The sequence below is a fragment of the Zalophus californianus genome, chromosome 2 (assembly GCF_009762305.2).
Source record: "Zalophus californianus isolate mZalCal1 chromosome 2, mZalCal1.pri.v2, whole genome shotgun sequence".
NCBI classification, from domain to species: Eukaryota; Metazoa; Chordata; class Mammalia; order Carnivora; family Otariidae; genus Zalophus; species Zalophus californianus.
This window is the reverse complement of record NC_045596.1, coordinates 72,651,766-72,723,854: the sequence shown is the minus strand read 5'-3', so window position 1 is coordinate 72,723,854 and position 72,089 is coordinate 72,651,766. Positions and strand designations below refer to the sequence as shown.

General features: G+C 37.2%; 1 long non-coding RNA gene across 1 annotated transcript; it reads right to left on the bottom strand.

The window, feature by feature from the left end:
• Window positions 1–35,448: 35,448 nt before the first annotated feature.
• Window positions 35,449–66,240, bottom strand: LOC113925279. The gene is made up of 3 exons (XR_003520966.1): window positions 66,065–66,240; window positions 48,550–48,685; window positions 35,449–35,584 (listed from the first exon to the last, which is right to left on the bottom strand). It is a non-coding gene; the product is annotated as an uncharacterized LOC113925279 (long non-coding RNA).
• Between the last annotated feature and the right edge of the window lie 5,849 nt (window positions 66,241–72,089).

Here is a 72,089-nt window from a genome sequence, read left to right as displayed (position 1 = left end):
ATGCTGCTTATTTCCTGCATGCTTCCCATCCCCTTCTCCAATAGCCAGCAGAGAACTGAAAAATGCTCCGAAGATAGAAGTGAAATAGATGGAAATGGGACTGATTTTCTTAAAGACTGAGTTGGGAGGTACGTTTTCAGCCTTGAATTCTTTGCTTCTACTCATAGAGTGATGGGGCTTAGCACAAGTTACCCCAAAATAGGGTACCTTGGAATACTGACTATTTTAAGCAGAAGAAATGTGAGAAAATAACAGAAGCAAGAAAGTCGCTCTGACCTTACCCCTTGCCCTTCTCCTCAGAAACAGGTCATAAAAACCTCATGTGAGGTGGCCCCCCATACCCAGAGGAAAGGAACATTCTTATCTCAGAAGACAAAGGGACACCAAGGCAAAGCTGAGCAAACGCCCTGCTAAATTTCCCCCAATTTGCTACACTTACTTCATACCCTTTGACCTGTCATATTTCTACAGCACTGTCCACTCTTCATCAAATAGCATAAAAATACTCACGTTCAACAGTTTCTTTGGGCCTACACTTCCTTATGAAGGCTTCTGTGTCACATGAAACTTACACGAAATCGACGTATATACTTTTCTCCCGTAAATCTGTCTTTGTCAGTTTAATTTTCAGACCCAGAGAGAGACCCTAAGAGGATCAAGGGAAACTTTCCCCTCCCATACAAGAGATATATGTTCATAGCTTCCAAAGTTGGGTTTTTTTAGGTGTCCTTCTCATTGAATAGCTTTAAAACTAGAAAAGTCTTAAAAGTAGTTGTTAAGAAAGCTATGGAGAGGGCGCCTGGGTGGCTCAGTCGGTTAAGCGGCTGCCTTCGGCTCAGGTCATGATCCTGGAGTCCCGGGATCAAGTCCCGCATCGGGCTCCCTGCTCAGCGGGGGGTCTGCTTCTCCCTCTGACCCTCTTCCCTCTCATGCTCTCTGTCTCTCATTCTCTCTCTCTCAAATAAATAAATAAAATCTTAAAAAAAAGAAAAGAAAAGAAAGCAAGCTATGGAGAAGGTTTAAAGGGAAATTTCAAAATCTATTTAGGTTACTTAAAATTCCTTTGACAGCTTTTCTGTAAAATAAAGTAAAGGGAAATGGGATACTATAATGTACATAGGCTTTCCCTAGAATAAAAAAATGGCTTTTCAAAGAGAAAGTTTGATGTCCCATATATTTTCTTAACAAGCAGTTTGAATTGCTATGTGGAAGATGAAGAAGGAGCTAATTCTTGGCTGCCTTGTTGTCCCAATACCTGTACACTCCACATCTCAGCACCTACCACAGCACGTTCTTACTGGTGGTCATCCCTGCTGAACCATGAGCAGGAAAGGGAAGGACTGCGGTGAATTTATGACTAATTCCATTCACAGATACTAAATCATTAGTTTTGTGCAGTTTCTAATTTTTTACAGAAAAAAGGGAGACTTCAAGTAATTACAAATCTAAATAATAGTAATAAGAATCATGCACATATTTATAATGCTTCCTCATTTATGGGTTAATTCTATAAACATTTCTCACATGATCATCAGTACAAATCACAGAAGCAGACATACCAGTTACTGTTCTCTTTACTTGGCAGCAGAGGGAACTCTGACTTCGAGGTTTAACTTGCTACACTTAAATGTTTAACTATAGATACATCAAAAATACACAGAAGAACTACTCATTCATCTTCTAGAGATTCCATTTACAATCTACATGGTGATCTTTTGATGGGTTAGAACCCATGTTGTAAGCTATGTAAGGTATCTCATACTTTTGCTCTGTTTAGTGATGTGAAGGAAAAGAATTCAATGATCGAACTAGAACTCCAATAATAGCAATGTCTGCTTTAGTGGGTCTTTCTCTATTTAAGGTATAACTTACCTTTTTTAATATGACTGAAAAAATAAAGAAGTCAAAATACTTTAGTGGGCACATCTGGTATGCATTTTAAAATCAAACCTTAAGCTCACTATTAAGTAACTATGGAATTCGTCATTAACACTCTTATCAGGAATTCCCTGTAAACCTGTAAGCTTCATCCAGAACTAGTACATTAGGTGATGCATTTCCTTTTAACAAAGTAAAACAAGAAACATATTTTACTGTTGCTATGACCAAATATTCTACTAGCACAGATCAAAGGGTGGGAACACTTGTTTGCGATGATGGAAGGGCATCACCCTGAAACAAGAGATTGGATAACTACATGGAAAATTCTGCTCCTTAAATTTCTTGCTGCGAATCCCAATTAAGCACTTCTTCTCCCTACAAGATAGATAAAATGGGAATATTCTCATTCTTTTCTGCATGAGTCTTTATACATGTTGTAAACATATGCAGAAGCTTATGTTTCACATCTGTATTTAAAAATAATGATCTACTTTGAATTCCTGAGACCAGACGAAATCCAGGTCTCCTACTCCTCTGCCATCTTGCTCCCTAAAAATAATGATCTACTTTGAAAGGTGAATCCAATGTTATTTTAACATGCGTACAAATTTTGGAGTTCAGTCAGGAAGGTCCCATTAGGAACATTTTTCCCCAAAAGTCAGTCCTCTGGGTCACAGATAGCTTTCCTTTCTTTTCCTTCCTGCCCTTGTCAAGATCCAACCATGCCAGCAGGGAATAAAATCAGCAGGACGCTTGGCAGTCGGCTTCAAAAAGGCTACCTCTTCACTAATGAGGCATTGAGAAGCGACAGCCACAGAATCTAATAAAATTCCACTGTGAAATCTGTATGCTTCCACATACGTTTTCCACTAGAATCAGGTGAAAATAAGGAAATATATAAGATCATGAAAAATAATAGAATAGAAATGTCATAGCCAAGTATAACTACAGCAGAGAGACACAGCTTTGAGATTTATTTAGCTCGATACAATTAGTCCTCGAATGTTTTAAGACAGTTGAAATTTTAAATTATGCTGAGCATTATTTTAATTTTGAAAATGAAAATGAAATAAAAATCATTTTCTCACCTAAAGATTTATGCCTAGCAAGATGAGAACATTTCCCTAGTTGAAATAGAAATCTGAATGATCTGAAGTCCCACCAAAAGACACAGACTGACTTGTTCCTGACAAAGGCCCTGGTGAGACTCTACTGTGAACGTAGAGACCACATTTGGAAGAGGCTCACCTCTATTCTGGGCTTTCAGGTCAGTACCTTCCTGTGGGTAGAACACAGACCAATCAAGATCAACACTAAGATTAAATCATGCATAGGCCTGTGGCAACCCTGGAGTGGGGAAGTAAAGATAATAAAGAACATTCTTTAATAGTCTTTTCTCTAGCATAATTTCCTGATTGTATATTTATTCCACAATTCTGGTTAAATGGAAATTATAAACCAGGTGGCTTAAAATTTCAAACCTTGGGTCCAGATGATTTAAATGTGGGGCAGAGGATTTTCTGTGTTGCCAGCATGGAGGTTCAGACACATAGACTCATCTGGAGGACTAGTGGAACTGACCAAGAGCCCACCTGCACAACCTCCAGAGAAAGATTTCATCACCTGGCTTTGGAGCAGAGATACCATGCAGAAGGGTCCTCACTTTGTTGTCTAGTCAAAACCACAAGATCTCCTATAAAAGTAATCAGGAGAGAATTCTTATAAGAAAAAGAAATTGATATTATAGAGAAAATGTTGTGATACCAGGAACACAATGCTGGAGTGGTTTGAGACCAAAGTAAGTTGCTCAGGGCCAAGCTAAATACATTTTTCCTGAAGTACTACACACAGACCCTTAAAGGGACTATGTGGGCCTTTGAAATAACCAGAAAAAAAAAAACAAAACATGATTTTAAACAGGGTTCTTGTGCTTTATAGGATAATCCTGAAAAAAAAAAAAAAAACTGGAGAAACCTGAATGACGTATAAGGATGAAATACATAGTTGTATTTATTTTCATATTTGGATGGTTTTTCACACTTGGATACTGGATGGTTGTGTAGGAGAATGTCTTTGTTTATATGAAAGGCATACTAAAATGTGTGGGGGCAATGAGACATCAGATGAACAAGTTTACTCTCAAATGGTTGAAGACAATAAAAGTTCTTGGTCCTAAACTTGCAACTTTTTGAAATTTGTAAGTTTGAGATTGCTTTAAAAATTATATATATGCATATCTGTGTGTGTGTGTGTGTGTGTGTGTTTATGGATCACTCTCCATGACCTAGCCTAAACCTACCATCTCAGCATTTTTACTCATTATTCCCCTTCATAAGTCCTGTACCTGTCTGGTTTATTGACTATTCTAACATAACAGGCTACAGACTTTCTCAAAGGTAACTTTGCTCTGTTACGTCCACCCAAAAAGCTTTTCAAAAAAAGGTCTGCCTGTCACATTCTACCCATCCTTGAAGGCATCTCCTAAATGACATCTCCTCCATGAAACCTTCTATCAGAGCCTAGTCTAATGTCTCATATATAGTATGTATTCAAAATACAACTAGTGAAAAGAATTTAACCACTTATGACTAGAATGGTTAAAGATAACACCATAGAAATTATACATGAGCTGGGCCTTTCAAGATCAGCAGAAATCAGCAGTCTGAAGGTAGATAAAGACTTAATTTTTATTCCACAAACAGGAAATACAGAAGATTTTTAAAAAGGAGGTATACACAATGGAATATTACTCAGCCATCAGAAGGGATGAATACCCACCATTTGCATCGATGTGGAGGGAACTGGAGGGGATTATGCTAAGTGAAATAAGTCAAGCAGAGAAAAACAATCATCATATGGTTTCACTCATATGTGGAACATAAGGAATAGTGCAGAGGACCACAGGGGAAGGGAGGGAAAACTGAAGGGGGAGAAAACAGAGAGGGAGACCAACCATGAGAGACTATGGACTCTGACAAGCAAACTGAGGGTTTCAGGGGGGAGGGGGGGAGGGGGATGGAGTAGCCAGGGTGATGGGTATTGAGGAGGGCACATGTTGTGATGAGCACTGTGTATTATATGCAACTAATGGGTCATTGAACACTACATCAAAAACTAATGATGTCAGTGCCTAACTGAACATAATAAAAAAAAAAAGATAGGTTAAAGACCTACAACAAATATACCCCCAAATGCAGCAAAGAAAGTATAGTAGAAATTTTAAAAAATAATAAAATAAAATAAATAAAGTAAAAAGGAGGTATACAGTGGCTATTTGAAGGTAGATTTGGGAATGTATTTCAATAAGGTACTAGAAGGAGTATAGAAGGGATTCAGATCATGGTAACTGGCAGAACAGACACCAAGCCCTGCTACATTTAGGGACTGGATACTAATTTCGAAGGCTAACAAAACCAAGAAGAAATGAAGAGATTTTCATGTGAAAGCAAGATAAGATCCTTTTTAAGTATGAAAACTGCGTCCAAATTTTATGATGTTCAATTGCCTGAAGGAACACACTGTTGAATCACAGGCAAAGACTAGTGATAATCCTAAAATACTGAAATGGGAAGAACAGCCAAAAAAGAATCACATATTCTGGCTATATATTTCCTAAACCATTTTCCTGGAAAACGATGCTCTACATTGAGAACATATTATTAGTCATAATCGTGAGAGACCAAACACGTAACTGCTAAAGAGACAAAGTGTTCTAGCTTCTCCTTGAATTTTCCAATAATACCTAAAAGGTAGTAACACATAATTCCAATGTATCCAGCATATTTAGTCAGGGGACTACCAAGAATTGTGCAGACATAACTGACTGCTACTTGAATATGAATTCCAGATTTTATAGGACTTCCTCATGGAAAAAAGGACTTCCTCATGGAAAAAAGTGATTTCAGTTTTTGAAGGATAATATTGGAATGTTGCCATTTTGTAAGAATCAGCAGTTTGGCAGATGAAGGTATCACTCACAAAACAAAAAGAAGCAATTTCATCATCAAACAAAATTACCAGCATGAAACATCTGTCATATCACCCTTGACCCTGTACTCTTTCTCTCTATGATGTTTTAGGAGGTTCAGTATTTGTACCAAGCTGTGGATCACCTTGTTTTTACAATATTTTCACTTCACTAACAATTTCACTACAATACCAAAGAAACAAATCTCACAGGAGCCTTACAAAGGAATGCATTTTTACAAGGATTTCCTTGTAATATGTTGAAATTGATACCTGAACACTTGGAACTTCTCCATTCCTTTATGCCATCCTATTTCCCATTTCAGGCCTTTCCCACAGACTGACACCTTGTTTTCCTTGCTAGATCATTCTCTTTTCTCACAGCAGGCTCCTGAGACTAGTGTGACTTGAGTAGAAGACCCTCCAGATACCTTCTGATCCTAAGATTCTGTCATCTATGAGTATGAAATGTCCTTGTTACGATCAGTTAGAATTAACCATTGTAAGTCTCAGGTCCCTTTAGCCTTTCCTTTACAAAGCCCCAAATTAAATTTAAACTCACTAGGCAAAAAAATCATGTGACTTTTTTTTTTTTTTTTGCAAATTATCATTCCCTTGGGGTGCTTTTCTAGAGAGGAATTAAAAGGAAAAATGCTCATTTGCACTCTAGGAACAAATAATAATGGCTTGTAATGACCATGACAATAAACACCATTCCATGGGGTATAGGGCTTAGAATAAATCAGGGTGGGCCTAATGTGAAGCAGGCAGTGGTCCTAATAGGTGGTGGGCAGAGGCACTAACGAGAAATGCAATGATTCTGTCAAGCCTTTCCACGAATTTGTGGTGTGCTTTCTGTTGCCTCGATTTGTAGTGAGCTTTAAGAAATGTCTCTTCCATGCACCCGCACTGTTCTCTTATCTCTCGATTTGGAGATCACTAGATGTTACAGAGGAAGACCAAGAAAAAGAAAATTAATCCTGAAATGTATAAAGAAGGCAAATATTCAGTTGATTTTAGTCTATTGGAGTGAGTATGCTAAACCTGAGAGATGAATATTGTTGTTGGGAGGGTTGTGAACACTCAGCAAATTGTAGTAAATGTCTTTCTGCATAAAATATTTCATGGCTTCTGAGTGGGGTAGTAGATATGTTCCATATTTATGAAGCCGATGATAGCATTTCATTTTCTCAATTTCTTACATAAGGGAAGAATAGCACTCTTTGATCCATAAACTGCGATATTCTAAGGCCAGATGCGTCTATACAAACAAAAAATTCACAAATCATGTGGTGTCAAGCAATCTTTTGAAAAAAGAGCAAATCAACTTGAAAGCAAATGTTAACCTTTTAAATAACCAATTAGAAACTACTATTGGAAATTAGCTGGTTTTGGTTAAGACAAATTATATGTTCTATAGAGCAATGATTAGTTTTGTTACATTGGGGGAAAAAAACTTCAGACGAATTGGTTCCTTGATATTTAGAGTTGGATATTAAAATAAGTTAAAGGGAAAAAAATATTGTCAAAAATTCACAGACCTGAGCACCCTGTCTTGAAATTTGCTGTACTTCCAATTATTGGCAAGTTTTTATTTTTAGTTACTCCCAACAAAATTAGTCAAGATAATAAGTAATAGTTTATTTGTAGCAAGTGTTTCAAAGTTAATGAGAATTATTAAAGATAATTTTTATCACATGCCTTCCCTGCAACGCCAGTAGATTAATAACTAAATAGGGACGTTACCCACAGCTTGGCTGCCAGGAAGAATTATATAAACTAATTAACAAAGACCTTGGAGGAAAGTGGTCTCATTTACAATCTTGATAAAAAAGTAGAGAGAAAAGATACCACAAAGGAAAAGATAGATTCTTCTACGTGTTAGCTATCCTTTCTTTATAATAAAATATGTCATAACTAAAACAAAGAGGAAAAGACTAATGAAATATTTTCAGGAAAAGACATAATATCAAAAAGAAAAAAAAACTGAACACATAGGAGGAACTATAAGTAAACATAAATGGAAGAATTAAAACTGGACATTAAAAACTTGAAAACACGTTATGTCTAGTAAGTGTGCAAAATGAAAAATAAGGTAATCATGCTGGTGACATATATACATAAACTGATAAACATTTTAGAAATCATTTTTACTATGTGTTCCAAAAATTATATAAATGTTTGTATCCTTTGATACAATAATCTCACTCCAGGGAATATTCCCAAGGATTATCTAAAAGAAAGAATATCTGTACTCACTGTAGAATTATTTATTCTAGACAAAAAAAAAAAATCCTAGATATTTAACGATAGGAAATGGTTAATTAAATTTTGGCGTACTGACTTAATAGAAGAGTATTGGGCAATAATTAAAATACGTGTGAGAATTCTATAGCAATGTATGATAAATATTAAGTGAAAACAGCTGTCAAAAAACTGCATAGCTGCAGAAAATAAAAAGGAATGTGGAAAAAGAAAAAAATCATCAAAAGTAGAAATATTGCTAATTCTGCATCTTTTATCCATAGTTTGTTCTGACTTATTTGGGGAGAAAACTAGTAAAGATTGCTCGGGTTTCTTTTGGAATTCGGTAATTTCAAGTTAAATATAAGCTCTTCTAACTAAACTTGCATTGCAATTTATTTCCAAAACAACATCCTTCCATTATGTATGTGCTGTGAAATTATAGTCAATAAAATACTTGGTCCGTGCTGCTAATTCAAGCAGATGAGTTTTGACAGGATGGTGTACTGAACTAATTGACAATGTTTTCTCAGCAGAAATCATCTCAAGGTACTTAGTGAGGAGAAATTGAAATGATACCACAACTTTCCTCCATATCCTTTATAATTTTACCTTAATAATTTGATCCTACATAATATCCTTTGTAATCCTACCTGTATGATTATGTGTTAAAATTGCTGCATGAATTCATTAGAATGCAAGCTCAGTGGGCCTGCATAGATCCTTTGGTTGTTTTCATAAAGTCCTGAGTTAATGATTTGTCTAAGTATTATACATAAATATCCAAACCAAGTATTAGAGCAGGGGTCAGATGCTCAAAGCCTGGGGGCTTAACCTGGTTTACAGACTTTATGTTTGAGTGGACACAGTGCTGACAAAAGTTTGGATTGGAATGTCTTATGGTGGAGCAACCAGTTTGGACGAGTTCATACATTTTTGTTATCGTCCTGGTTCCCAGGGACAATGGAGCTGACACAGTTGACACCTATTTTAGAGTTTTAGGACTCAGAACTAGTGGGAAAATGACTGTGATCTAAAAGGTCTTGGGGCACCTGGGTGGCTCAGTCAGTGGGGCATCCAACTCTTGATTTCGGCTCAGGTCGTGATCTCAGGGTCATGAGATCAAGCGCTGCGTCAGCTCGCACTAGGTGTGAAGCCTGCTTAAGATTTTCTCTCTCTGGGCGCCTGGGTGGCTCAGTTGGTTAAGCATCTGCCTTTGGCTCAGGTCGTGATCCCAGGGTCCTGGGATCAAGTCCCACATGAGCCTCCCTGCTCTGTGGGGGTCCTGCTTCTCCCTCTGCCTCTGTCTCTCATGAATAAATAAATAAAATCTTAAAAAAAAAAAGATTCTCTCTCCCCCCTCACCCCTACCCACCCTCTTTCTCAAAATTAATTAATTAAAATAAAATAAAATATCTTGTGAATAGGTCCATCAGAGGAATCCTTCAGGGCTGCCTAACTCATTGATAGCTCAATTTTTCCTTTGGCTGTGGCTGCTGAGTATGATTTCCTCAAAACAATGTGGCTGCTAAAGATGCGGAGGTGGGATAGCCTCACCCCTGCTTTTCTTTCCTTAGCCCAAGGGGCTGAGATATTTTGCAGTTGTCTTGGGATCAAACCATTAGTGCAAGGTTAGAATTGGCCAGCCTTTGCTAAATTGAGAAAGCAGCTGTGAGGCCCTCACCCTCTTTCTCGGCCTCCTCCTGAGAGAGGCGGCTCTAGCAACTCTTAATTGACTATTAGGCAGTAATATTCAAACGTGAGATGTTGGCATTATTGATAGTATATGGAGAGTCCTTTGCCCCTGCTTAAAAGAAAAATACGGTAATTTGGCAGATATTGCAATTAGGCATACATTTCATTTAACACCTTTCACCTGAGAATCTCAGAGGTTTATAGAAATTACTAGTTAACTTTCTTAGAGTCTGCAGACCACATATAAACATTGTAAGTGGAATTTCAAGATGTGACAGGAAAGGGTAAAATAATAAAAAGAAGTAATATACATTATCTTTCAGGAAAAAAAATAAAATACATTGTCCTTTCAGGAAAAAGAAAAAATACATTGTCATTTTGTGGGCTTTAAAACTGTTCAATAGTAGGAAGCATTGCATTAAAGAGATAAAGGCAACGGGGGGGGGTGTTTTATGATAAAGAAGGTTTTCTCCCTCTAACATTTTTTTCACAACTAGATTCAAATAATAAATACTTAATTACTTCGGTGTACTAAGTGGCTGTTCCTCAGGCATCTTTAACTTTTTGGTGACATCTACTGTCCAAAATGGGAAATGCTATGGAATCATTCTACACCCAAAGAGTATCTAGAATTTATTTCATTTTATTTTTGTATTTACAATGCTACAACTTCTTTGATTCTTCCATTTAAAGTAAGTAGACTTCATTAAAAGATTTAAAGGATATTTAAATAATTTCCATATGCATTGCATCATGAAGCCATAGAAATATTGGGCTGTGCGGGCAAATCCTAATTTTTGGTACATAAAGATGTCATTTCAATTTAAAGACTTTACTGAACCAACTGTTCAGATACTAGAAAAAATATTTAAGTGGATATTTAAATGCATTTCCTTATATTTAAAGAAAACCACTTCTGAGGGCTGATTACAAAGTTATTAATAATATTATAATAGTAATATTTACAGTAGAATCCCAATTTTAAAGGAAATCAAAGTTCTTAATCACTTGTCAACTTGACTCTCTACTTCTTATTCTAGCTATAAAAAATAAGCAGAGCTGGGGCACCTGGGTGGCTCAGTTGGTTAAGCGTCTGCCAGTTAAGCATCTGCCTTTGGCTCAGGTCATGGTCCCCCGGTTCCAGCTCCGTGCTCAGTGTGGAGTCTGCTTCTCCCTTTCTCTTTGCCCCTCCCCCTACTCATGCTCTATCTCTCTCACTCTCTCTCAAATAAATAAATAAAATCTAAAAAAAAGCAGACTTATTTGTTATCCACCAGGAAATAAGCATCATTTATACTCCTAATTAAGCCTCCACCTGTTTCACAGTTGATGGTTTGCAAAGACTTAAACACTTCATTTCATAACTCATGATTATAACTAGAAAATTTTTTCAGAGGCATTTGGTAATGCAACAACAAGGTAAACAATTTTTTCTTATTGAGTATCTATTATACACAGGCATTGTGCTAGGTGCTTTCACCAATGTAACACGTGATAAAATGGCATAGCTCCCAAAGAAAACCTCAAAATAGGAGGGCTTCCAGTTCTATAATGTAACCTACTTCCCCCCACTCTGGTAAGAAGGGAGAAGATATTTACTTTACTGACCATGGTTCTCCTGTTCTTAGAAAAAAAAAAAATACCCTGCTTTTTTTTAACCTTACATTGTAATCCAGTGGACAATCATTTCAAGTTTACTACATTGGTAAAAACCCGATGTGGTAGAAGTAAACAAATCTAGAGTCTCATATAACATTACATAAACAGGTTTAACCTATTAAGTAATTCCTTCTCCATTGTGATTTGCTTTCCAAGTCCTCAGTACCCTTTTTTAAATTAGTGACCCTGAAGGCGCCCAGGTGGCTCAGTCGTTAAGCAGCTGCCTTCGGCTCAGGTCATGATCTCAAGGTCTTGGGATCAAGTCCCACATTGGGCTCCTTGCTCAGCTGGGAGTCTGCTTCTCCCTCTCCCCCTGCTCATGCTCCCTCGCTCTCTCTCAAATAAATAAATAAACTCTTTAAAAATGTATAAAAATAAAAAAAATAAATTAGTGACCCCAAGGCCCAATGACCTGCTTAAAAAAAAACCCATGCCAATTAATTAGTCATTATTTTTATAATTATAATAATTTCATAATTATGTGTATAATAATTATTCTGTAAATATTTATTGGCAAGGTTGGCTCTCCTTGTGCATAATAAAATATATATGCAAGGGTTTACAACCTAGAAAAGGTAAACATCAACAGTTCCGATCAAAATAGAATACCCTAAGAGATGAATGAGATATACAGCAATAAAATTCAGGATTCAGAAAAAGGCAAGAGTGCTTCCAGCTGAGGGAATCCGAGAAAGACTTATGGAAAAAGTAACGCATTTGATCGAATATGATGCATGTGTGCATCTTCAAAGTGGGGGTGTGGGTAGTTTAGGGAAGGAGGAGTATGAGAATCCAGTTATTACAGAGGTAGGAAAGGCTGGACACATGTCTGACACCAAGCAGTCCAAAGTGTCTGCTTATTGGGAGCAACTAGGAAACAAACAGAGGCTGAGACATCTCACAAAGGGCCCTGACTTGTAAAGTAGAATTTAGATATTTTTACCAGGATGGAACGGGAGTAACTTCAAACCTGAGTTTCAAGTCAGCTTTCTTTTAACTTCATCACAAAGGTGTTGCTCTGGGTTGGGTATTTCCTAGCTTGGTCTTCCTATACTCTTGATTGCTTCCTGACCTCAGACTAAGGTTTCTGGCAAGTTATTATTTCTAGATCTTTCACATCTGATTAGTTTACACTTTTAATTTTAAAAAAATCTTTGTTTCCCCTACTTCCTCTAAAAATTACAAATTGCAAACAGCCACCGTTTTGCCCTGGAAAACTGTTTTTTATGCTTCACTAAAAATGGCTAAATATCTTCTGATTTCCCTCTCCAGATATATTTTATCACTTTTGGCCCTAGACTTTCCCTTAGCACTTTTGGTAGGTAAAGGAGTACTCTGGAAACATATCTGTCATCTCCCCTGACCACAGAAGGTGGAAAAGTAACAGATAGACAAAGGCAGAGACAGGAGGGAGCTTCACCCAACTTACTTGTTCTCACCCACCTTCCAAAAGACCCTCTGTTCAGTTTCTGTTAAAGTTCAAAATAATTCTTTCTGCGACCCTGTCAATAAAATACATAAACAGTGTATTTGAAATGCCTAATATATAAGTAAAAAATATTCAGAGCTAATTACATTCAGTTGACAACCTGACTGCAAATCATAAATATATGCATGTTATTTGAAATTCTTCCTAGAATTTAATTTTCACCCTAATTCTAGAAATAACTAAACATTTTTCTACTAGATCAAGTTGGGGGTTCTCAGTTCTACCCTAAGCAAGTACAATTTTGAGTTCCAGTCTATGAGTTTATATAATTTTTTTATCATTTATCATTATTCTTCCACAACCTTAGCATACTGGGAAAATTAAATCACCATATTTTCTTTTTAGTTCATAGCCTCAGTCTAACATCACACAACCTATAGAAGAAAAATAGGACAAATGCTACTGACAGAAAAAAAATTATAAAGGTATTTCACATTTCTATACTAATTTTTTAAATGTCTGCATGAATCAGGCAGCTTAATTTCAGCTCTATATGAATCTATGGTAAGTGGATGAAATGCTGCAAATAAGCCACCATTCTCTCTATAACCCAATTATAACCTCTCTCTCTCTCCTTCCCTCCATCTCTCTCTCTCTCTCTCTCTCTCTGCACTAAACGGGTTTTCCTCATGTGCTTGACTCTCCCTTAGACATTGTCAGGCTTGACTCTCCCTTAGACATTGTCAGGACTACCACCTACTGACAGAGCAGGTTACAAGGAAATGAAATGATTTAAGAATGACCATGTTATTTGTTGTCCAAATCAGGACATTTCTGAGAGTGAAAAAAAAATTTTTACATCATTCTCAAAAGTACATAAATTTTTTTTCAAAAATTAAAAATTAAATATCTGTATAAGCTAAGACAAAAATTTTAAAACTTCTTTATATTTGCTATCTGAACATTAAAAGATAACAAGCAATAATAATTCTTGGTACATATTCACATCTTTAAATGGATTTCTTAGTATCTGTCTCTAATACAATGTTCTCTGAAATTTTCTGAAAAGTATATTTTAATACAATTTTATTTGATCAATGTTTTGCTGAAATCTTCTTAAATGATATCTTATGGCTAATAAAGTTGAAATTGTTGATATATTCACTCAATTCTTTGTAGACTATAATTAAGAAAATGCTTTCCATGCACATGCTGAGCTACTTGAGAATTTTCAGAGTAAATTCTGCTAAATGGCAATGTTGTCATATGGTCTTATATTGTTCCCAGTAGATTTCTCAAGATAATAATAAATGCAATAGGAGCCAATAATGGCAAAGTTACAAGTCTCATGTGGAACACTGTCTGATAAACCAAAGTTGCAATTTGTGAAGTACATAGCCATGAGAATATTTTAGATTGAATGTCTCACAAACTAATGGTATTATCAGATTAAGGCAGTGGGAGATCAGGGGCCATCCAGATAGGACCTTGCTCAGTGTTTTTAAGAAAAATATAGAGTGTTTCCAGTCAGAGATGGGACCTGAAAGATGGAATCAGTGTCCCAAGTAATGAACTGAGAAAATTGAGCCTACTGATGTTGTTTGGAAGCATGGTTCCACAATCACAAGTCCTGATTTTTATTTCAAGAAAACCAAAGCTGTCCCTATTATTGCTTTAATTTAAAATGTCCAAAGACATCCTACCCTATAATCAACCTAAGTGTCCTACAACAGTATTGCCTTACAATGGTATTCACAGTTTGTTCAAAATAAGTTGAAATTTTTAAATTGAAATATTTAATAAATAGAGATTTTTAAAAACCCTTCAACTTTTGAAACTTTTTGAGAATTATAATGAAGGTAACAGAGCTTGCAAACAGGAAGACAGTGAACTGTTTCCGTACAAATGCAAAGGACAAATCAAACACATTAAATGATGAGAATTCCACTGGCATAAAAATTTAATTTTGAAATTTTATAATGGCACTTCAACATATTTCCGCTTGTGAGGAAAATTTGTGATGAAACTAAATTGGGAGAAATATTCAAAAAAACCAAAATAGAGACAATATATTTGATCAGTTTTTCTGGTAAGAGTATTTGCTAAAGAAAGATACCTTGAAAGGGGGGCAAAGAGTACTTACCTCTGAATGGATTTAGGTAGAAATATTTATACATTTCAAGATGAACAAAATTAGAATTCAGAAGACCCTTCATAGAACAGCGTTTGTTCTAAACTTAACAAGTACACAATTCTGTGCATTACAGTATCAGGATCTGCCATGCAGTAGCCACCACGTGACTCCAAATGTTACCCTCTAAAATCCATGTTTCCCCTTCTGTAGAACAGGCATAGTAATAGTACCTACTTCTCAAGTCTTTGTGAGGCCTGAATAACATTATGGGTGTAATGGACTCATCGCAGCACCCAGCATAAAGTATGTGCTTGGTAAATGTCAACTGCTGTTGTCTTGTTACTATCATCATCACCATCAGCATCATTTCCTTTAACCCTAAAGAAGAAGGGATGGGCCAAGATGTAGATTTATATATAAACAGCATATATGTCTTAATGCCACCGTGAGACTAAATGTGGGTAAGAACCACTTACTGATCAGATTATAATTTAGAGCAATGTAAAGCAGAAATAAGTTTTGATCCTCCTATTTAAATTAAAATCTTCATTATTTCAAACTCCTTTTGAAATGTCAGATGTGTGTCTTCTTATACAGAGGATAGATGATTGGTCTTCTCTACATTTATGATGAGACTTAGCCTCAATAGATACTATTTCGGCCATCTACTTCAGAAACAGTAGCTAAAGATGAACTGCTCTAACTCAGTGCAAATTTTGGAAGACATCTTCCAAAATGTATTTGACTTACAATCAACAACTGAATATAGCAAAAATACCCACTTCTTCACAGGTGTGTGCATTTTGCTACAACTTTATCCTAAAAGGTCCATCAGGAAGCTATATTGCTTAAAATCAAATATTCCAGAGTGAGATTATTGAGATTTCCACAGTCAAATGGGCAATTAAGTATATCTGCTTTAGGAACCATTCTTTATAGTGCAAAAAAAGATCTTTGTTGTTGGGGTAAAACAAAGTTAGACATTAATTTTGTACCCTTATTTGCATTGGTCACCAGGAAACTTAGATCTGAAAGTGAAGCCTATTATTAATAATTTAAAAAAAAACAAATGATAAGTTGTGGAGAGGATGTGGAGGAAAGGGAACCCTGGTACACTGTTGATGGAAATGCTAATTGGTGCAGCCATTATGGAAAACAGTATGGAGGCTCCTCAAAAAAATTAAAAACATAATACCATATGCACTCCCACTTCTTTTTTAAAAAAGATTTTATTTATCCATTTATTTTAGAAAGAGAAAGAGCACGAGTGCATGCAAGCGGCGGGGGGAAGGGAGGGGGTACCCAGAGAGGCAGAGAATCTCAAGCAGACTCCATGGGGAGTGCAGAGCCCCTTGTGGGGCTCAGTCTCACAACCCTGAGATCATGACCTGAGCCCAAACCAAGAGTCAGATGTTTAAGCAACTGAGCCACCCGGGCAACCCTGCACTCCCACTTCTGGGCACATACTGAAACCAGGATCTTGAAGATATAGGTGAATAAAGGGATTCACATGTTCATTGAAGCAGTACTCACAATAGCTAAAATATGTAAACAACTTAATGTCCATTAAGAAATGAGTGGATAAAGAAAATGTGGTATAAACATATAATGGAATATTATTCATCTCTCAAAAAGAAAGAAATACTGTCATTTTCAACAACCTGGATAGACCCAGACATTATGCTACGTGAAATAAGCCAAACATAGAAAGACAAATATTTCATAATCTCATTTACATGTGGAATCTAAAACAGTCAAACTACAGAAGTAGAGAATATAATGATGGTTGGGGGAAATGAGGAGATATTGGCCAAAGGATACAAAATTTCAGTTATGCAAGATAAATTAAGTTCTGGAGATTTAATATGCAGCATAATGCCTACAGTTAACAATACTATATTGTATACTTAAAATTTTCTGAGAGGGCAAATCTATGTTAGGTATCCTTACCACCACCACCACCATCACCATAACCACCACAATAAGAAGAAGAAGGAGAAGGAGAAGGAGGGGAAGGGGAAGGAAAAACAATGGAGGAAACCTTTTTTTTTTTTTAAGTAGGCTTCACACCCAGCATGGAGCCCAATGTGGGGCTAACCTCATGACCCTGAGATCAATACCTGAGCTGAGATCAAGAGAGATCAAGAGTCAGAGGTTTGACTGACTGAGCCTCCCAGGCACCCCAAGGGAGGAAATTTTTTGAGGTGATGGATATGTTTACAGTTTTGATGGTAGTGATGGTTTCATGGGTATATACTTATCTCCAAACTCATCGAGTTATATACATTAAATATATCTGGTTTTTATACATCAAGAAAAAGTCTGGATGGTCTAGTAATTATGTGTTGTTATTAATGCATGACAGTTAAGAAATAGCTTCTGCAGAAAGGAGCAATTTGATAAGTGAGCCATGGAATACAATTATATTAAAGTACATTGAAGATGGAATCATATTTTTTACTGTTTGCATTTAGGCATTTAATTATTTTTCTAGAAGATAACTAACAACTGGAATTGTTTCTCCAAAAATGCAAATACAAATAATATCATCATTCGTTAATAAAGACTCTGCAGCTATCCTTAATCTAAAAATAAATACATCCATATGTTCTTCCACTAAAAAAATAACTGTACAATATCAAAAGTGTACATATTGTCACTATTGTTTGATTTTACCTTTAATTTTATTTGAATATATAGTACAAATATGAATACAGTACAAATTTTGAATGGTCCAAAATTCAAAAGAAATAAAAATGTATACATAAAAAGTTATCCTTACTCCTCTTTCAGCTACTCGCCACCCCCCTACCCCTGCCAAATCTGGAAAAACCATCATTATCAGTTTGTTTTTTTATTCTTCAAGAGGTCTTCAAAGCATGTATAATCATGTGCATATACTTTTTTTCTTTCTTTATCTCTCTCTCTCTCTCTCTCTTTTCTTTTTGGCAGAAAAGGAGCAAGCCATACACATGATTTTATCCTTTGCTATTTTCTTTTAACTATATATAGTTATATATAGACATAGTTCTATTATATATATATATAGACATAGTTCCATATCACTACATATATCCTTTGCTATTTTCTTTTAACTATATATAGAACTATATAGACATAGTTCTATATATATATATATATATATACATATATTATATATATATAGACATAGTTCCATATCACTACATACAGATCTACATTCTTATTATAGCTACTTAGTATTACATTCTTTGTATGTGTCCTAATTTACTTAACCCAACCTGTACTAATAATGTTAGGGTTATTTTCAATCTCCTGCCATTTCAAACAGTACTACAATGAACAAACTTATAAATATATTATTTTTTCACATATAAATATTTGAAATTTTGTAGGATTTTTCCAAAAACTTTATATAAGTATTAACAATTTATATTCCCACTAGCATGCTATTTTTTTTACATGTGCTGGTATGATTGGTGAAGAGCAATGTCATAGTGATAGTACTGTCTTATTGTGAGTGGAGTTAGGCATCTTTTTATGGTTAAGATCCACTTGTTTTTTCCATTAATTTTTATATCATTTGCCCTTTTTCTTGTTGGATTAATGATCTTTTCCTTACTGATTTTTTTTAAGATTTTATTTATTTATTTGAGAGAGATCGAGAGAGAGAGCATGAGCATGGGGAAGAGGGAGAAGCAGGCTCCCCTCTGAGCAGGGAGCCTGACATGGAGCTCACTCGTAGGATTCTGGGATCATGACCTGAGCCAAAGGCAGATGCCCAACAGATTGAGCCACCCAGGTGCCCCTCCTTACTGATTTTTAAATTTTCTTTTTATATTAAGAAAACTAGACCACTGAATGTAATGGGTTGTAAATATTTCTTCCAGTTGATCATTTTTCTTCAAGGTGTTTACTTGAAGACATTTTATTATTGTTGTTTTATGTGTTGAATTTATCAATCTTTTATTTTATATATTATAAGTTTTGTTTCATACTTAAACTTCCTCTTTGAGATTATTTAAAAATTCATAATTTCTTGAAGTACCTATTGATTAGAGCCCTGCTGTTTAGTCTTCACTGATTATGGAACACTTTCCAACTATTTTTGAGTCGGGTTTTACCCATCAACTAGTTTACTGAAGAAGAAATTTGTGTTTTCTTCATATTGTTGCCTTCTCGTGATTTCTTAGAAGAGAAGGGGGAAAATACTGACAGTATGTTCCATTTTTAAACTGAAAGTCCTTTTTTTTTAAATCTTATTTTACCCAATGTATTTTTTTAAGATTTCATTTGTTTATTTGTCAGAGAGAGAGAGAGCACAAGCAGTGGGAGCAGCAGGCAGAGGGAGAGGGAGAAGCAGGCTCCCCGATGAGCAAGGAGCCTGATGAGGGGCTCGATCCCAGGACCCTGGGATCATGACCTGAGCTGGAGGCAGACGTTTAACCAACTAAGCCACTCAGGTGCCCCTACCCAATGTATTTCTATAAGTCAAGTCAAATTCTTTGTACAATGACATAATAAATGCATAAACACAATTATTTTGATATACAATTAGTGAAGTTTTTTGTTGTTGTTTACCACTCTGTTTCCTTTGACTGAAATACATGTTATTTTTCTAATTGTCTTAAGATACTGTCCTTATAAGATTAAATTGTAGGACAACAATTTGTAAACTTATGCACAAACTTTTGTATACACTTAATTTCAAGAGTTTCAGAGAGCTCTTCAGAACTCTTAATGCCTATCATGACCTATTTTGAGAATCAGAGATAAGCTGAATGTGAGAGACTCAGACTCAAAATACACAATCATTTACGGTAAAGGAGAAAAACTTTCCTTTGTTGTTACCACGGAAGTGTGGAAATTAATATGCCAAACACGATGGGATTTATTTTAACAATCCATCACAAATATTATTAAAATGTTTACATATTTTTAAATGATCATGGAATATATGATTCAATGTAAAACCTTACCAGTTCCAAACATGAATGTGAATGAACTTAGTACATACTCAACACCATTTTAAACAAATTATTGATTTTTCTCCAAAATCTTTGGTTAAAGTAGCAAATCTATTGGCAACTAAACTCCTTTATAGAAAAAGTCTAGTCAGACTGTTGAGAATATAAATTAGTTAATGTTGTAGAAAATAAAATTTAGATACAAAATATAACAGGATGTTGAAATGGAACTTCATCTGCTTCAGTTTTAGGCCAGGACCAAACACAAAACAGAACCGTTAATGCTACCTACCCTCCATTTTGAGGTAGCTTGCTAAATCATCTATGCAAGACTTGGAAAGTAGGCGATCAAAAAATACTTTTGCATTATAAGAAGTTAAAGAAATCTAATAAAAGAAAGTGAGAATTTCTTTAGGTCAAGTTATTCAAAACAGTGGTACTTTACCTATACTCCCTCCCCCAACCCCACCCCCCACACACACTTCTTGGGTAGGAAAGAAAGTGCTTCTCCCTCACCCTAAGGCTACTGAATGGAACGATCTAGCTACTGCTGAGAGAACCAAATGTTTGCCTACTGAGTTTGGAAAACATAAATATCTGGTATTCGTCTCCCACCTAAGAAATTCCAAAGTGGAAGTCTGAACCTGGGTCTTCAGAGTGAAGAGAAAAGACTATATGTTCCATTAGTGGTAGGTCAGAAAGATATGATTCCTTCCTATGCTTAGTTGCAGGTCTGGGAGGAAAGTGCCACACAGGGATGAGCTATGGTACATATACATATTTCCCAGTTTAATCCAGTAAGAAGTACAAGGAGAAATGCTACGCCAGAAGCAATGAACTTGGTTTCCAAATATCATTTCTTAATAACAGGAAAATTGGTTTATTCCAGGGTTTGGCAGGGAAAATATAAGATGATTCCAGAAGAGTTTGTGATACCAGAAGGTTAGGAAGTGATTAAAAATAAGTAATAAAAGATCAAGACATACCAAAAGGGCACAGGAGACAACCCCAAAAAAGCTCCAAATAGCCCAAATTAGGACAACTTGAGAAACAAAAAAGTAATGAGAGTACTGGATTGTAACCCAAAGAATGAAATTAATATCCATGCCAATATAAACAAATAAATGAATGAATGAATAAAAAGAGAGAAGGGACAAGTCTTCCTTACAAAACATTTCCAATTAAAAACATAGAAGGGATGGGGAAAATAGAAAATCACCATTAGAGCACCACAGTAATAATTGCCTCAAGCAGGATCCAGTGATGAATGCTAAAATTAATGAGTAAAATTTAAACAGAAATAGGATTTTGCATAGTTACAAGGTATCTCTCCCTAAATATTTAGTAATTTCAAAGGGAAAAACAGCAACTTCACAATGGAAAAACCTGGCAGATGCCAAGTGATTAAGGTTAACATCACCAGTAATAAGATATATCAACACATTTACCCCTGATATGATGCATTAATAAGGTACATCACCCCTGAGATATTCTTCTCAATAATGCATATTCTCAATATGATCAAGAAAAAAATCTGACAAACCAAATGGAGAAAAACTCTACAAAATAACATACCTGTGTTCTCCAATAGTGTCAAGGTTGTAAAAAAATAAGGGAAGACTAAGAAATTTCTCAGACTGGAACAGACTGAGGACACATGGCAAATATATGCAATGTGGGATCCTGGATTGGATTCTGGAACAAAGAAGTGGGTGGCGGGCAGTAGTAAAAAAACTGGTAGAATTCAAATAAATTCTATAGTTTCATTAATATTGGCACACCAAGGTTAATTTCCTAGGTTTGATCATTTTTTTCCTTGGTCATGTAAAATATTGGCATAAGGATAAGCTGGGTGAAAAGTACATGAGAACTCTTTGTAGCATTTTTGCAACTCTTCTATAAGTCTAAAATTATCTCAAAAGTTTAAGACTAAAAATGTATTCATTGAATTCTAACTATATACAAAGTTATAGGATTAAATTCTAGGATTACTAAAAACCGATCACACTGGTTTATAAATGACTTATGCAATTAAAATTGTACTTAAGATAAAATCCTTACAGGTAAGATCATTTCTTTTTTTTTTAAGATTTATTTATTTGTTTTAGAGAGAGAGAGAGAGAGCAGGGGTAGAGTCAGGGGGAGATAGAGAATCTCAAGCAGACTCCCCACTGAGCACAGAGCCCAGTGGCACAGGGGCTCAATCTCATGATCCTGAGATCATGACCTGAGCCAAAATCAAGAGTCAGATGTTTAACTGACTGAGCCATGTAGGCACCCCAGGTAATATAATTTCTAAGTGCAATCTACTTGTCATTATGTGGTTAGGGTAAAAGAAAGACATATGACCCCTTTAGGGTCCACTTCTATAGCAGTAAGATAGATAGAAGAACATCAAATGTAACAGTCTGCCTCCCCTAATATTGCATGGCAGAAGCCTCAGGCCTCTGTGAGACACCCAGCTTGGCACAGAACCAATAACAACATTAATGCAGGGAGGTCTGAGCTAGGTAAGTCTAAATAAATACCATAGATCTCCATGTGCTGTACATATGGATAGAGACATGTCCACATGTCTGAGATACAAGAGTACTGAGAGGACCAAAGGGCCAACAAAGGCTTGGAGGTCATGGGTCAAATACTCCAGGATTTCAACACTGCAGGTAAATGATGGGAACCATTGACTTGAGAGTAGGTGTCAGCATCCATCAGGAGCTAGATAGGACACCACACTTTGCAGAAAACCAGTAGGAATTCATGTAACAATATGCCTCCAACCTCCACTCCCTCCATTTCCCTTATCCTCACAAGGTAACAAGTTTCCTTAAAACCCAGAAATCATCTGGAATTAGAGCAGGGGGAAAAAAAGGAAATTTTAAAGACCGAAAACTAACACCAAAAGCCTAAAATAAGCCAGAGATTATTTGTACTGGAAGAGATTGAAAGACCATTACTTTATATTCTAATGTGTGGCATTTTTGGGGCATCTGGGTGGCTCAGTTGGTTAAGTGTCTGCCTTCGGCTCAGGTCATGATTTCAGGGTCTTGGGATCAAGCCTCTCGACAGACTTCCTGCTCAGCAAGGAGTCTGCTTGTCCTTCTCTGCCACTCCCCCTGCTTGTGCTCTCTCTCTCTCTCTCTCTCTCTGTCAAATAAATAAAATCTTAAAAAAAATAAAGTGTGGCACTTTATAAAAAAAAGTCACATTTTGTTTGCACATATGAGAAGCAATTACTAAATTAGTGAACTTACAATACTTGTTTATTTTTATGTATTATTATACCAAAAGTTCTATGGAAACTAGAACTTCATCTTTCTTTTTTTTATCATTTTATCATATATTATCTTTTTATATTATATCATTATATATACCTAGCATGGTAATAGGCATTTGACAAATGTTTGTCATATGAATGAATGAATGAAGTCACTGTCCTGGAGCTTAAAATGTGGAAAGGCAAGTAGACATGTAAATAGATACCTAAAATAACCTTAATAGAAGATACAATACTAACCAAATATCTCTGCCCATGATAAGGAAAAAAGACTTCTGAGTGTAAGGGTATAGATCTTGAAGAATTCACAGGGGTTTGATAATGATCTTCTGAACTGCAGAGAATCTTAGAAACTTTCTTGAGGTTAAAACCATTGATTTTGTACTTAATATTTTCTGTGCACCCCAGCACAATAACAGGCATTCAGTAAATGTATTGACTTGACTTGAGTTTCAGTTTACAATCCATTAGGTAAAAGAAATTGCCATTGCCTGAAATATATTTCCAACTGATGATGTTAGACAGAATGCTTTTTTTAAGCTAAACTGATCACTACAGGGGTCTTGTGTAGCTAATGAGGCTTATTTATGAAATTACCTACCATGAGATTAAATCAAATAATGATCATAAGTACGTACACAAATACATTGTCTCTCACCAGAATCTGATCATGCTGGTACCCTGATCACACTTGCAGCCTCCAGAGCACTCATAAATTTTTGTTGTTTATAACCCACCCAATCTATGCTATTTTGTACCAATACAGCCCAAACTGACAAAGACAGTTGGATTATTTGCCTTTTATTATTGAATTGTATAAGTTCTTTATATATTCTGGATACCAGTCCCTTATCAACTATATGATTTGCTAATATGTTCTCCCAATATATGGGTTGTCTTTTCACCTCTTAACTGTTTCCTTTGAAACATAAAAATTTTCAATTTTGATAACATCTGTGTACCTTTTATTTTTTGGTTACTTGTGCTTTTGATGTATCTAAGAAACCATTGCCTAACCCAAGGTCACAAAGATTTATTCCTACACTTATTTCTAAGAGTTTTGTAGTTTTAGCTCTATGATCCAATTTTGAGTTAATTTTTTTGTATAGGGTGTGAGGTAGAAGCCCAACATAATCCTTTTGCATGTGGATATCCAGTTGTCCCATTTGTTGAAAAGACTATTCATCCCCTATTGAATTATCTTGGCACACTGGTTGAAAAGTAATTTACCATAATAAGAATTTATTTTGTAGTCTCCATTCTATTCCTTTGATCTAGAGTTGAATTTATAATAATGCTGCTGCTAGTAACTGACCTCGCTATGCTTATTTTCTTATCAAACTAATTTAAAATTCAATTCAATCCTCAAAATCAGTGGAGATTGATTCTTTCCCTGTTTTTAGCACTAGAGCCCAGAGACAGTATTGAGCCAGTTCAAAGAGGCTCATTGTTGCCTTTTCTCTTTTATATGCATCTTTCCTCACTTCTCTTTGGACATCTAGCCATCGAAAGCCAAATTAAATTGCTTTATCCAGTGGTCAAACTGGTTATAGTTGCTTTCTTTGTTTTCTTCACTTCTTTCGACTCTTCCTCCTTCCCTTCCCTTTCCTCCTCCACCTCCTTCTTTTTGTAGCTTTGTTCATGCGACTTCATCAAGTCAATTAGAAGAAGGTCAACAATATTTTAAAAATTGGTTATTTGATATTGTGAGCTAATACAATTTATAATGTATAAAGAGAATAGAATTATTTGCATAGAAATAGCATATTTTAATGCTTTCAATTCCAACCTAAATCTAACAAATAAGAGATAGGTATTTGTGTACCTCTGATCAGAACAAATACAGGTTAATTTGATCACTGGGACTGCATAAATGCCCAGGCTGTTGAAGTACAAATGTTTTTATTTCAGGTTTAAGATTATTGTTGTTGTTGTTGTTGTTGTTGTTTTTAAAGATTTTATTTATTTATTTGAGAGACAGAGAGAATGAGAGAGAAAGCACATGAGATGGGAGGAGGGTCAGAGGGAGGAGCAGACTCCCTGCTGAGCAGGGAGCCCGATGCGGGACTCGATCCAGGGACTCCAGGATCATGACCTGAGCCGAAGGCAGTCGCTTAACCAACTGAGCCACCCAGGCGCCCTATTGTTGTTGTTGTTAAAAATAGCTCTTTACTAAAAAAAAAAGTAGCTCTTTACTTAGTCTCCTTTACGACATGTGGATTCCAAACTGTTCAAGGTGACAGACGTGATAACCCACATCCCTGCTGATAGTTACCTAGTAAATATCAGCTTTTGCAAATCTGTCTGTATTCATTTCTTTTGGTATCACTAAATATGTATCAATACTATAAAGACAATGGGGAAAAAAGCAAGATTGTCTGTGAAAGATTTAAATTTTAAATTGAACATTAATTAGAGGAGAGCTGAAAAGGCTTGAATACTTATTATTATTCTGATTATTGTTATAATGACAATCAGTGAAGAATACTTAGTGTCCCATTATCATTCTTTAAAGACTTCAGATTATAATGGATTCCAAAGCTCCTAAAAAAATTACGAGTTAATTCATTAGCCCAACAAATATTTAATGAGTATCTCCTATGTAGCTGTTATGGGGTTAAGTATATGGGAATTATAAAGATAAATGAGGTCCAGTCCCTCTTAGGAAATAGCAGATAGTCTGGTAGAAAAGAAAAATTCACACTTAAAAAACCATAATAAAAGTGATCTAGATTATTTAAAAGCCACAATAAAAATTTAAGGTGATTAAGACACAGTAGAATTGAGATTGAAGCAAGTGAGAAACTATGGGAAATAATTCATGGAAGAAGGTAATATAATATGAAATTTTAATCTAGAATTCATTTCACCTCTCTCTAAAATATCATGCCTGTAAGTCAAAGGAGCTCTTCTCACTTACTCCAACATTTCTCCCTCCTTCTCTCTTTTACTCACCCTCTGTCTCTTCCATCCTTCTTTCTTTCACTTTTTCTACATTTCTTATTTGCCAGGAACCAATTTGGAGTAGAGGAGAGCAACAGGGTGTAGGCATTGGATCCAGCTGATAGAATATTTGTAGTAATGGTGATATCTCCATGTTGATATAAATATCAGCTTTAAGTCACTATAACTTCAGTATCACAGTACTTCATTGAAGACTGATGATTTTTAAAAAGTATCAATTATACAAACTGAAAAAAAACCTCATGAGTTGAATTTTTATAGCTCTCTTAAGCCTCCCACCCTATTGGAACTTTTGAAACATTATTTAGTCTTTGGTAAAAGGTTGACAGAAACATACGAATTAAACTTCAAATTACACAGGATTTTTTTTATTTGCAGAAAATATGGTAATTGCTAAATTATAATTTCGACCTATAACATTAGACATTGAATAAACCTAAAATGGTCCTAGATTAATTCATACACTTCAAGGATAAAGAAAGCAAATGTATAGTTATAAAACGTTAAAAATACTTAAGTAGTATTTCTAAACAAACAAAAAGGAAACTATTTATACACATAATGTGGACAACTAGAGAATATACTTAATACCTTTCAATTTTTCTATCTAAAAAAAGGTAAAAACCTGCCTCTTTTCTACAACAAGAAACTTACTGATAATACTCATTCTAAATATTCAATATATTTTTCTTTATAAAAGTGAGATATGGAGAAGTTAGAAAATAGTAAATTATTTATGTTGGCATATGGTATTAGAGTACAGCATTTGGAATTGGACACAATGAAGAAGAAAAATAAGATAATGTGTCGTGCTTGCCAGTAAATCTTAAAAGATCCTTTTAAGCTACAAAGATTATTTCCACATGCATTAATTGTAGTAACTTACTTAGACCTTTTTTAGAGTAATGTGTGTGTGTGTGTGTGTGTGTGTGTGTGTGTGTGTGTGTGTGTGTGCAGGCTAGATTGTAAGTAAAAAGAAAGATAAATGTTTGTATTGAAAATAATGTATTAGATATGATAAGCTGATTGTCCAAAGACTCATTTATCCAAAGAATCATTTTAAATTACTTTTATACATATAGCCAAATATTTTTAAATTTCATCTAGAAACATTTTGTCAAGATTTCTTGCCCAAATCTATGAGGAACAATCTCTTTTTTGCTTAACAACTTATTCTTTACAATGAACATGGCACCTTCACAAACTATGTTTGCAGTTTTTTTGAGCGAATTATATTATAACTATGTTATTAAACTCTAAAATCCCATGTAAAGCAGATGGGAGCCATGGGTTAACAATGCATTGTAGACTGCCTTGACATTGATTTCCTTGAAATGCGTACCTCCAGGAAATCAAGTTCCTGTACTCTGGCTTCCTGTCTCTTACCTCTCCTGGTACCTTGCTTTATCACTTAATTGTGTTTTATCTTATGCATTCTTCCCCTCTAACTACAAAAACACACAAGTCTCTCCCAACCTAAAAATTCCTACTCTCTCAAATTCTATTCAACATACTTCCCTATACCTCTACCAAGTGTTTCAGAAAATATATTTTCCTTTTTCTTATCATATCCATTGAGACAGAGACTGTTAGCTGCCTATGCAGTATCCACCCTGCTGTTCTAACTGGATCCTGATCAATATACCCAGCTAAAATACTTTATTTCCTAAGATTTTCTGACAGCTGGTGTTGTCCAATGGGTTCTGAGCAGAAATTAGGTGAACTTCAAAAAAAAAAAAAAAATCTCAACAGAATGTTAATATTTAGAATGTTGATATCTTCCTTCTTGTCTTTAGTCCTTTCTTCTTCCTCCTGTCTAGAATACACGTGGGGTGTCTAGATTCCAGCCACCATCTGGGACAATGAAAAAAACCTCAGGAAGCCATAGCTACATGGTAGAGTAGAAAGATAAAGCAGCCTGTGAACCAGGTAACTGGAGTTTCATACCATGTCTGGATATTCTTCCTAACTTCTTTCAGGAAAGAAAGAAATGAATATCTAACTTTTTGTTTTGTTCTATTATTGTTTTGTTTTGTTTTTAGTTACCAGTTCTTTTTTTAACTACACTTAAGCTTCTTTTATTTATTGATGGAGCATTATATGCATATATTTAAACATTCATATATGTAGTAAATATAAAAGTTTAGATGATAATATTATTTAAATCAATACTTTAAAAATAGAAACAATATTTTAACAAATAGTTCAGTCTCTACACTGTATTGACTTAATTACTTTATATTATATACATACATACATTTATACAGCTGTAAGAATATAAGTAAAAATGATTGTATGAAATCACAGGTTTTCTGACTTTTATGAATCAGCCTAGGAATCTTCTACATAAACAAAAATTATTCACTAATTATGCTTAAGATTTCAAAATCAAATAAATATCACAGAAATTAATCCCAATTTAACATTAAAGAAGAACACAATCACTCTTGATATTTAAAATTCATCTTAAAATTCATATTTAAAATACTGTATTTAAAATTTTTATTTATATACAAATTATTTTTAGAGTCAAACCTAATCTTAACTGACACACTTGTGCAGCCCTCAACCTCTGAATTTTTTTTCTCATCTCTTTTGTCTAACACAATTCCTCCCATAAAGGTCATTAGTTAACTCAAGTGCCAAATCCAATATTGAAATGCTAAACTGAGTAGCTTCATGTCATTCATCTTCTACTTTTCAACATGTACCAAAATCTTCTTATAACTCTGTTCTCATTTCTTTTTCTTGGATTTTCCCCTACTTCTCAGATCAGTCTCTTTTTCATTGATTTCTTTCTTCTAGCTCCCTATTAAGTATTAGTCCCCTTATATTTCATGCTAAGTCATCTCTTCTTATCTCATAAAATGCCCAAATTTGTTCTTACTAATCTGACAGTGCTACCAAAATGTGTATCTCAAAACCTGACATTTCCCTTGAGCTCTACACTCCTGTTTCAGAGCACATGCCATCCTACAAGAATATCTATCTGGTCAATAATTTAAATGGATGTAACACTTGTTAACATTCCTTCAGAGTCAGTCACCTTTCAGACTCGGCCCTGCTCCATGGTCCAGGCAGAAACACCAGACATAATACCAAAGAAGTGAGAAGATAAAAGTCTTTTGCATATGAGTAAGGGTTCTTCCTGTCTCAAGTAAGAAAATTCCAAATCTATTCAGTTTAAGGGAATAAGGGAATATGTTGGCTCATATATTTCTAGAATAAACTAGCTGCCAGCATGGTTCAATACAGTTGATTAATCATAGTCTTCAAGAACATATTTTCCCTTTTCTGTCTTGATCACTTAGTTTTGTTTTCATTTTGCTGGCGTGTTTCTCAATCATATTCGTCCCAGTGGTAGTAAAGATGGGCAACAAAATCTAAAAGCTTATATTATACAAAGTTTAAGATCTTGAGTGGGAAGAAAATCTCTTTTCCAATAATTCAAGCTAAAGCCAAGGAATGATTCTCATTGGTTTGAGTTAGAATACGTGCCCCTAAAAGAGCATTAAGATTCTCACTACCTGTCTTAGACCCAAGTAAGTGCAACCCCTGATCTGGGCCTCACAGCTCAGTCCCTGTCTCTCAACTCCCCAGATTCCACCACTTTAGAGCACCTTTTTCAAAATTTTTACAGTCACTTTCTGGTGGCTAAAATCAGCCAGAATCCACAATGTTACCCAGGCAAGTCACCTGGAACCTAGACTAAGACCTGCATGGGTCAGATTTCCTACAAGTGCTCTTCGACTCTGTACATCATTCACTGAGGTCAAACAGATGCTTGAAGAGCTCCAAGAATCATACCTCTAGGGTTGTCCTGGGGCCCTGAAGTGAGGTTCTGAAGCCAGGCCTTGGTTCTAAGAGGGTAGTATGTTGAACAGATCACCCTCGCTGATGAGCACAGGATTTCTTTCATGGTGTCACATGAGATTTTGCCCACAGAATGGTGCAGACACACTGATTTGGAGTAACTCTTACATACATCACAGACAAAACCTTTGTACTATGACTCGTAAGTCTCTTTTACATTGTTTTCTGTGTTTTCCATACTTTTTTTCACTCATTACTTTAGTTTACATAGTTTTTAAGTAGCCTATCTTTCACTCCACTAATCCTCTGCTTGGTAAAATCTGCTAAAACCCCAAATATTAAGTTCTTAATTTTAGTTATCATAATTTTCTGTTTGAGAATGTCTGTTTCTCCTTTATACATCTAGTTCTTTAGTGGACTTAGAAGTCTCCATTGTGTCATCTATTTCCCCCAAAATATAAACAATGGTTATTTAAAATCTGGTAACTCCAATATAGAGATACCTTTAGATATATTAAATATATTTCTGTTGCTTGTTTTTTCTCTTGTTTGCATTACCTAGGATTCCTAGTATGATGTTAAAAAGGAGTGGTAAGAGGGGACATCTTTGCCTCTTTCCTAATTTTAGTGGAAAAGCTCCTGGTTTTTCACCATTAAGTATGATGTAAGCTATAGGGTTCTGTAGATAATAAGCTGAAGAAGTTCCCCTCTATTCCTAGGATGAGAGTTTTTATCATGAATGTTAGATTTTGTCAAATGCCTTTCTACATCTATTGAAATGATCATGTGATTTGTCTTCTTTGGCCTGTTGATGTGATGGATTATAGTTATTAATATTTGGATGTTATACTAGCCTTGCATACCTGGGATAAATGCCACTTGGTCATGGTGCATAATTCCTTTTGTACACTGTTGGATTCAATTTCCTAATATTTTGTTGAAGACTGTATCTATGTTCATGAGAAATATTAGTCTATAGGGTTTTTTTTTTTTTCTGGTAATGTTTTTGTCTGGTTTTGATATTTAGGGTAATTCCGACCTCACAGAATTTGTGGGCACTGACTTGTTCATAGTATTCCTCTTCAAATCCTTTTAATATCCATGAGACCTATAATGATATCACCCTCTTTCATTTCTGATATTAGCAATTTGTGGCTCCCCACTCTTTGAAATATACTCTCTACTTTGAACACTCATCTCTGGGATGTCCTTCTATCTCAGACAAAGCTAATGCTTATTTGGAACCTCTTTACCTTGCTGCTTTTTAGAATTCGGAGTGCCTGGGACGCCTGGGTGGCTCAGTCAGGTGAGTGTCTGCCTTTGGCTCAGGTCATGATCTTGGGGTCCTGGGATCGAAGCCACCCCACGTTGGGCTCCCTGCTCAGCGGGGTGGCTGCTTCTCCCTCTCACTCTCCCTCTGTGTTCTCTCTTTCTCTCTCTCTCAAATGAATAAATAAAATCTTTAAAAATTAAATAAATAAATAAATAATAAAATTTGGAGTGCCCTTGGAGTTCCTCTGACTGCTTATCTTTGATCCACACTTATCCTCAAAATAACATCTTTTAGTCTCAATTTTTAAATACCATGTATTTACAGATGATTCCAACATGCATACCTCTGGCCCTAAACTTTTTTTGTTTAAATAGATTTTATTTATTTATTTGAGAGCGAGAGAGAGAGAGCACAGGAGCAGGGGCAGAAGGAGAGAGAGAAGCACGATCCCCTCTGAGCAGGGAGCCCAACAAGGGCCTGCATCCCAGGACCGTGTGATCATGACCTGAGCAGAAGGGAGATGCTTAACTGGCTGGGCCACCCGGGCACCCCTGGCCCTGAACCTTTTGCTAAGTTCTAGATTTTCATATCTGACTCTTGACTAGACACTTCTGCTTGATTGTCTGGTAGGTTTTTCAAATTCTACATTTTCTAAGGGGATTTCTTTATTTAAGTAGAAGCAACATCCCATCCTCCCTCCCCATAAAAGAGTTTTCCCAGTTTTCCACCTTGTGGTATATGGCAACTCTATTTCCTATTCTTTATAGTTTCTTAGGTCAAAACATTGGAATGATTCTTCACACTTCTCTTCCTCCCACCTCGTATTAACAAATTCCGTTGGCACTATCTTCTAAATAAGCCCAATTCTCAGACACTCATTTACCTTTGTGCAGTCACAACTATTGATCATCGGGACTACTGCAAGAGGCACCTAACAAGGCTCCCTGCCACTATTCCTTCCCCCCTGTATTCTATTTTCAACATAGCAGCTAGAGTGATCATCCCAAACATAAGCCAGATCATGTTGCTAGGCTGCTTATACCATACAAAGCCATCACTGTTTATTCAGAGAAATATCCAAGATCCACACAACAGTGTCCTATTTGCACCACACCCTGCCCCAACCCCGAACTCATTCCCTCTCTAGCCTGGTCTCCCATTGTTCACCTCTTCACTCACTCCGTTCTAGGCTTTTATTTTTTTTAAGGGATTATTTTATAATATATTATTTTATTTTATTTTTTTAACTTCTCACCATGGTTTGTCTACATGTTCTCTGAGTTCATCTCCTAGTGCTCTCTCTTTGCTTGATTCCCTCACTTGGTTTGCCATATTGGCCTTCTTGCTCTTTCTTGAACAGTAAAGGATAATTAAGTACTCATTAAGGATTCCTTCCCTTTTTCTTCTCATTTCACATCCCTCTCTTTTACCCTTCTCTTACCCTTTATTCATGGATGCTACTATGTCCCAAATAATGCGTTTATACATAAATAAAACTGAGAAATTGAAAAAAATCTCCCCAAACATGGAATTAAAAGAAAAAGTAAATCTTTGGTATGAGAGAGTTAACAGAAGGGCCAGCTACCCACTCTGCCTGGATTGCTCTTCCACCCCGGAGCCGCAAGTCTTAACTTCTAATCCCTTCAGGCCTTTGCTCAAATATTGCTTGATCAGCAAGGACTTTTTTGATCATCTTGCACAAAAAAAAAAAAAAAAGTTTTCACTCTTTACATTTCTTTATAGAAATTTATACCATCTGAATATGTGTTTGTTTATTCCCGGGCCCTTATTTATCCCCTGTCATAGGTCTGAGGGGTCAGGGAAATCTTTCCTGAGAAAGTGGTACTTCCGCTCAGGCATGAGTCGGAATAGACAGCAAATAATGGGAAGAAGCACATTCAGGCAGAAGGGTCAGAGAGTGTAAGGCCCTGGATCTAGAAAAGTCAGATGCAAGAAATATCTGTGTTGTACAAGGAGCATGTCAAAAAAAAAGGATTTTTCATTTTATCCCAAGAACAGTGAAAGATTTAATTTAGGGAGTAGGATGATATGATTAGAATTTCAGTTTGAGAGGATGCCGTTAGCTAGTTGGAAGAGGAGACGGATTCAAAGGAGGCTCAGCAAGTGTAGGAAAGCCAGTGAGTGGCTCTTGAAATGACTGGTGTAGGTGAGCCTTGTGGCAACTTCTGAGATTTGTCTTCTAGAGTATTCACTGTGAATCTCTTGTAGCCTCTGGGTCCAAATTTCTCCTTCCACTAACTTTGAGATAGTCATGTTTTTCCTTGGTTTGATAGTATCCATATATAATATCTTAAAGTACAGAATTAATGCTTCCACGGATATATGATTTTTTTCCTCTTTAAGTATACAAACACTAAAACTGGTAAAACAATTTTTTTTTTCTATCAACTGAGATTTGAATATAGGGTGTAGGCAGAAAACTTGTCCCAGGATCCCTTTAAGAACATGACCTGCTATTGTAAAGAGAGACCAGTACAAACAGAAACGGAAAATATAGCATAGATTTCAAATTGCCTGCATTGTGCTGTGGATATATGCATGTCTGCAGTCCACAAAGGGAACAATTTTCTCTTACAGGATAATGATGTCCAGGAGATGGAGCTATAATGGGATATTTCTGTGATGAAACAAATATATGTAAATGTTTCCATTCATTTTTTTTCTACAAAATAATACCCTGTGTCCTTGATAATTCTATCTCTAGTGCTTTAATTGGCAGCCCCTATAATATGCACAGATTCTACTTGCTGCTTTCAAACTCATATGTGCCTCTTTCAGCTATCTGAATTTGACCTTAGTCGGTCATGTTTTAAAACCATAAAATGGCCTAAAGAACATCTACGATGGACTACTTGATAATAATTGAACCAGTAACTGCCTCATCTAGCAAATGATTCCATATGGTTAAGATCTTAGCGTGTGATCTTAAGTCAAGGTTGTTTTGATTTAGCAAGAGACCAGTTGAATTTTTGCCTTAGCCCTTGTCTATTTTTACATGTTAAAATTATCACTACACATAACAGGCCCATTATACATAATAGTTAAGACATAAAAAATTCTCAGAAATAAAGTATTTTGCTTTACTGAGTCTGTGTGTGTGTGTGTGTGTGTGTGTGCACGTGTGTGTCTGAAATTTCTTTACCAGGTATAGATAGTCTTTGATTCTATGCTTAAGAAGAAACTTAAACTTCATATAGTCATGGAAAAGTTAACAGTGGACTTAAACTCAGTGTATGTATTACCAATCTGTGAAAAGTTAGAACACAATATAATTGACTTAACTGCCAAAACTACACCGACCAGAATGTAGTCTTTTTTTAAATATAAAATAGATGATATGTTTTTAAAATTATGCTGTGTGTTATCCCAAGGGAGATGAAAGTGTACCTACTCTCTCAACTGCCCATCCAAAGCTATTTACCCAACAGTTACCTGCTTTGTTATAGTGGCTTTCAGGTAAAATTTCATTTGAAGAATGCATTCTAGAGATTTAAATAATCTAGAGTTATTTGGAAGATTAAATGAGATAATTTATATAATGGGATGTTGCACAGTACTAAGTGAACGTTAACTCTCTCTCTCTCCCTTCCTCTTTCCTTCCTACTCCACATCCCTCTCTTTTCCTTTTCTCTCCTCCTTTACTCATGGATGATACCATGTCCCAAATAACAAATTTCATATAAACAAAATGGAGAAGTAGAAATATTTGAAATTGAAAAAACTCCCTAATCGGGGCAAAAATCCTTTGATATGAGATAGTTTACAGATTATATTCCCCATACATAAAATACAAAAAAGATTTCTGATCACTTGGTCTAACTGCTTGTTTTATAAAAATCAGTGATTACTATATTAGGCTTCCATAGAATTATGAATTTGCAATCTTGATCTTGAATTTTCTTTCTTTTGTCCTTCTGTACCCTGAGAACCAGATTGTGTACATAATGAAGCTTTAGCATTAAGGGACTTTGAAGGAAAAAAAATTAGGATGCTAGAATGTGTTAACTACTTTTTATGGCTTTCAATAAATTCCTACATAAAAGAGATAAGATAGTTTTGATAACTGGCATCCGAAAGCAGAAAGAAGAAAATAAGACCTCGCTTAGAGAAACACTACCTTTGATTTCTACTCAGTTGCCCGAGAACCTGGAAAGACTGGAAAAGCAGTTGTCCACTGCATGTCACAGTACCAGCAGAGGAGAGTGGGGAGAAATCTAGGATGTGATGTGTCTCAGAACGCTAATGCTTCCTGTCCCTCGTGCAGGCCTCTGCTATTCAAATTGTCCTGAAATGACAAAGAGAGAGAGAGAAAGAGAGGAAGGAAGGAAGGAAAGAAGGAAGGAAGGAAGGACGAAGGAAGGAAAGAAGGAAGAAGGAAGGAAGGAAGGAAGGAAGGAAGGAAGGAAGGAAGGAAGGAAGGAAAGAAGGAAGGAAGAAGGAAGGAGGGAGGGAGGGAGGGAGGAAGGAAGGAAGGAAGGAGGGAAGGAAGGAAGGAAGAAGGAAGGAAGGAGGGAGGGAGGGAGGGAGGAAGGAAGGAGGGAAGAAGGGAAGGAAGGAGGGAAGGAAGGAAGGAAGAAGGAAGGAAAGAGGGAGGAAGGAAGGAGGGAAGGAGGGAAGGAAGGAAGGAAGGAAGGAAGGAAGGAAGGAAGGAAGGAAGGAAGGAAGGAAGGAAGGAAGGAAGGAAGGAAGGAAGGAAGAAGGAAGGAAGGAAGGAAGAAAGGAAAAATGAATCACCTTGAAGGCTATATATCACAAGTCAGATTGCTGGACCCCAACCCCCAGAGTTTCTGAGTAAGTCCAAGAAATGAGCAAAACAGGGAAATGAAGGCTTATTACCAAAGAAACTCTGAAGGCTTGAACTGGACTTCAGGATTACAACTTATCTCTGACTTTGGCTGCTGGCTTATGAAACAAATAACCTTGGAAAAATCTAAACTCTAAGAGAGCTTTATTGTCAAATAAACTCCAAGCCTGTGATTTCCTAGGCCCTGAATATAATCTCTAAGCTCCTTAACTCACAGCAATGGGAAAGGAGCCTCTAAGCAGCATAGGGAGAGGGGTGATTTACTATTGGTTTGTAACCTTCTCAGGAACTTCCTGGGTGTGTCCGAAACTGGCCCCTTGTGCATGGAGAGCAGGGAGTGATCAAAGGAAGAGGCATGCCACTCCAGGTGGCAGTTTTAATAAACAAAGAGAACTCACATACACAAGACTTGACTTGGCCAGGAGCAAGACAAGTGGATCCCTGCAGCCACCCATCAAATCTTAATATATAGAGGCCTTAACTAGGTTCGGTCACATATACCATGCAGATGTTCTCAACACCACATCTCTATCATCAGATCAAGGCTATGTCCTTGGAGCAGCCTCTGGGAGTGGAAAAAGCAAGCAGAACGCACATTTCAAGGACAAGGGAGGTTGTAAGTAGCCTCTGATCATGTTTATTGCCTACCACAGTAAAGGAAACCATTTCCTTGATGGAATATTAGCAGCATTTCAGAATAACAAGGTCAAAGGCAGGGTATTTATTAAGGTTTGGTTCTTGTTTACTGTACCTGGAAATAGTTTAGTGTGAGCAGCATATGGGGATTGAACCAAGTTTGTTATTAATGGTTTAGGATCAGGAGACTTAGCAAGGGGAAAGTTTTGAAGCAAGCCTCAAAGAGTAAACAGTCTTACCACAGTTGAGTGATCTATTGAGACACCGTAGGGAGAGCAAGTTGAGAAAAGTTATTTGCCACTTTATCTTCTAATCAAGACTCTCCTGGAATAATGCAGATAGTCAAATATAAGTCATATTAATGTAGATGGTAAGGTGTGTGATATATAAGTTTTGATTCCTACAAAGCTCCTAGAATTTCGATCAGTAACTAGATCAGTCTGGGTTGTCTTTTTTGAGATGAGGTGTATGCATTCCATCTTAGCTTGAGCATGTTTAAAGCCATGTGTTGAGAGTATGTATGGCTATTAGGTAGCCTATGGAGTAGACTAAGATGAGCATTTGTGTCTGTCTCCAGAATTCATTCCCCTTTTACCAATAGTGCCTGATTTCCATTTGAGATCCATGTAGTTGTAGGGAAGCTGATTCCTCTCCTGGAGTCTAGTGGAAGATATGGCGATAACTGTGATTAACACATTTTATTTCCCTGATAGTGGCAGATTGGTTTAGATGTATGACCTAAACCTCTCTCATCAGAATGGATCTTGGAACACTTGTGGAGAATGCTCCAGCAAAGGCATTCTCTCTCTGGGTCTGGATGATGTGGTGATGGGATATGAGCTCTGACAACAGCTTCAGCCATTTTGCTAGCCTGAGGGAAGCCAGCCTAAGGACAATGACAACAACCCAGAGAGAAGGACAATGCAGAGGGAAACCCTGAGGAATATAAAGCAAGCCTTTGATGCCTAGATTTCCCCCAAATCCTCAGTGCTTTAGATACTCTTCTTGGCATTACAAAGACAAAGCAACAATATCCAAATCAGATTTTTTTTTTTTTTTGCTTCGCTTTCCTCTTCCCTGCTTTCCTTTGGTTTCCTCCCCCCACAGCATGAGAAAGACTTTGTACTTCTTCCTGTCTGATGGGAACCGCCCTGACATCAGAACCTCCTTTCAATCTACTGAATCTCTTATCATAAAACGTTAGGATATGAGTCATATGTAGGTGTCTTGAAATGTATTAGAAGGTATTAGAAGTCAAAAAAACTTCTTTCTCTACAAATTCTTGCATTCAAGGCATTTTCCCAGGTGCTCAGAGATATCTAATTTGACATTCAAAACTAAGTAATGATTTTTTATGTTAGGTGCAGTCTACTCTCACCCCGAAATAACTGAAGCCTAATCAAGGGAGGGATACTTAGGTCAATATAATTTATGGGGAATAAAGCTAAATCTTTTCATTTTGAAACTATCCCTGTTACGGACATAAACCAAAGTCACACTACATGATCAGGAAATTTAAATCTTCCCCTTCCTGGTTGTGACAACCAAAAATGTCTCCAGACATTGTCAAGACCGCCCAGTAGAGAATCAAAACCACAGTTCTCAGGTCTCAGGTTACAAGTCACATCCTCAGGGAATCCTCTCTCCATACCCACCCCCCACTCATATATTTGTGCTCTTCTGTCATAGCACTCATCCTAGTTTGTAATAAAAATTATTGGGGTTAATTATTTGTTTACTTTCAGTTGCTTCCACTAGACTGTAAATTCCCTGACAGCAGAGACTGAATTTTCCTTTCTTTTTTAAATTACTATTTACTAAGTAAACCCCCTCTATAACAATGATTATGTGTTAATATTTATTAGCAAACATAAGCTTGCTAAATGAATCAATTAAGAGTTGGCTAAATAAAAAAACACAAAGGCATTACATGTCTGGTAGTTTCAAACCTGAACTCACTCCTTTCTCTTATTTTGGGAACAATATATAATGATTAAGAGACAAAGAGAGAGGAAAGGAAAGGAAATAAGGAACGGAAGGAGAAGGGGAGAAATAGAGGAAGGAACAAAAAACAAGAGCATTAGTGAAGGTCGTAGGCCCGTAGAACTCAGTGTTGTCAGAATAAATAACGTTATTGAAAAGATAGATGCTATGGTCTATATGCATAGTAGTCCTATACGAGGAAATGAATATGGTTACATATTGAAACAGATCTTTGTTTCAAGGGTCTGACTTTCCCAAGGTTAGAAGTCTGTTGAATCACATGTAACACATTCTCCAGTTTCCCTTGCCTTCTTGCTCCTTATATTCAAAGCTATTCTCTGTGAAGTTTTGACCCCATTGTTAGCTACCCTTAACATTTCCTACTTTTCTCCAACTTTCCTCTGACATCATCACACTGTTCCAGACAATATGTGTTTTTGTCTAGCGTTCCATGTAGATCAGCTCTCGACAGTTCTCAGAATATCAAGAGATGCTATAGAACTTGCCCACAAAGACATAATAGCTTCTGTCAGCCATGTTACAGTGTCTAGTCAATAAGGGAAACCGAACCTTTTAAACTAACATTTAGGGCGCCTGGGTGGCTCAGTCGTTAAGTGTCTGCCTTCAGCTCAGGTCATGATCCCGGGGTCCTGGGATTGAGCCCCACATCGGGCTCCCTGCTTCACAGGAAGCCTGCTTCTCCCTCTCCTACTCCCCCTGCTTGTGTTCCCTCTCTCGCTATCTCTCTCTCTGCCAAATAAATAAATAAAAATCTTTTAAAAAAAAACTAACATTTAGAAAATGACAAATGTGGAAGCATCACATTTCCTGATTTCAAACTATATTACAAACTATAATAATCAAAATAGTACAGTACTGGCATAAAAACAGGCACATAGTCCAATGGAACAGAACTGAGAATCCAGAAAGAAATCCACACATATATGGTCAACTAATCTTTCACAAGGGCACCAAAACACACAATAGGGAGAGCAGAGTCTCTTCAATAAATAGCTTTGGGAAAACATGCAATGAATGAAATGCATATCCACATGCAAATGAATGAAATTGGACTCTTATACTGTACACAAAAATTAAATCAAAATGGAGTATAGACTTAAACGTAGTATCTACACCATTAAATTCCTAGAAGAAAACATAGGGGAAACCTCCTTGACATTGGTCTTGGCAATGGATTTTTTTGTATGTGACACCAAAAATATGGGCAACAAAAGCAAAAGTAAGCAAGTGGGACTACATCAAACTAAAAAAGATTATGCCCAGCAAAAGAACAATTAACAAAGTGGAAAGGCAGCCTACAGAATGGAAGAAAATATTTGCAAATCATACATCTGATAAGGAGTTAACATCCAAAATATATAAGGAACTCACGTAGCTCAAGAACAAAAAAACAATGGGCAAAAGACCTGAATAGATATTCAAAGAAGACATATGAATGGTTAATTGGCAGATGAAGAGGTATTCAACATCCCTGAACAACAGGGAAATACAAATCAAAACCACCATAAGATAATAAGATGGCTATTATCAAAAAGACAAGTTAGAACAAGTGTTGGAGAGGGTATGAAGAAAAGGGAACCCTTATACATTGATGGAGGGAAATGTAAATTGGCACAAACAAAATGAAAATGGAACTGAAATGCCTCAAAAAATTTAAAATAGAACTACCATATGATCCAGCAATCCCACCATTTTTACAGTGGGTAAACACACAAAGGAAATGAAATCAGTATCTTAAAGAGACACTGATATCTACAATCCCATGTTCACTGACACAGTCACAATGTAACAACATAGGTGAACCTGGAGGACATTATTCTAAGTGAAATAAGCCAGACACAAAAGATAAAGACTGTCTGATTCACTGATATGTGAAATCTAAAGAAGCTGAATTCTTAGAGAGAATGGTGGTTATGAGGGGGTGAGGAATGGGAGAGACATTGGTTAAAGGGTACAAATTTTCAGTTATAAGATGAATAAGTTCTGGGGTCTAATATACAGCATGGGGATGATAGTTAATTAAACTGTATTGTATGCTTGAAATTTATTAAGAGAATAGATCTTAAGCATTCTCACCATGGGAAAAAAAAAGGTGACACCATGAGGTGATGGATGAGTTAATTAGCTTGATTGTGGCAATCATCTCACAATGTATACATATATCAAGTCATGTTGCACACTTTAAATATATACAATTTTTATTTTGACAACTATACCTCAATAAAGCTGGGGGGGACAAAAGAAAAAAATGACATGTAACATATGCAAAAAGCAGAGAACTTTGGGTACACATGCAATACAAGAAAAGCAGAATAAAACTATCTAGTTAAAAAGTCCAGAGATGGGGTGCCTAGTGGCTCAGTCGGTTAAGCGTCTGCCTTCAGCTCAGGTCATGATCCCAGGGTCCTGGGATCGAGCCCCATGTCTGGCTCCCTGCTCAGCAGGGAATCTGCTTCTCCCTCTGCCCCTCCCCCTGCTCATGCTCTCTCTCTCTCTCTCTCTCTCTCAAATAAATAAATAAAATATTTTAAAAAAATAAAAAGTCCAGAGATAACCTTTGTGTGCATGCCTATACTTTTAAGAGATGTTTTATAACACCTAAATATGAAAAAAAAGTGCCTAAATATTACTTGAAAAAATTTTTACTTGCTTCCAGATTACTGCTTATATTCCTATCAAATCAAAATATTTGTTGTTATTTAAATATAGAATGATGCCTGATGACTAAACCCCAGACAGATCAGAGCCAATAAGGAACGTAAATACTGTATATGGTACCTTTAAAAAGTCTAGAGAGACATTAAGACACTTTTAATGTTTTTTCTCAAGTACAGCAGTACTGAATTGAACATCAAAAAGGAGTCAGAACCAAACAAGAAATCCCAAAGAACTGAGCTTCTTTCAATTCTGCTAACTCAGGCTTTTAAATTCAATGATGAATTTCCACATCTATAATCGCACATCCAGTAGTCCCTTACTCTCTCACACTACCCCTCACCAGCTGCATAATTGACACAAATAACTTTTTTATTTTTTTATTTTATTATGTTATGTTAATCACCATACATTACATCATTAGTTTTTGATGTAGTGTTCCATGATTCATTATTTGCATATAACACCCAGTGCTCCATTCAGTACGTGCCCTCTTTAATACCCATCACCAGGCTAACCCATCTCCCCACCCTCCTCCCCTCTAGAACCCTCTGTTTGTTTCTCAGAGTCCGTAGTCTCTCATGGTTCGTCTCCCGCTCCGATTTCCACCCCTTCATTTTTCCCTTCCTGCTATCTTCTTTTTTTTTTTTTTAACATATAATGTATTATTTGTTTCAGAGGTACAGGTCTGTGATTCAACAGTCTTGCACAATTCACAGCACTCACCATAGCACATACCCTCCCCAATGTCTATCACCCAGCTACCCCATCCCTCCCACCCCCCACCACTCCAGCAACCCTCAGTTTGTTTCCTGAGACTAATAATTCCTCATATCAGTGAGATCATATGATACATGTCTTTCTCTGATTGACTTATTTTGCTCAGCATAAAACCCTCCAGTTCCATCCACGTCATTGCAAATGGCAAGATTTCATTCCTTTTTGATGGCTGCATATTATTCCATTGTATATATATACCACATCTTCTTTATCCATTCATTTGTCGATGGACATCTTGGCTCTTTCCATAGTTTGGCTATTGTGGACATTGCTGCTATAAACATCAGGGTGCACATACCCCTTCGGATCCCTACATTTGTACCTTTGGGGTAAATACCCAGTAGTGCAATTGCTGGGTCATATGGTAGCTCTGTTTTCAACTTTTTGAGGAACCTCCATACTGTTTTCCAGAGTGGTTGCACCAGCTTGCATTCCCACCAACCGTGTAGGAGGGTTCCCCTTTCTCTGCATCCCCGCCAACCTCTGTCGGATAATTCTTTTAAAATGGATTATTTTCTTTCATCTACTTAAGACACTGTCCATTGTTGATAAAATCTATTGTAATGGAAAAGGTGGATCATCCAAGATGCTTTTCCTGATTCACAAACCGAAGATCTTTTGAGTTTCATTAATTGAAGCCGGTGCCAAACATTTTATTTGATTGTTCTTAACTTGAGGATAACTCAACTCCATCTCCATTAGAAAACACTCGGGTTCATAAAAGAATCATAGTTCCTATCAGTGAATAATTCTTCCTTGAGATTCCTCAAAGTAATTTGACATTAGGACATTATTATTAATTTTTAAGGGTTGAAGTAGTTTGTTACCCTTCTTTTTACTGTTTCATATTTTTACTTATTTTTTAAAATCCCTGTTGCTGTTGTTTTTAAATACATCCTTTTCATCATACTTGAGACTTTTGCAATCAAGGGCTCATTTGGTTATAATTGTCTCTCTCCCCGTTTCTGTATTTGAAAATGAATACGTACTTTTATCTAGCTTGTACATGAAATTTCACACATAAGTAATTATTCCCCTCCTATTTTGTTGTTGTTGTTAGGTTTTAATCATAATTAAAAGATTACTGGCTTCATTTTCCATAAGCCATTCAGTCTAAGTAGTTAATTATGAAAGTAAACTCATAATGCAAATACCATTAAACTCCATTGATAAGAAACCGAACACATCAAAGATTGGGTACAACAGGATCTTTGCAGAGCAATGTTTTTATCTGTTTATTCTTTTGCAAATCTATTTACCTTAGCCATCTTAATATAATGGTTGAATTTTCTTTTTGGCCACTAGAGGTCTACCATACCTATCTTGAGAACATGCTGGCCTTCCTCAGAGTTACACCGTGTTTTGGGACCAGTGTCGAATGTATTTATCATTTATCCATCTTTTCATTCGTTGACTCATTAAATTTCTTGGCATGCGTTTATCACTGCTCTGTGCAGTCATGGTGCTACTTTCAAAGGAGGAGGGAGTTGTGAGTTTCTTTTATCTGCCTCTTTCCCTATCTTCCCTTGTATAGGAGGCTCTCGACCTCCTGCCTCCCCATGCCCTTGTTCTATCAGACACCTTTTATCCTTTCTGCCTTTAACCTTTGTTAAAGGTTCTCTCTCCCTTGTTCTCACCCATTAGCATTTCAACTTGGGAATGAGCCTCCCATTTTTTTTTTTTTAAGATTTTATTTATGTATTTGACAGAGACAGAGACACAGCGAGAGAGGGAACACAAGCAGGGGGAGTGGGAGAGGGAGAAGCAGGCCCCCTGCTGAGCAGGGAGCCCGATGCGGGACTCGATCCCAGGACCCTGGGATCATGACCTGAGCTGAAGGCAGACGCTTAACGACTGAGCCACCCAGGCGCCGGAGCCTCCCATTTTGAAATCTTTCTTCACTCTGGTCTCCCTCTGGCTATTCCTCTAGGTCTCACCAGCCATTCACCAGTGAGTTCTCATGGATCATCTGCCTTCCTACTGTCATCTCCCAGTCTCCTCTTGCTGCAGTTGGGCTCCATCGAAGCTGCCCTAACAAACCGATGACATCTTCGTTGCTTCCTCTTTCTCCCCACATAGAATCATTTACGGACTCCTGAGGTCCTACCACTGGAATAGTTCTTGAATCTGGCTGCTTTCTTCCTTGCTTTACCTTCAGTCAGGTCCTAATCACTTCTCCTCTAAACTATACCCACAATCTCTAACTGGCCTCAAGGCACTAGTCTTGTTCCCTTCCAAAGTCTCTACCTTCCTGCCAGAGTGATCCTACTAAACACATCAAACAGTGTCACCACCTTGCCAAGACCCTTCTGTGGGTCACAGAACCTTCAGGAGAAGCCCAGATCCCTGAGAGTACAAGAGTGACCTGTCACAGTCTCTGCTTTCCTCTTCCCTACACCCCTCCCCACCTCTTTCCCCCAGACCTTCACCACACAAACTTCTAGCGTGCCCTGTCCTTTGATTACCATTGATTTTTGCACCCATCTTTTCTTCTCTGTTGAATTTCATCCTTTAGAATACTTTCTTCAAGAGCCCGTGGTAATAAACACTTGTCTTTGTATATCTTGAAGTGGTTTTAATTCATCCTCACTTTGAGTGATAACTTTTCTGAGAACACAGTTCTAGCCTGCTGGTTGTGTTTTCCACACTCTTTGAAGATAAGAGTCTAATGTTTTCTGGCATATATTGTTGCTAATGAGAACTCTGTTGCTATCCAGTTGTTATTCCTTGGTAAATAACCTGTTTTTCTTTGCTACTTGTTTTTTTAATTTTCAGTTTTTTCCTTATTGCTCGGCAGTTTCGCTCTCATGCATGTGTGTGATTTACTGATGAGAACACAGTATGGTTTTCACAGCTGAAGGCTTCAATGACTTTATTCTGGAAACATCTGAGCTTTTATCTTTCCCCCATTCTTTCTATTCTCTCCTCCTTTCACTGTACCTAAACATATGTAGAAGTTGATCCTTTATCCTTCCCATATCTTACTTTCTCATGTTGCATTTTTGTCTCTGCATCATTCACTCTGCTGTATTCTGAGCAAACATCTCAAATCTATCTTCCAACTCACTTTTGTCCTCTGCTATCTGTGCTATTGCTTAAACTCTCTTTTTTTTTTTTTTTTTTTTTTTTTTTGCTTAAACTCTTCTTGAAATCTAATCCTGAATTAAGTTTTCTTTCTCTGAGTACCATGGCTCCATGCACAGGTCAAGACATACTACACTTTATTCTGTAATTGTTGTGCCTGAAGCATAAGGGGCATTTTGTAAACATTGATTGAACATTTCCTGCCTTTAGCCTCAATATGCATACATGTCTGGAGCTACTAATATTCTATTTTCACTCTCCATCTACTTAAACTTCTTCCCCAGGAGATTCTGTAAGGGCGAGGGCTATATTTATTTTTTGCACTATTATATCCCCAGCACATAACAAACACCTAAATATCTCTGTGCTTTCTTCAGGATGTGCCTCTCATTACCTTGAAGAAAACCCAAAAGAGTGGTCTGTGATTTGAAAACCTTTGCAACACGACTAGAGTTGAGGGGCCATTGAAGGATCTCTGTTTTAAATGCATAGCCTTGGGGCGCCTGGGTGGCTGAGTCAGTTAAATGTCTGCTTTCAGCTCAGGTCATGATCCTGGAGTCCTGGGTCCCGTGTTGGGCTCCCTGCTCAGTGGGGAGTCTGCTTCTCCCTATCCCTCTGCCACTCCCCCGACCCCAGCTTGTGCACACTCTCTCTCTCTCTCTAACTCATTCTCTCTCTCTCTCCCAAATAAATAAATAAAATCTTCTAAAAAATAAAAAAAAAAATAGAAGCATAGCCTTCTCCAAACTTTTCCCTGACAGGTTAGGTCCCAGTCTTATATCTTAGGCAATTCTTCCTATTCCAAGTATGTTGACTGACTTTTCATCTCTGTGCGTTTGCTGAAAGCAAAGTTAACAATTCCAAATATTGAGACATATTACTTTTAACCAAAAAAATAAAAAAAAACACCAACTTTTTTTTTCAACAGAGGAATAATATAAATATCATCAAGAGACAATGCTTCTTTCCCATTCCTAATGTTTAGAGTAACTCTACCGACCTCTCTCCAGCCTCTCACCAACCTCAGGTGCCCCACCTCCCACCCACCACGGAAAAGCCAAACAGGTCATTTGTGAATTTGGTAGGGGAAACTGCATGGATAGCTCAGTTCCTCCCTCTTTTCTTATTCTAGGGAGCAAGGATTCTTCTCTGCTTCTCTGAGACTTCATTCTGCTCCTGTTGGGAGAGATTAGCTATGATCCGGTACTGCTTTGTGAAAACAAGTGTCTAATTTGGAGGTTCAGTATTAGACAGGTGACTTGCCTACATGTTCTTTCAGTAGTACTTTTTGTAATATGGTGGTATCTTGTCCTCTGTTGCTGAAACTTAGTTTTATTTATCAGTTGGTTTAGACCTAGACCAGGCAGGGGAACTATTTATTGGTGCCCCCTCAAAGATACCAACACATTTCAACAGAAGGTAGTAGTCCAAAGCACTCTTTTCGGTCACTGCCAAAAAAATAGCAACGTATTCATTCATTCATTCAATTACTCAACAAATATCTATTGCACATCTACAATGTCCTAGGCCCTGAGAACACATCAGTGAATGTAACAGTCAAAATCCTTATTGTTACGAAGTTTACATTCTAGGGGAGGAGGCAGGGAGAAATAAAAATAATAATAAGTAAATGCTACGGGGTGGGGGGGTGGGGGAGATTTAAACGATTGGGAGTGTTCAGTGGGGGTGTGAGTAAGATAGGGAGATAGAGGGCAGCCTCATTGAGGACATAACACTTGAAACATTTGCACAAAGAGTTGAAAAAACTGAGAGTGGGTCATGGAGATACGTGCAGGAAGAGGAAACTGCTGGAGGCAGGAAGAGTGAGGAGGCCAGTGGGGCTGGAGAAGAAGGACTGGAGGGCAGGACAGGGAGTTCATGGGAGAAGGGTCAAAGAGGAGATGCAGAGAGAGCAGCAGGCCATGCAGAGCAGGGGAGGCTGGAGTAAGGGTCTGAGCTTTCATTCAGAGAAATGTGGGCTGTCATTGCAGGATTTCAGCAGAGGAACAGCCTTACTGACTTGTATGTCAAAGGATGGCTCTTCTGGCTGTGCTGGTAATGAACCTGGTGTGTGTGTTGCAGAAGGAACAATACAGAAGCAAGGAAACTAGTTAGGACATTGTGGCAACAATCCAAGTGAGAAGCAATGCGTCCTGGAATGGGGGGGGGGCGCAGAAATGGTAATAAGCTGTCAGATTCTGGGTATACTTTTCAGGTTGAGCCAAGAGGAATTCCTGATGCGTTGGCGACTGGATATGCAGCCTGTTCTATCAACAACTTTCCAGGGTAAGTGCCTTTTAGGAAACACTGAATGAGCCAATCAGTGACCTCTGCCTCTGTGGGGCCCATTTTCAATAATTTAGAATGGAGCTTTGGCAGTTCAAGTCACCCCCAGCGTTGCCAGGAAGTGAAGTCTGGTCCAGAAGGACTCATTTCGACCTATCACTTGGTAGAGAAATGAAATTAAAACACTCCCCCTCTAGTGTTAATAAACGCTTTTTAGATGATGTCATGTGTATATAGTTTTAATAAGAAAATGTACTGATGAGTCAATATCCAGCCTCATACCCAGACTAACTGCTAAAAGAAGAACTCCTATGTACCACGCTTGGAGTCTGCGAAAAGGAGACAATACCTCTGAGATTTTGTGAAATTCTGTTTCATTTTAATGCTTATATGTTGTTCAAAGTATCAGGAAACCACATCTGTCATTCCCCTCCTTTTTATACCTTTTGACATAAAAGGCGAAACGAGGATCCAGCCACTAAATAAGCACATATTAAAAGATTGTTTTACAGGCCATTTAGGCCAAACATGACTTGATGAACTCAACCCACAAATGACAATTCTAAGACTATGACCTAAAACTTCCACAGACCTTTCTTGAAAGACTATCAACTTGCTCATACTCTGCTAAGGTAAAGTTGTAAAGCTGTCCATTTACCAAGGTATGTTATACAATATCTGACCAGTCATCTATATTTTTCTCAATTATTACTCAGATGTAACAAGGTAACAAAGCAAAAGGCGGCACTGTCTTCACAGATATATTGGGGACTTCTGTTGGGAACAAAAGGAAAATGCTAATTTTACCTATTTGCATGAACTTATAAAAGTTAGAACATGAAGAAAAATAAGCGACAGTCACAAATGTGTGCAAGTAGAGTGATCTCTCCGCCCGTGGACACTGCCATCCGGGCCAATTCAACACATTTCCTTTTACCTGCTACCATTCCATGTGTGAAGAAACATCCAAGCATTAAGGCATGAATAACATTTACTCTTACCTCCAGAGGCAAAGGTAACAAAGCAGATGTCAGCATCTTCCTAGCCGAACAGGAAGAATGTCAAGGACCCACTTTTACAACAGAGTAATCTGGGGATTTTTTCATTGAGATATTCTATTGTTTTTTCCACTGCCATCTGTAACAAAACAGGGAAATGAGGTTTTAAAAAATCAATGTTAAGTGTAAACAAATCATTTGGGCTCCACTTGGCTCCACAGTGTTTTATGTTTACCTTGCAGATGTAACCTTTCCAGGTATTGGCCAATTTCAGTGTGATAAATAAAATTATCTTTAAAACTGGAGTATGACGTCACCACAAACATGGTATGATGGAAACAAAGATATAGTCAGTGTCCATTCGTCCAGAATGACAGGAAAATGGATAATTGAATAGTCTCATTAGGTAAGAATTATTGTACATAAATTACCAATTTTCCAAGAAATAGAGTAAAAATAGAATATCTTTAAACTATAGTAGTACAAGTTAATCCATTTGGTTCACAATAATAACTATGCCGTACTAATAATTACAAATATCAGTTTAGGCTATTAGATACTGGGCTGAATCACTGTTAGCTTTCTTTCTGACCTGAAAGTTGTTAATTTCAACAAATTCTTGCCATATGATTATATCACTATTATTTGTCTTTCTCATGAGAGATATACAAATGCACATTTTTATAACTCCTGTGATTTGAACTTTTTAAATATTTTACTTCAGAAAAAGGGGGAGAAGGATCAGACATCCTCTAGAATGATAAATCCTCATATAGGAATAATAGAGAAAAAGGCAAATTTTTTCATATTACTTTTAATTACTAATCCTGTAATACAAATACAAATCCTGGTTTAAAATATTTAAAAATTCTGGTTGAAGTTGCAAAAAACCATTTAAGCTGGATACCCTTGTCCTACACTTGTCTTTAACAAGAATAAGCCTTCTAATCAGAAAGATTGAATTTGGAGCATAATAAATCTGAATACAAAATATCCTGGAAATATTTTCTCCTGCTTTTGGATACTGATCAGGAAGCAGCATATGCTTTTCAATTCCAAAGATCAGTCTTTCCTTTCTTTCATGCATATTAAAGTTTCAGACTCTGTATTCAACATGGAATGGTATTTTGATACGAACCAAAAGCTCTCTGCTCACCTGGGATTTCACTAGCCTCCTAAGCAGCAAGAACATCCTCAGTTTTTTCTCAATCTTGAAGGGTCTATAGCCTTCCAGGAATGCAGGCACTTTGGGGGACAACAGAAGCCAGCTTACTCTAGTAGGAAGAAAAGGCTAAGGAGATTCTGGCACCTGAAACATCCTTGCCCAGTAGGCATCTATCACAGGCATGAACATGGGGAAGATTCAGTGTGAGTCTGTAGTGGACACTGTCTCTCCTCAGATTCCTTCTGACCCGCTTTCCCAGCATTCACCGTCTTCTGGCTGCTGTGCTGCTAACAGCTGAACCTATGTCTTGCAGAGGTTCATCCTCGTCCTATACTGAGTTTCGCCACCTGCAATTGTCTGGTAAGTTAGGTCCCGATCACAGAGACCACCAGGTCTACCTGTAGCCAGTAACTGATTCCTAGGAAGATACAAAGTCCCAGCTCCTTCGCCTCTAGCTAAGACAATCTCTAAAACGTAATTTATACTCCAAAGCTCCCCATGGGATCAGGCTGTGTCTGGAGCTACACCTGAAGTCACACGATTGCTTGGCTTCTTTCCCTCCCCCCCCCCACTTGCTTCTCGGGGGAGCACTCCTTTATAAATCACTTGCACCTGGTTCTTTAACTAACGTTCTACCTCAGAGACAGCTTGATCTACAACAGATGCAAAGCTCCGGATCCAAGCATCACAACCACAGTATCTCAGTGTGGGCAAATAGGTATCCAACATAGAAAGCAGATGCAGAAATAGGGTATTTGGGCCAGGTGCCATTCCGAATGCAGCCTCGGGGAATTCTAATGGCCACTATCAAAAAGGATTGATATTCCAGGGCAGAACTCAATTCTCTTGGGGGAGGATGGGACTTTGGCAAGGTAGAAGAATAGAGATATGGGAAGAGGTCTAGTTACAAAAAGTGTGGCAAACTTTTAAATTCTGTCTTGACTATTTTTGTCCTTTCACCTGGAATACGTGCTCCCAATCTCGCCATATCATTTTCTGTTGAATCTGAAAATACAGTTCCAATGTCTCCTCCTTTATTAAGCTTTTCCAGTGCCCTTAACACAGGCATAATCCCTCTTTCCTCTCTGCCACCTCTATAATGGATACATAACTCTATTATTGCAATTGTCATCCAATATTATTTTTAATGTTTCACCTTTTCTCTCTTTATAGATTGTGACAAGGCAGCGTATGTCTCTCTTATCATTTTATCCCTAAAATCTGTCATGATGTGAAAATCATCTATCGTGAATTGACAGGAACAGATCCTAGAACAGTACAGAATCCCAGTTACATGACAAGGGTAAACATCAAAAAAAGACTGGAGCTGCTCAAATAGATCCCATCAAAGCTAACCTGGCAAATAGGATCAAGACTCTAATTGAGGACTAAGAGGTACACCAATGGGATGGAAGAAGGTGGCAACTCTCATGGGGCAAAGAACCACACTGGGTTGGAAAAGCACTTATTTCTAGATTCTTACTTTTTATAGCCCAAAATTGAGGAACTACATATATATTCCAGTTTTGTTCTTCTACACAAAAAAGATCAGATTTCTTTAATATATATATATAATTATATATACTATATTAAAGTATACACTATAATATATAACTATAACTATATATATAATTATATATATATATATATATATATATATGCTATAAACTATTAGGATCCAATCAAGTAAACAGTTATCTTCTTCCCCTTACTTCTGCAGTTTGGTGTTATTATGTTATTATGTTTGTTTGATGGTTAAAGAAATAAAGTTTAAATCTTATCTGCTACCCACTTCCACTAAAGAGTTTATTAAAAAAATAAATTCTAATTACTAATTTAAATAATGATTATAAATTATTTGTGCATTCTATTTGGGACATCTTTTTTCCCTATAACTTTAGGAAATCGATTGTTGTTTGTATTCATCCTATCTGTGTATCTTGATTCATAAGATTATAACCAGTTTATCAACATACGAAAAAAGTAAGCCCCATTGAATTGCACTTAGTCTATATCCTGGTTCAACAAGTGTGGAAACAAAAATGATTATAGTTGAGTCAGATTTCTGTTTTACAAACTCACTGCATTTAGAAAGGATGGTATGGTAAGACCTCAACCATCAAAATTACCAGAGTTACTGCCAAAGCTTATTACAAGCATATTCAATGAAACGGAATTCTTCCTGCTTTGCTGTTACACAGCAATAAACAAATGTGGGTAAAACTGTCAAGAGGCCTATTTATCTTACTCAATTTATCCTTTTAGTTCATCAGAGGTAAAAAAAAAATTTTACCACTGCTCTTCTGGGTACAAATAAATAGATTTTCTATGCAAAAAGTCCTTATGTTTTTATGTCAATTTCAAAATTTAAATATAGTGGAAAGTGGATAAAAGGTAAAATGGAGATAAGTGACAAGAGAAGATAGAGAATAATAAAAGTTAGTGTGGAAAAATATAAGCAAAACTATAAAGAAAAGAAGAAAATTAGACTAAACCTACAGGAAAGTTTCTTCTACTTATCTCCACACATATTAAAATCCTTACCCAGTAGCTGGAATTCTTTCATATTCCCCTGCCAACACTGAAGAGCTAAATTGAATTTCATGTTAGGAAATTGTTAAAACGGACATGATTTGTTTATGGTTTGGGTTTTTTTATTTTTGTTTTTTGTTTGTTTTTTGGGTTTTGGTGTAGTTGTTTTGGTTTTGGGTTTTTGTTGTTGTTGTTGTTGTTATAGATACCATGACCACATCTTAGATTTCTTTTTCCTTAAAGATCAGATAAATATTTGGTAAGTGTTTTACCAAAATTTTTTGTGAATTATATAGTCACTAACAAAAATACTCAAGTCCAACTGTGTAGTGTGAAAAAAGCCATAGACTACATACATAAACAAATAGGTTTGTCTGTGTTCCCATAAAACTTTATTTGCACAAACAGGCATCCAACCTGTGGTTGTAATTTGCCACCCCCTACCTAAGAGTAAAATGTGCTACTGAATACACATGCGTGCGTGTACACACACACACACACACACACACACACACTGCTCTATGCAAAAGGCCATGTGTATATTTGGGTTATATAATGTGCCTTTTATATGAATAAGAGTATGTATTATTGTAGGGTTTAGTCTTCATTAAATTATGTATAAAATATGATACATATTTTAATTATATTGTAATCTTCTTCCTTCCCTTTTTCTGAGACATTACCTGATTCATAGAGATACACTAATCTTTCCTTTATTATGATCCTCAAATTTTGGTAGTCTATGATTTTTTTAATAATTATGTTTTGTAATAATATGGCCTCAATACAAAGAGTAAGTTTGATGTATTTGTGTGTGCCTGTGTATTATTCAAACTAATCACTTCCCTCCCACTATAATGTAACTCTGCAACTTCAACTATTCATGTTGTTTTATAGACACAGATCCAGCCACTTAATCCTTTAAATTTGTCATTTTCATCATTGGGATTTATGCCCAAAAGACAGACCAAGAGCAATCTTTTTCCTGGTAGAAATGTACTGCTGAGTGGTTATTGATGTCCCCTTTCCAAGAGACAATGCAGACATCTCCAGGAGAGTTACTTTGATAGGAAATGTTTTTATGCCTTTTTTCCAGGTAGAAAATACGCGCTTAATTGTCTGAAGAAGGGCAATGTCTGACCGACTGACTTAGGCTTTATCAGTTTTCCCAACTAAAAGTACTATCACAACTCAGCAGATGATCCCTTCACGTGCCCTTTACTCAGCTCAGTATGCAGTGTCCATGGGTTAGTTACCAGGGCCCTTTTGTTGGTTTACAGGGCAGGACTAGAAGTTAAGCAAAGAAACCTCAATGGTAGGAAAGATGACTGCATATTTATAGAACGAAAGCCAAAATTGTGCTCTGCAGAAAAAAGAAAAGGAGTTCTGTTTTCCCATTTAAAGAAACAGGCACAAAGCCAAATTAATTTCTTCTAAAACCGAAGTTTGTGTTACATGGTCATTAAGTCTGAACTCTCAGAAATGAAGCTGACAGCTAAATTATAGGCAAAAGTCACTGTTAAGTACTGATCTCATAGCCTTTACTCACCAGTCTATGTAGGAGGCTATTTCTGTGTTTGATGTGTTAATCTGACCCTGCAGGCTCTACCCAGGTGGAACTCCAGATGAAGACTGAGAAATCAATGGAGGAATTGTACACCCACAGGAAGGTAGGAAAGCAGGGTGGAGCTTAGGGCCCCTGGGAAGACAGTGGGTCTGAATTGGGCCTTTGATACTACAGCAATTAAGCCTGACTAGCATGACAGCCAACAACATTCTTGTCCTGAATTTGTAGATTTAGCTATGTGTCCTCTAACCACAAAATGAAGGAGCACAGGGAGCCTTTTTTTTAGTCATAGCAAGTAACTGGTTGGTCAAGTTGAATTTTATCTCTGTGTGTGCATGTGTGTGTGTGTTTGTGTGTGTGTGTGTGTGTGTGTGTATGAATAGCATAGCCTGGTAATCTCTAAATTTAGTAATCATACTAAACTTATTACTATTATTTCAGTTTTTAAGTCTCCTTCCTGCTTGCATTCTTAGCAAGAATACCAGATTTAGTAATGACAGCTAAATTTGAATTTTAGATAAATAATGAATAATACCCCCTGCAATAGTTGGGACATAATAATACTAAGAAATAGTTTAATTTTTTTGTCTGAATTTTAACTGGGCATCTTGCATTTTATCTGGCAGCTCTAATTCTTAGTAAAGCATGGAAGATAGAAAGGGGTGAGATTTCATATTGAAATATATATTACTAGACGGAGAAATTGGCACTAAAGTCTTCCATGCTATGGTTCATTATAGATTGAATGAGATCAGTTTATTGTCTCTTATATAGACATACATAAATGATACAAAATTTTTGGGAAGTCCAGCCTGAAATAGTAAAATATTTTAAAGTAAATGATACAGGGGTGCCAGGGTGGCCCAGTCGGTTAAGCTTCTGCCATCGGCTCAGGTCATGATTCCAGGGTCCTGGGATGGAGGCCCCCCATCAGGCTCTCTGCTCAGTGGGGAGCCTACTTCTCCCTCTCCCTCTGCTTGCTGTTCCCTCTGCTTGTGCATTCACTCTCTCTCTGTCAAATAAATAAATAAAATCTTTAAAAAAAATAAAATAAAAGATACAACTTAAGGAAAGGAATCTAACAGAACCTAATCAATCACCAGTCACTCAAAAATATTTATGCAAAGAATTATGTGATAAGTTGTCCATTATCATACAGGTGGCATGGCTGTTAATTAACTCCAATTAAGACTAATAGAGTAGTGACTTTATTCCCTTGAAGTAAATGGATAATTGTCATTTAAAGTCCTTTGAAGGTTGAACCACAACATAGAAAGTAAGAAATAATAACGGATGATTAGACAAAGATCAAAAGAAAAAACTCTCTTCTTGAAATTAACACAAGATAATAATAACAATGCTAGCTAACATTTTATTGGACACTTACTAATATTCACATAGTTTGCCAAGCACTTTATATAAATCATCTCTTTTTGTCTTTTAATCCTCACAGTATTCCTATGAGAAAGATACTCTTACTGTCTCTGTTTCATAGATAAGGGAAATTGGGGCTTAAGACTAATTAATATGATTCACACAGAGGCAGGACAGTCCTTAATCCACATTTCACTGATAGCATAAAATTCCATGCTCCTAGTCATTAAGTAATATCAACCCTTACAAGCAAAAGACCAATCTGATGTATATTTGAAAATAGAAAATGGGTTAGAATAAAATAATAAGTAACCCAACGTTGAAAGACTCAGAAATCAAGCATTAAAAAAATAAATCAAAAAGACAAATTAAGAATCTGTCAGTCTGTTTTGTGAACCATAAGAGATTACTCTGACCGTAAGGAATCTTATGCTAGGGAAGGGAAGGATGCTCCTGTGCATTTTATAAAAGCTCCAAAAGTGAATCAGATACACCCTCCTAGTGGAGACCATTGGTTTGAACAGATGCACCCTATAATAGATACAAGTGATTCATTAGCTTACCATATGTTGGGAATATTAATTGAGACATAGGGTTGAATGCAATAGGGATGGCACTGTTGTCATTAATTACCACTATGAAAATTGGCTTCCAATTTGGGTGGCTACCAACTATTCATTGGGCATGGATAGAGCACATGTTAGGAAAACATCCTTTTGCAAAAATAGAACACTTTATTAAAGTTGCTAATGGCTTAGTCGGCTATACAGTGTAAGGAGGAAATAATAAAAATTTAAATATACAAACGGATCAAGATAGCAAAGAAATAAATATCCAAATTTATCAGTGTACCTTTTATAAAGTGTTTAATTGCTTTGAAATTAAAACTTTAGTGCCTTGTATGATTTTTTAGCTCCCAAGATTTAGGAAGTCACAAAATAACACCTTTCCTTTCCATTCCTGTGTTTAAAACCAGCTGAGAGAAAGACACAGAGATCATAGAGATAGATACTAAAATATAAGTGTGATTATAATAAATACCTGATTGGAAAGCATGACTTGTCTTACACTTAACAGCCACAACAGGCCTCCTCTACTTCACTCCTGAAGTAGACAAATGCCCCCAGCCAGTAATACGCTGCTTTGGATAAACATAGGCCTGACCTTGCAGATAATCAACGCAGGTTATCCAATGCAACGATAGAGCAGAGAATTCATACTTCCTGCAGGCAAGCTGGATCCAAAAGGTTAAAAGAAGAGAAAGGACAGAGTGACACATTCTAAGCTGTTTTTCTGAGCTCACTTGGTAGACAAGCTACTCCTCTCCCCTGGCGAGCAGGGAGTGAGGGCCTGGGAAGAGGCCAAGAGTGTTACTGGAGCTGAAAAGGAATGGAAATTCTCCCAAAACATGTTCCTTTCTGGAGCACCTGGGTGGCTCAGTTGTTAAGTGTCTGCCTTCAGCTCAGGTCATGATCCCAGGGTCCTGGGATCGAGCCCCGCATCAGGCTCCCTGCTCCGCTGCCTTTCCTTCTCCCACTCCCCCTGCTTGTGTTCTTGCTCCCACTGTCTCTCTCTCTCTCTGTCAAATAAATAAAATCTTAAAAAAAACAAATGTTCCTTTCTCCATCCTATTCAAGTTGAAAACTCAGTTGCTGAAGTTATTCAGCCAATTTCTGAGAGTTCCAAAGATTTCTGGAAATTTTGGAATCAAGTTTTTCTAGTACTTTGAATTTTGTGACAAAAATAGCCATAGTAGGGACCACTACTTAATGCTTATCATATGCCAGACACTGTCCTAAGTGTTTTACATATATAAATGAATTTAATCCTTCCAATTATCCTATGAGAGAGACTCTAATATGATCCACATTTTATAGTTGAGGATGAGGTACAAAGCAGTTGAGAATAATCCTCCATACTTTTGTTGGTGGTTTTTTTTTACTGTAAGTCCCCTTGCCTCCCACCTGTGCTACATCAGAGACACGGGAAAAATTAGCACGTCTGTCTGTATTTTTTCTTTAGGCAATAAGGCTTCGTTTGGTTCCTGTCCTCAAATGTTGTATTCTATGTAGGATTGGAGAAGCCTAAGGCTTTCTCAAAATCAAACAATTTCTTTCTCTGGTCCTGGTATCCATCTCCCCATAAATGCTCCAACTGCTAAAACTTCCCTCAACAGAGAGGCTATATATGTGCCTTCTTTTAGTCTTTCTGCATTAGCCAATCCAACTTTTTTAGATTTCTTCTTCTTTTCCATAAACATTGGTTGAGGTCATCTGCAAATCTCTCAAGTGCATTTGCACAATGGGGAATATAAAACCAACCCTTCTCTGTCTACTGTCCATGACTGCAGTCCCAGTGTGGTAAGGATTAAAGCCCAGTTACTCCGGGAAGTAGCCCACCTGTCTTTCCAGAGGATTTGAAGCTCTAAATGTGTACATTAACTTGCTTCCTGAACTTTTTTTCTCTCTGTCCCACTTTGGTTTGTTCAAGTCTCTATTATTTGAACTTTGTTTGCTATCTGCTATCCCTATTCTATTAAGGAGTTCCTGATACCAGCTTTGGTCTTTGGTTTTTCCTTCTTGGTTTGGCCCATTCCTGTCCGCAGAATGCTCAGACTTATAACCCAGTCTTTCCTTCTAGATCAGTGCTTTTCAAATTGCAGTCCTCAAACTACTAGTAGGTATAGCCAGCATTTTAAAATGTAGACTATAATTAAATGGAATAATGTATAACAGAATGCAATTCTCATGATAATTATGAAGGTTTCAGACTTTTTTCTTCCACTTTGTGTGTGTATGTGTGCTCGTGTGTGTGTGCATGCATGCGTGTGTGTGTGTGTGTGTGTGTGTGTGTTACAAACAGCACGGCCAGTGAGAAGTAGGCTGGCCCAAGGAGACCATATTCAGGCAGAGAAGAACAGCTGTATGATGGAGGAACAGAAGGAAGTCCAGGGCCATATTCTTTTTACACATTGGAAAGAAATGGAAATCATGGAGATACATGTTCCAAACTATAGTTGAGGGTATAGGGGCAAAGCTACTGAAATATAAAGATATCTGATCACCAGAGGAAGGAAAGTGGGTCCCTAAGGCCTCTAACTTGATCTAAAGGGATTTAGGTCATCTGTTAGAAACACTGAGTATAAGCAGGGGATTTTGAAAAGGTCTGAGATAGCTAACATCCAAACCATTAGCAATTTAAGAAGTCATCAGGGGCTGAATTTTTAAAAGCCTTGCTGAATACCACTGAATGCCCATTTGAAATTAGTACTGAGTGACTTAGTGACAATGTATCTGAGATGTTCTTCATCAGCATTAGCAACCTTGGAAAAAGAACTGAGAAAGTGGTAGCTCTCAAGATTGGCCACAAGAAGGCAAGGCAAAAAAGACTGGGGTATAGATGAGGGGGTCCAGCAGGCTGGATGGCAAATGCTATTATTGAAAACTTGCTTTATTCTAGGGATAAAGTTGTCCATCAGGTGCAGGCTGTGTATCTGTCCACTATGAGATGAAAGAGAGGATTCTAGGGACATAATCAGTAGCCATTTCTTGAGACTGATATATTCATTGCATATTAATAATCAGATGTCTGAATCAAATCAGGTACAGGTTTGACTATTCTTAAACTTCTGAGCTCTGGTCCTCCCTAAATAAGTTGACTATTAAATGTCAGACTTATAATTCCAAACCAACTTTAGGTGATGGAGGAGGATGGAAGGTTGGAGGTAGAGGTAATTCCAAAACATGAATTGCTCTCCCTCCATTCTGTAGTAGTTCATGAATCTTCTTTCCACTTTCTGCTTTTTTACAGTAGATTAATAATTGATTAATAAAAGGCTTTTTAATGAATCCAAAGTGGCATTGATTAAATCTTAAAAATCAGCTTGAAATGAAAAATCAGCTTATTCATTATTATTGTTTTCTGTTCCAATTATCTATTGCTGTGTAAAAAACCCCAAAACTTAGCAACCAAAAATCATTTATTTTGTTCCTAAATAAGCAGTTTAGGCAAGACTCAGTGGTGTCATCTTGACTCTGCTCGATTCAGCTTCAAGTGGAGTGGCTCCAAGGCTGGGATCTGGAGTCATCTAAAGGTTTGGTCATTCTCATGTTTGTCAGTCAGTGTGGGCTGTTGACTGGGACCTTAGCTGGGACTGGCTACCTGGGCATCTTTTTTTTTTTTTTTTCTAAATTTTTATTTAAATTCTAATTAGTTAACGTACAGTGCAAGGTTGGTTTCAGGAGTAGAATTCAGTGATTCATATGAGAGCATCTACAAACGGCCTCTCCATGTGGCCTGACCTTCCTCCCAACATTGTGGCTGGATTCTTAGGGCAAGTATCCTGAGAGAGACCCAGAGCCAGGGAGAAGGTGTATCATTTTTTATGACTGAGGCTCTGAAGTCTCACGTCCACTGCGTTGCATTCACTGGGGCAGTTACAAAGATCCACCCAAGTCCCAGGGAGAAGGGAAGAGAAGTAGACATGCTAAGTCACTTGTACCATATTCTTTTTATCTGGGCAGTCAGAGAGGACTGCCAAGTTTCAAAGGGAAGGAAACAGACTCTTCTTGATGGGGGAATGGCAAATTTCTAGAACATCTGGTGCTGGGCATATTGCTTTGGCCATTTTTGGAAAAGTTTGCCACATTTAGCAAACTTCTTTTCAAAAATAGTGAAGTATGAAAAGTAAGATTCAATTTCATTAAGGTACAGAGAAAAGAGAATCTAAAAGCTTTTTCAAGTGGAAGCAAAGAAATAGGAATTGTTACCCTTCTTCTGCAAACCACAGATTTCCTGAGGTTTTGCGTCAATGGGGATTTTATTCGAGCAATCAAAGGTATAGTTTGACCCTAGAACTTTATGAGTGCATCTCAGAGCAGAATCTGAGGATATAAGTAAAATGCTCATCTGCTTGAGGCTTATTTTAGAAATAAGTAACGGATGAATCACTAAATAGCTTATGGTTATGTTTTTATTGATTTATGACTCACCATGTGCTCCTGTCTCTCAGGCAAAAATAATGTCTTTCCATGTAGATGATTTGCTCTATTAGACCTCATGGGGGAAAAGAGTTCTTTGCTTTATGTTTCACTCTGACAAGGTAATGGCTCTTGTCTTGCTCTTGAGAAGTGACTAAGATGCTCAGTAGGGGAAATGCATTAACTTTCATGCTATATAAATTCTATTTATAAAATTACGTCAATTCAAGCATTATTATCTGAAAGAGTTAATGCTCTTTTTCAGCAAATAAAATTTATTGCTAAGACCCAGGCCTCCCTGTATACACAGGGTGCCACAAAAAGGAGATCATAGATCCATTCTGGGAATTGTGCTAAGGATCAGGACAATGGGTCAGATGACCTCTAAAGTGCTTAAGCATTTTTGTCCACTGTCAAAAGCACAGGATGACCTCCTATATCTCATGGCTTTTATTCACACCATTTCCTCCCTCCTAAGAGAGACCTACTTCCAGCTCAACCATCATCACCTCCAGGACCTACCGAAAGCCTCTCCATGCCTCTCCAACATTATAATTACTACAAGTCTATCAGCATCAGTCCAATGTCAGATTTAATTACTCATTTTTTAATTCAATATCATATTTTATACATTGTCTCTTTCGTATTTTTGGCACTTTATACTATCTGTTGAATTTTTTTTTTTTGGTTGGAAAATTTTTTTAAATGTTAGATTCACAATAAAGACGTTTTAGAATTGTAGCATGCTGGCAGAAGAACTTTTCATTTATAATACTCTTACATGTGATTTTGGCAATGGTTGTAGGGTTTTTTTTTTTATATCAACAGCATTGTCACAAGGGAATCATAAAATTGTAATACAAAGGAATATTTGGTAGTTGTGTCTTGAATTATTCTCTATCTCCTCTCCTATTGGAAATATTGATAATTCTTGTTCCTTTGGTACCCGAGAAAGGTCTGTCCAAATGAACTGGGATTTCCAATACTAGCTGGCTTCATGTTAGACTCCCCAAGGGCACTTTTTTAAAAATGCCACCCCCTGGAACTCATCCCATACCAATTACATCAGATTCTCTGGGGGAAGAACCCAGGTATCAGGGCATTAGGATTTTAAAAAAAGTTTACTTGCATAATCCAGTGATCAGCCAAGGTAGAGAACCACCAACAGAGAGGATATCCAATGATATTTTTCTGAATGAGGTTTGTCTGTTGAGTTCTGACTTCCCATTATAGCTCCTTGAAGTATCTTCATTCTACAAAAATGTAAGTACTTTCCTTCTTCCTCAGCTAGAATAAGTAAGAATTCCACATATAAATGCATTTAAAGCCATACAAATGCATTTAAACCCTACACAAAGAGTTTTCTACAAAAATTACTTATAAAGTACAAAAATTTAGGTAATAATATCTGATACAGAAGAAGAAATTAAAGATATTCCAGATGTTATCATGGCCAACATGATTTGGCTAATTATAAGACAGAATAATCCAGGCCATAGTTTTCGGATGGTGCTTAGGGGAAATGTTTAAGCCAAATTCCATGTTTTGTATATTTTTCTATAACTCAAATATACCATAACCACAACTTAACATATTGGTGATTACTAACACATTAAGATATATTGGTAGTTAAAATTAGTTATGTGGTGTTTCTGCCATACCTATTCATGTATACGTGCACATGCGTGCACACACACACACACACACACTTGGAAATTAAACCTGCCCAGATCTGCTCACATAAAGCTATGCAAGAGAGTTCATTACTAGAGCATATGTGTGCTGCTCTCAACCATATGCTGGCAAGATTTAGGAACACTGGCTTAGGAAATGTACTTCTCCTAGCCAAAACAAAAAATCAGTTGTGAAGTAAGTGAGTGATAATATATTACAGTGCAATAATATGATGTGATTGGTAATTTAATTCTTTCACATTTTAGGTGCTCCTTTCCAGACTTTCACATTTATTATAGGGAATGCAAGCATTGTTAAATATTACCTTTACACAAACATGCCCAAATATTGCTCTTTCAAGCTCCCATGTCAATTTGATAGAGAAGTATCTGATATTTTAAAGTGATTTATTTTTAACAATCATCATTTACCCTTTTACAACCACTTATTTTTATGACTCCATTATATGAAACTAAAAATATATTAAGTAGGTTGTATGTTGATGCTGTTAAGTGTAGCAATTCTCATCTGTAACCACAGATTTTATTAGCAAATGTGTCTTAATAAATGAGCTACACTAATTTTGGTAATTGAATTTATTATAAGTAAATGCATATGTGAACTTATATATTACCACTTATTAGCAAAATAAAATTTATATAAGTATTTCAGATTAATTTTCTTAGGTGGAAGATAAAAATGTTTTAAAAGAAAAAAACTTGAAAATCCACTGATTTAAGAGACTGGAATTAAATGTCTCTCGAATTTTTCCTTTCCTTTCCCATCTTTATTATGCAAGCTTTGCTTCTGTTCAACATCATCTCTCACCTAAACTATTCCAATAATCCCTTAAATGCTCAGCCTGTCTCCAGTAGGACCACCAGAATTCCCGCTCTCCATTGCCAACTGAGTAATCTTTCTAAAACCTTGATGTGATCATGTCACTCTACTGATTAAAAGCCTTTGGTGTTTCCCCATCGCCTATACATCAGGTCTGAACTCAGCATGGCAAACAAGATGCTTCGAGTTTCCGTTTCTAGATTGCCCCCACCCCCAACCCCGGCGTTCATCACAGTAGCTACCCCCCACCCCCAGTCCCACCCCACCCCACCCACTAGCCTTCGCTTCACAGGACTCCTCTAACACATCGCGGTGATTGACACAGGCTGTTCCTCTACCTGGAATGTTCTTAGCCCTCCTCTTTCTTCCTTAGGAAGAAAGACAAATTCATTCTTCAAAACCCTAATTAAGTGCACTTCCTCTGTGAGGCTTTCCTTGCATCTGTTTCTCTTGCTAGACATGAACTCCTTAGGAGCAGAGACTAGACTATTTATAACTCAGTTTAGCATAGTAGCCCCAGCAAACTATACAATGCTTAATATACGGTAGGTACTTAGTATCAGTTAAAGCATGCCACATCATAATTCTCGAGAGTCTCTACTACTAGCCCTATGGGGGCCATTTAAAAATCAATTCTCAGTATAAAGCAGATCTAAATTTCTGTAATGGTACTTGACACAATTACAAGTCTAATATTACTGGATACTACCTAGGGTTCCCAAGAAACTAGACGCAGCCTCTCAAGTCAGAAGTAACTGCTTGCTACTTTTCAAACACACATGGTAATTATAATGAGAAATCTACGGTAAGTAGATCCTGCTAGGAGAATCAAATTACCAGATTGAGACTCTAAGTGTTCATTTGGTATCTCAATAAAGTTCTACAGTTTGTTTGGAACTGTGTGTTCCCAGAAAACCAAACATCTTTTTAGTAAGATATCTTTTTTTTTCCCAGATAAATCTCAGGGAGGATGAGAAAAGCCAGTGACATGTATATCAGCACCGAAAATCATGTGTAAAATTAAAGCCACTTGAAGTTCCTTCAAGCCTATTACATTGCAAGCAAAACGTTTGTCAGTTGCACATTTTGTAATCAGTAGGCCTCAGAACCTTGGGTTTGTGTGGGGGGTAAGGGGTCTAGTGGAAGCTATTCTTTGCTTGACCATATTCTCCTTGGTATATTTTCTGAGGTTGTCAACTTTTAGAGATTCTAGTTCATAATCAGTGAACCCCTAACAAAGTAAGCTAATTAGGAAAGAACAATAATAACACCTTAATGGCCTGCAGCTACATCAACTAATTCAGTAATGCTCGTGTCCTTTTCCGAAGCAGGAATGGGAGCAGCAGAGAAGCTGAAATTGGCATTCCTCAGTCCCCATTAGGGATAGGGTTGGCATCAAATGTCTCCAGTTTGGCTTGACTTTAAGGGCTATTAGATTTAGATGCTTTTTTTCCTGGGACCTGGGCAGCTTCGTATATATTCTACTATATAAGGCTCTCCCGAAAGCATCCCTGGCAAGTTTAGAAAACGAAGATTCTGTTTACCAGAATCTGTCTCAGGATGGAGTAGGTATAATAAAAGGAATACTGCAGAAAGCCCCTTGGGGTGATTGGTGAAGGAACACTACCCCCCTCCAAAAAAAGAGCATGCTGTAATAACATGATTTTAGGGGGGACAAATGGGCTGCAGGGGTTCATATTTCTTCCCAGGGGATTAGGCATTAGGCCTGCCTCCCAGGGAACTTCTCTGCCCTTTGCTGGAGCAAACTCAGAGTACCAGAGGCATCCTTGCCCTGTAGGGTCAATGGCTACATAGGAGGAAAACGGTGCTGAGCAAGTCATTTAACTTCTCATTCATTGCCTTTACTCTCTTATCTGAAAAGAGCAGAATAGGGCGCCTAGGTGGCTCAGTCGGTTGGGCAACTGCCTTCAGCTCAGGTCATGATCCTGGAGTCCCGGGATCAAGTCCCGCATCGGGCTCCCTGCTCAGCAGGGAGTTTGCTTCTCCCTCTGACCCTCCCCCTTCTCATGTGCTCTCTCTCTCTCTCTCTCTCTCATTCTTGCTCTCAAATAAATAAATAAATAAATCTTTGAAAAGAGCAGAATATTCTGCTTAGGTATGTTGAGAAGGTTAAGTGAATTAACACACATAAAATACATAGAACAGAGCCTGGCACAAGTAAGAGTTCAGTTAATCACAGTGACAAAAAAATTTCAAGAATATTACTTCAAAATAGTGCCAATTTAATCTCTAACCAGGGATGCCCACAAGCCCCTGTGTTTACTAAGCATTGTCTGGGATTTTGCCATTGCCGCTTCTATTATATTTTACATTTTTTAGACTTGAAGAAGAAAGTAACTATAAATAAATTGCATAGATCACAAATCTAGAAATAAAAGTAAATGCATACCTTTTCTTGGAGAAAGTTAGCTAAGTATGGTTAGAAGCATGACAAAAGGATTTCTTCTTGAGAATACATTCCTCCCCCTCAACTTTTTTTTTTTTTCTGGAAAAAACAGTCCTAAAGGACTTAATTGAATTCTGAGGTACTGATTTGCAAATCTCAACTTATTCTTTTAATTCTTCCAGTAGAATCTTTACACATGTCCTTTATAATAGCAAGCTGAGCCCAGCTCTGTAGGGTGGGCAGCAGGCATCCCTCACTTCGGGGATCTGTGTCTTTGGTTTCTCGGTAACTCAGAAGACACACAACACAAATGTACTCTCCATTTGTACCGTTACACCAGCGAAACCATGATGACTATAGAGTTATCCCATGATGTAAATGGAAAAACACTTACCAAAAAAAGGCTCTTGGAAAGTAAGATAAGCCAGTCTTAGCAGTAACTTTGCAAACGTTGAAAATACATCTACAAAACAAGATTATCTGTCTCTTGCTTTACAGAATGTAGTATACTTTTCTTTCCATTATTTAGAAGGATCTTCAAAAGCAAGATGATGTAGATATTTGGGATCTAGTTGGATATTTTATTTAAAAAATAAAACACTACGGCCTGCCAGGTATTGGGTTATAGGCTAAATATGCCATAGGGAACAAAATAGACAGGAATCCTAACTTCATAGAACTTAATTTAAGCATGCATTTCAGATTTAGTGTGCATAAGAATTACCCAGAAACTTTATTTAAAATGTAGGTCTTCAGGACTTGGATTCTGATTTGGATAATCTGGGGGAAGCCCTGAACTCTGTATTTTTCACAGATGCCTCACATGATGCTGACGCAGATCATCCAAGAACGACATGCTGAAAACACTGGAGTAGTAAATAATCCAGGCAAACCTTGTTAAGAAAAGAGTTTGTTATTAACATTTTCCATAGTAGTAATTTATGATGAAGGGACACAGAAGGTAAGTACCAACAACCTACCATACAACGTTGCAGGCACAGACAAAGTATATCTGTAAATGGAAGAAAGGATTCTCACTTTACAGAGACTTTTGCTTCAGACGCAAGCTGTGGGGTTATACAGGCTTTTCCAGGCACTCGATCTTCCAGCTGTGGCCAAGTCTCTCAGGACTCCGCAATATATGTTCAGCCTCTTTCCCAAGCCCCTCTGCGACTCACCCAGCTGTGCGGAGAACAAGCCAACTGAGTCAACACGAGCTATATTTACCACAAGCGAAAGACTATCAATAGCCAGCAGGGGATTCTGACCTCTGGTAGCACCAGATGATTAAGAAGGGCATTTGGCAAATCAAAGTAGGTGAAGCTTAGGAAAGACAGCTGCTTTGTGAGATCAGGATTAAACCAAGCTGGGGAGAGGGAGAACTGTCTCAAATAATAGCAGACTTGCCTGACAGTTTGCAAAACTGCTCCTTAATTCCCCAAGGGGTTCATCCTTGCAGATAACTAAACACAACTTGTATTACTGGATACTATTTTATATAAAATAAGTATCATGTAAAATGGAATATCCCTTCATAGATTATTTTTCTCTGCTTAAAGATTAAGAAGAAACATTTCTTAGCAATACCGAGAAATTCTGAATAGCTTGCATCAGTAAGTTTTCTTGTAAGAATTTTAATTTATTTGTCCTGTTTGGGCAGTCACATAAATAGATAATATGCCCAACAGTGGTGTGATTTTTTTTTTTTTTTTTAGTAAGGTAAGGAAAGTAGCCTTCTCAATTTTTTTTTTAGTAAGGCAGCCTGCTCAAGCACATCTTTCTAAATGACCCTTGCAGGAAACAGAGAAATCCCAATAAAATTCTCCACTCAGGGTTAGTATCTTGATGTCTTCTGTTTGAAATGCTGATGGTACCTTCTATACCTGGAAGCTCAAGCAGCACAAATAGGGAAAAGTTCTGGAGTTAAAGATCAGGAAAAAAAAGAAAACTTGTGTCAAGAAGACAGACAATTTGTGGGGCGCCTGGGTGGCTCCGTCAGTTGAGCGGCTGCCTTCTGATCCTGGAGTCCCAGGATGTAGTCCTGCGTTGGGCTCCCTGCTGAGCAGGGAGCCGGCTTCTCCCTCTCCCTCTGCTGCTCCCCCTGCTTGTGCGCTCTCTCTCTCTGTCAAATAAATAAATAAAACCTTTAAAAAAAAAAGAAAAAGAAGAAGAAGACAGACAGACAGACAGACATTTGCATCACAGAAGTCATTAAGCAAGTTTCTGAAACCAAACTGGTAGAGCTGAGATTAAAGGAGCAGGAAATGCAACCACTGGAGAAGGAAGGGCAAAGAGGAAGAGTAGAGAGGGAGAAGGGGCAGAATAGGGGTTCACTGTTTTCTGACATGACCTTAGGCTCTTTGTCCTGAGGATTTGCCTACACTTCATTCTTGCATTTATGCATTTCATTCATTAGCAAGTATTTTACTGAAATGCCCACAGTGGGCTCTGTCCGGGGCTTGGCGCTGGGGATATCAAAGGGAGCAAAACAATGAACTCCCACACTCTGCCCTGCTTTGCCTGCATTCCTCAAGAGGAGTAGACTGTGCTAGATGATTCACAATTTAGGAGCATGAGGAAAGTATGACTGTGATGCTACAGTCCCTGAAATCTTCTGACTTGTTCAGGTAGCTTATCTTTTGTCTTTGTGCTAATTACCAAGCACTCACTTGCATGAGTTGCACTAAAACATAGCCGTTTAAAAAAAAAAGGCAGATTAGAGCCATTAAATAATTATGAAACAATTTAATACAGCTTTAAGTACTTTAACTGAGGATATTTGATACCCTCAAAGACAGTTTCAATCTGAGTTTTCCCATTATCCAAATCATCTCCTGACAGACTGTTAGTAGTGAAGAATATGAAATCTTCTAATGCCACTAATGTGGCAATAATGTCGAATTTATACATTATAAAACATTCTAAAGTGTCGGTGATAGATCATTTTTAAATGTGTGCTACGCAAGAGTGCTTATTTTAAAGTTTGTCTCATCAATGATGTTTCTTAACCAATTTAAAGAGTTCAGATATTCTTTCTCAGGTCTTGTTTACTTATTCTTGTTGCTGCCTTCTACTGAGAACTCTCTGTAAGAATTCTTTTCAAGATTATCTCAGTAAAAGGGATGGAGAGATCTAGAAAGCCATCTATAGGGGCGCCTGGGTAGCTCAGATAGTTAAGTGTCTGCCTTTGGCTCAGGTCATAATCCCAGGGTCCTGGGATAGAGCCCCACATTGGGCTCCTGGCTCAGCGGGGAGCCTGCTTCTCCCTCTCTCTCTCTGCCTCTCTCCCTGCTCATGCTCTCTCTCTCTATCTCTGTGTCTCAAATGAATAAATAAAATCTTAAAAAAAAAAGAAAGGCATCTATATTTGATCTCCATACACATTGTCTAACTTCTCTATTATCCCAATTCCCAGCTATGAATAATAACAATTACTATTTACTAAGTGACAAAAACTTGCCAGGCATTGTGCTTGATCTTACACAAGCATTTACTCAAATAACATACAATATATTATATACAGCAGTCTGTCAAGTAGGCTTTATTCTACTTTCCCAGTAAACAAAGGCTTAGAGAAATGGGCTTTACAGAGCTAGTGAGCAAAAGTGACAGATCCAAGCCAGGGGACAAGGCTCCTAAATTTGTTGCCTCCACCCCCCACCCATCCACCACACCTTATTAAAGTTTTCTGCTAGTTCTCAAGGACATAAGTAGTTTTTCTAAGTGTCCCAAAACTCTTAAGGAAAAAAAGAACATGTATTCTCTGTTTACCGTGTGTAGAAATAGACATAGATGTGGGTAAGTCATCTGTTATTTTAGTATTCAAATTCTTTATATGTGATGAGATTAAAATATGGAATGTTGGCAAATTGAATATTTTAAACTGAAGGAATTGGAGAAAACAGCAGCAGAAGCAGGCAGGTCATTCTGACCTGCTCTACCAAACCACCCACCCCTCTGCTCTAAAATAGGTCAGAAAACCTTCACGTGAGAGGTGCCCTCCCAATTCCAGGAGGAAAAGAACGTCCTTATCTCCAGAGATAAAGGAACACTGAAAAGGATCCAAACAAACAGACCTTGCTAAATTCCCCCAATTTACCACACTTACTCATATATATTCCTTAACCTATCAGATCCTTCCATTGCTGCCCACTCTCCCTCAAACCTAGCATAAAAATACCCAGATCTGTTTCTTTAGGCCTTCATTTCCTTAGGAAGGCTCCTATGTCACCTAAAACATTTATTAAATAAATGTGTGTAGTTTTCTCTTGTTAACCTGTCTTTGTCAGTTTCATTTTCAGACTTGGCCAGGAAGCCAAAGAGAAGAGAGAAAAACTTTATCCTCCCCTATCTGTGTTAACTTACTCTTTGGCTATCTGGTCTGTCAAATTCCCTCTGAAGATAAAAAGTGCCTGTTAAGTTCATTTGATTTAAAAATAGAAACCTTTTCAGCTAAGAATTGTTTTCTTCCTGTTGTTTTATGGCTTATTGCTTTTCCACCTGTTCTTTTTCTCTCCTTTTAAACTTGCTATGATTTGCATATTAAATGCCTGCATCTAGCTACCTTATTTCCTTATCTTTTAAGGCATGATTCCCATTTCTTGGTATTTTTGTTCCATATTGTGTGATTGCACACCAATTTGATTTTATAGATTATCAGTTCAATTCAGCAAGATTCACTATCTTTTCATTTCCTCTGTTCTTGCTTTTTAACTATATACTCATTCAAAAAACAGCTATTGAGCATCTATAGTGTTCCTGGCACTGGTCTAGGCTCTTGGAGCCTATGAATGAGTAAAACAGTAACTATCCCTACCTATGCAAAACTTAAAATTTAGTGGCGAAAGACAGACATCAACAATAAGCACAATAATTAAGTTAATTATATAACATGTTAGAAAGTAATAAATAGTATGGAAGAGAAGAAAAAAAGTAGGGTGAGGAAGATTAAGAGTGCAGGAAGGTGGGAATAGATGGCCGTATTAATAGGCAGAGCAGGCCTCAGTGAGAAAATGAGATTTGGGTGATGACATGAAGGAGGTAGGTAGTTAGCTACACTAATATCTGGGGGGAACAGCTTTCTAGGCAGAAAGAATAAGTGAACTGACCTTGACCTTGAAGTGGAAGAATGTCTGCTCTGGGTACCAATAGGGCTGGAGCACAGTGAGTGATGGGCAGTGTAATAGGAAATAAAGTCAGAAATAATGGGGGAGAGTGGCATAGAACATCTAAGACCTTGTAGTTCCCTCTGATAGCTTCTATTCTCAGTGAAATGCGGGAGATATTGAGGATTTTGAGCAGAGGAATCATATGAGATGACAAATCTTTTAATGGGCTCACTCTGTCTACTCTGTTGAAAAGAAACTCCAAGAGTCAAGTGTTGAAAGAAGGAGACCCATAGGAAGGGTATTTCAGGAATTCAAGTGAAAGATGATGATAGCTGGGACTAGGGTAGTGATATTGGTGAAGGGGAGACACGAATATATTCTGAAGATAGAGTTCACACAAGTCCCTGGTAGACAAACTATGCAGTATATGAGAGAAAGAGGAATCAAGCATGACTTCAAGGTTTGGGGCCTGAACAATTAGAAAAATGAAGTTATCATTAGCTGAGATGTGGAAGTCTGCAGGTATTTTGGGAGAAGAATAAGAATTCAATTTTGTATATGCTGACTTTAAAATGTCTGTTAAATATCTAAATGCAGACATCAAGTTGGCAGTTGAATATTAATGTTAGTTTTCTATTGCTGCTATATCAAATTACCACAAACTTAGTCATTTAAAACAACACATTTATTATCTTATAATTCTGTGGTTGAGAAGTTCAACATGGGTCTTACTGGGCTAACATCAAAGTATTGACAGGGCTGCATTTCTTTTTGTAGGCTCAAGGCAAGAATAGTTTCCTGCTAATCTGATTGTTGGCAGAATTCAGTTCCTTGCACTTGCAGAACTGAGATTCCTGTTTGCTTACTGGCTGTCATCTGAGGGTCAATCCAACTTCTAGAGACCATTCACATTCCTTGGTTTAGTTCTCCCTTCCTCCATCTTCAAAGTCAGCAAGGGTGGGTTGAGTCCTTCTCATTCTTCAAATCTCTTCTTTCTCCCCATGTCTCTGACTCAACATTCTCTGCCTTCTTCAACTTTTAAGGACTCCTGTAATTAGACTAGGTCCACTTGGATAATCCAGGATATTCTCCCATCTCAAGGTCCTTAACCTTAGTCATATCCTCAAAGTCCCTTTTGCTATGTAAGCCAACACATTCACAGGTTTGGAGATTAAGGAATGAACATCTTTGGGAGACCATTATTCTGCCTACAGAATATATTTGCTTACTTACATATCTACAAATAAATAAATCTGGAGTTCAGGAGAGAGGTTTAGGGTGAGGAAATAAATTTGGGATTAGAAGGCATACAGATGAGTCACATAATGGAGTTAGTTTAGATAAAGAAGACAAAGGTTTGAGCTTTGGGAGAAGAGAGGAATCCATCAAAAGAGACTGAAAAAAAAAAGAAGTTAAAAAGGTAGAAGAATAAACAAGAAAGTGTGGTTTTCTGAAAGTCAAGTGAAGACAATATGTTTTTTTATTCTGGAAAGTTCTTTTTGTTTTCTCTCAGTAGCCTTATTTCCTTTAGAATTTTCATTCCTCAAGCATAGCATGCTTCTGTTACTACTGTTAATTCTGTTTTAGTAGCAGCTCTCTATTCTGATGTTTTGGTCTTCCTGAGTTCCTTAAAAAAATCTCTGCCATTTCTTTGCCTCCTTATATCAGGGCACATGGGTTACCTCAGGATCTGTGTAGGCCAATCCAGAAATGGATTTCAAATAATTCAGTTAAAACAGAAGTTTCTTTTCCAGTGGGAAGATAAGCAGGCAAACTCAGGTCTCTCTTGAGGTATGAAGTTGATGCTCAAGTTACCCTGGGTGTGAAGGGACACTGGAATGAGTTCTCATCTAACCCAATGAAATGGCATCAGTTTAACTCAACAATGCAAAGGCCT